Source organism: Symsagittifera roscoffensis, chromosome 5 (genome assembly GCF_963678635.1).
Source record: "Symsagittifera roscoffensis chromosome 5, txSymRosc1.1, whole genome shotgun sequence".
NCBI classification, from domain to species: Eukaryota; Metazoa; Xenacoelomorpha; order Acoela; family Convolutidae; genus Symsagittifera; species Symsagittifera roscoffensis.
Window position 1 is genome coordinate 18,401,866 of NC_087066.1, and position 70,027 is coordinate 18,471,892.

General features: G+C 37.2%; 6 protein-coding genes and 1 non-coding gene across 8 annotated transcripts in view; all 7 read left to right on the plus strand.

Moving 5' to 3' along the window:
• Positions 1-450, plus strand: part of LOC134846631 (G-protein coupled receptor-associated protein LMBRD2B-like) — a 9,574-nt gene extending 9,124 nt beyond the window's left edge. Inside the window, exon 6 of the mRNA XM_063864016.1 lies at positions 206-450. Within this exon, the coding sequence (XP_063720086.1) occupies positions 206-450 (245 nt within the window). The remainder of the gene's footprint in view (positions 1-205) is intronic.
• Positions 451-8,349: 7,899 nt separating this feature from the next.
• LOC134846854 (uncharacterized) lies at positions 8,350-12,888 on the plus strand. Its single transcript, XM_063864251.1, has 5 exons — positions 8,350-8,465; positions 8,911-9,004; positions 9,163-9,253; positions 9,331-10,253; positions 10,687-12,888. Exons 1-5 carry the CDS (start codon positions 8,445-8,447, stop codon positions 11,664-11,666), a joined length of 2,109 nt encoding a protein of 702 aa, XP_063720321.1. The 5' UTR covers positions 8,350-8,444; the 3' UTR covers positions 11,667-12,888.
• A 150-nt stretch (positions 12,889-13,038) lies between these two features.
• LOC134846632 (transcription initiation factor TFIID subunit 2-like) lies at positions 13,039-16,593 on the plus strand. The gene is made up of 3 exons (XM_063864019.1): positions 13,039-13,431; positions 15,259-15,984; positions 16,319-16,593. Exons 1-3 carry the CDS (start codon positions 13,113-13,115, stop codon positions 16,591-16,593), a joined length of 1,320 nt encoding a protein of 439 aa, XP_063720089.1. The 5' UTR covers positions 13,039-13,112.
• LOC134846633 (uncharacterized) lies at positions 16,471-38,220 on the plus strand. Its single transcript, XM_063864020.1, has 13 exons — positions 16,471-16,556; positions 16,816-17,019; positions 17,288-17,838; positions 17,998-18,500; positions 18,683-18,958; positions 19,995-20,135; positions 20,339-20,612; positions 20,705-21,074; positions 24,435-28,279; positions 28,376-28,552; positions 28,782-31,344; positions 31,734-32,025; positions 37,616-38,220. Exons 2-13 carry the CDS (start codon positions 16,927-16,929, stop codon positions 37,750-37,752), a joined length of 9,222 nt encoding a protein of 3,073 aa, XP_063720090.1. The 5' UTR covers positions 16,471-16,556; positions 16,816-16,926; the 3' UTR covers positions 37,753-38,220.
• Positions 21,262-24,298, plus strand: LOC134846859 (glutaredoxin-related protein 5, mitochondrial-like). The gene is made up of 2 exons (XM_063864256.1): positions 21,262-21,569; positions 24,056-24,298. Exons 1-2 carry the CDS (start codon positions 21,300-21,302, stop codon positions 24,236-24,238), a joined length of 453 nt encoding a protein of 150 aa, XP_063720326.1. The 5' UTR covers positions 21,262-21,299; the 3' UTR covers positions 24,239-24,298.
• Positions 38,221-41,657: 3,437 nt separating the features above from the next.
• LOC134846853 (phosphorylase b kinase regulatory subunit alpha, liver isoform-like) lies at positions 41,658-53,007 on the plus strand. 2 transcript variants are annotated; one of them, XM_063864249.1, is made up of 8 exons: positions 41,658-42,608; positions 43,087-43,173; positions 44,688-44,859; positions 48,118-50,313; positions 50,538-50,687; positions 51,047-51,091; positions 51,662-51,942; positions 52,467-53,007. In XM_063864249.1, exons 1-8 carry the CDS (start codon positions 42,373-42,375, stop codon positions 52,879-52,881), a joined length of 3,582 nt encoding a protein of 1,193 aa, XP_063720319.1. In that variant the 5' UTR covers positions 41,658-42,372; the 3' UTR covers positions 52,882-53,007. The 2 variants fall into 2 exon arrangements, with proteins under 2 accessions (XP_063720319.1, XP_063720320.1); XM_063864250.1 differs by lacking the exon at positions 51,047-51,091.
• Trnac-gca (transfer RNA cysteine (anticodon GCA)) lies at positions 52,339-52,410 on the plus strand. The gene has a single exon. It is a non-coding gene; the product is annotated as a tRNA-Cys (tRNA).
• Positions 53,008-70,027: the final 17,020 nt, after the last annotated feature.

The following is a 70,027-nucleotide window of genomic DNA, read 5'->3' on the forward strand; positions in this document are numbered from 1 at the left end:
CCTCTGTGTCTATTTTTATTTTCTCTCCAGACTCATTTTTTTGTCTCTTAGTTTTTAAGCTCCATTTTGCCTGTGTGCAGCTTTTCCTGTGTATATAATTTGTAGATGTATTTATACCACAAAAATTGCTTAAGTTTATCCTCCCAGTTTGCTGGTTTTCTTCAGACAGCTTTTAAAAGATAGTTTATATTGATTTTTATTCCAGCCAAATATTCTCGCAACGGACCATCCGGTGCTCCTTCATTCATTATGAGCAAAACTAATCAGAGCAATGGAAACTCGAACGGAACCGCTAACAAACTCGATTCGGCAAGTGACAACTCGGCTACAGATCTGCTAGACGACGACTATGTTGATTTTCAAGACCACAAGAACAGAGAAGAAGCAAATAATATAAAAAATTTTGGAGCTCGGAATACGGGACCAACCTCAATTTTTGACGACATATAAGTTTGTTTGGGAGTTGTATGATTTAAAAAAGCAATCAAATTTATAATTTCATTTAGTCGTTCAAGTAATTTAGTTACGTATGAGTTTAAGTTCAAGTTTGTTGGGATGTCTCATATCCTATCATTGTGCTGTATATTTTGGATAGTCAATGTTTTAATGTATTTAGAATTTTTTTCTGATGACCATGGCGTATTATTTAGTTAGTGGCATAAATCGTTGCAATTATCTTTTGTTTTGTATGATTCTCATCCAGCTTTCTGGCATGCATATTCATCGTGTTTAGTGTTATGCTTTTTTGGCGGTGTTATCTTTGAAACTGGTTGCGGACGCCTCAGTAAATCTAAAAATACACTAGAGCAGAAAATCGCCATTCTGTTTTCCTTGACTTGCATAAGACTCAAAAACTAAATACGGAATAGGTAGTTTTCACTTCAATCAAACCATCCGCATGGACTACAAATCTGTTTTTTTGATTCAACTAGAGTAATGAACGTAGTGAAGACTTATATAGGTCTTGTTGATTTTTTTTGTTTTTTTTTTTCAGGAAAAATTTTGATGCACTTAGGTATAATGCATTTTTTGAGTTCAATTGAAATTCATCTGCTGAAAGTGACGTGAATAGCACTCTCCAATTACAAACTTAGAAATGGCGCAAAAAAACGTGAAATATTTCTAGTTTCGAAAGTGGATTTTATTTTAATGATTTCCCAGCGGAATAAAAACTTTACCTATAGATCCAGTTTTCTCATGGATTCATGTTATCAAAAAAGCGCCAATCATAAATTGTTCTAGAATTTGAAGAGCTTAAAGGGCTTCTATTTTTTTCTTTCAATCTCGAAAGTTTTCAACTAGATTTTTTCAAGAAAGTCAGTTTGTTTTTTATGTTTACTTGCGTTCATTACTCTTTTTCAATCTTCGATTGGCTATGTTTTATGGTGCCGCTAATTTTTTATTGCCTACATTTTCTTCCGAGAAATCGGTGCATAAATCTTATCAGATACCCACGGGTAACATATTTTCTGTGCACGTCACGTATTGTCGCTCAAATTGATCTGGTTTATTTTGCATTCACTTTCCCCTGCCATCAGTTTTGTCACACAGACACAAGTCCGGTTTATGATATTGTTGACAAGTAGTCGTTAATACACTCATGTGTTCTTGTAATATACACAGTCCTAGTTTGCGATGACCTTTAATTGTGCTCTTCACCTCTTCTGATCTTGCGTCAAACTCACTTTGGGTTTTCAAAAGGCATATGTGCTGTATTCTGTGAGTGTGTAGTTTAAAAAGTATCAGATCATATAACAAACATTTCAAGATTCTTTTGAAAATTTTATTATAGTTGAATTCTTTCTTTTGTGATCGAAACAATAATGGAATATTAGCTCGCCAATAACTGTTAGAAATTAAATTTATATTTTCATTGTTTTTCGATAGTCTCACTGACTTAAGCGCGCTGTTTTTTTTTCTAGGGTTATCATTGGCGCGTTTTATATGATAGTGAATTGTTGTTGAGCAGCCATTTAGTGATGTCTTTTAAAGGGCGGTGAAATCTTCTAACAAGTGAGCGGCTGCACAACTGTTGTTCTGACCCTCCGAGAGGGAAGGAACTATGGCGTAAGGTCCGTTCTTTATTTTTTTTCAGCCAAATATATCTTCCTCAAGGAAAGCTTGTAGGGGATCAAGTATTGTATCCGATTAAGGCACTATTGGTTGTTGGGATACTAAAAGAAAATTCAAATGTGTCTCAGGGTCGAGAAAAATTGAGCTCTTTTGTTTTCGTGTTTCATGACTTTTGTTTTCGTGACTAATTCTACTAGTTTTAAAGTCATTTTCACTGTGCTCACCGTTCTGCCTTGTTTTTTTTCCACCTATTTTGGTCACACCTGCTAGAAAAAGAACAGAAAAAGTAGACAACAACAATTAGAAACAGAATTAATTTTTTGGACGCTTTTAATTTTGTTTACACTTGCGCAAGTGTTTTAAAACCGGGCACCGGATTTTTTTCCCCAAAAATAACTTTGTTTCCGCTTCGCCTCTATGTTGATTTTTGTTCCGACTATTGAAAATGGGGAGGAACTTTGTACTAGGGTGTGTTTTAGTTTTTTGAGTTACCACAAAAAATCATCGGACTGGGCTGAGTGATATATAATATTTTTTGATGTATCAAAATTTTTTCCACAGTTTCGAGAAAAACCAGTTTGAAATTTTTGGCCTGAATTCGAGTTGATAAGGTGACCGTGTAGCATATTTAAGCCGTGAAAACTAATTTTGCTTAAGTAAATGTAGTGTTTGGAGTTTTTTAGCGCAGGGAATCAAAAACAAGTTTCAAAATAATTCTGAAAAAAAATGAAAGTTTTTGAAGTTTTTTCAAATTTAAATTTTTTTTTCTTTTTTTTCTGGTCAATTTTCTTCAAAAACTGTTTGTCACTTGACCTATTTTACTATGACTCTGAAATATGCCTAAGTTCTATTTTTTCTTTCAGATCTTTGTATTGTTAAGATTCAGAGTTAGAGCAAGTAGGACTAGGGGATAGAGGTTTGAGAGTTATCTGAGGTTTCAACTGAGGAGAGAGAAGAGATACTGATTGTTGAAGAATGAATTGAGATTGTGTTTATAAAATGACACGACAAACTGAGCATCAAATAGTACCAGTTAATTAATTACCAGTTAATTAATTAGTTTATCAAATACCAGCAGACCAGTTGACCTTGTCTGAGTGCATTGAGTTTTATACCAGTTGACCTTTAATTAGGTTTCTATTGCTCAAGTCTGACCTTGAGTTTGGTCTGGTATTTCACTAGTCTGGCATTGAGCTCGTCTGTCCTCAACACCCCCACTCAGGCTGAATTGGCTTTGTCCAATGTCAGGCTGCAACCCATCAGCGTTCGACGATGTTGATCCACCTTTGCCTTGCTCAGGGATTTCGTCAACAAGTCAGCCTCCATGTTTTCGGTTGGACAGTACTCGAGCGCAAATGTTCCATCCTCGACCCGCTCTCGGACAAAGTGATACTTGACATCAATGTGCTTTGTACGCTTCTGCATTACGGGATTTTTTGCACATCTTGATGCAGCTCTGGTTGTCCTCGTTGATCACAGTTGGACCATCACACGTCATATCCATCTCATTGAGTAGGGATCGTAAGTAGAGGCCTTCCTGAACAGCCGCTGCCATTGCTTGATACTCAGCTTCGCTGGTAGATATTGCTGCAGTAGGTTGCTTCTTGGTACTCCAGCTGATTGCTGCTCCTGACCGCTGCACATGAAAACTGTAGCCTGTTGTTGACCTTCTGTCATCAACGTCACCAGCCCAGTCAGCATCTGCTGAACCATAAAGGTTGAACCCATCAGGATCTTTGATGTAGCACAGCTCCAGATCTTTGGTTCCTTTCAGGTATCGCAGTACTCTCTTAGCAGCCACCCAGTGTGTTCTCCCAGGATTCTCCAGAAACCGTGAAAGTTGAGTCACAGTAGCTAGGATGTCTGGCCTCGTTTGCTTGGCTATGTACAATAACGAGCCCACTATGCCTCTGTAGTCCTCACGCTGCATTGCCACTGCTTCTTCTGAGCCCGCTCCAGGGCAGTCCTTCTTCGTCAACTGAGTGCTGATATCAGCTGGTGTCCCTACTGGTTTGCAGTCAGCCAACCCAAAGCGCTCCAAGCAGTCTTCAATGTAGCGAGACTGATTCACAGTGACAGAACCAGGTGCCCGTTTGACCTGCATTTTCAAAAACCAGGCTAATGGACCGCGATCATCCATCTTGAATCGGTCAGTGAATCGGTCCCTCACCCTGTCAACTTCTGCTTGCAGTTTGCAGCCAATGATGATATCATCCACCCATACTAGAACATAGATCATAGCATCATCCATTCCCCTCATCGTGAACAAACAGAAGTCATTGGTGCTTCGAGTGAAACCAGTCTCCAGAAGAAACGTGCTCAGCGTCTGGTACCAGTCCCTTCCTGCCTGCTTCAGCCCATAGATACTGCGTTGTAGCAAACACACTTGGTTGTCCCCGCTGCTGAACCCCTCGGGCTGTTCCATATACACAGTTTCTGTTAACGGCGAGTTGAGGAAGGCTGACTTCACGTCCATCTGATGAAGTACAAGATCATCTTGCGCTCCCAAAGCCAGTAGTATTCTCTTTGTTTCTGGTTTACAGGTTGGCGCAAAGGTCTCATTGAAGTCCAGTCCTTCCACTTGCATAAAACCCTTCACCACGTATCTGGCTTTAAACCGCTCCACTTGTCCCATTGCATCTCTCTTCACAGCAAGCACCCAGCGTCCAGGAATGACCTTGCGAGAATTTGGTCTATCAACAAGTGTCCAGGTGCCCATTGCCTTCAGTGACTGCACCTCCAAAGCCATAGCTGCTAGCCACTGCTCCCTTTCTGGTCCAGATACTGCTTCCAAGTAGCTTCTTGGCTCTTGTGCTATCACTGAAGCATGAGTGTAAGCCAGTCCGTATCGGATGGGAGGGTTCCGCGTTCTAGTTGACCGCTGCTCTGGAATCTCTGTTGGCCTCTGCTCTGGAGGCTCTGTGGAAGGTGGTTCCAATTCTTCAGTCTCGACTGGGTCATCTTCCGTAACCCCCACTGAAGCTGCTGCTCCACTATCATTCGCTTTATTGGTAGACTCAGTGATGGCCTTCGTGCTAGTTTCCTCTACATCAATGCATCCCTCGATTGATAGACCCAGTGTTTGTGACTGCTCACTGTCTACCAGAAAGTCGTCTGGAATGATGTCTTCATTGAACGTCACGCTTCTTGCTCGTACCACTCGCTTTGTCTCCAGGTCCATCAGCAAGTAGGCTTTGCTCTCCTCGTCATAACCAATGAACTTGCTCTTCTTGCCTTTCGGATCCAGTTTCCGCCGGTTTCCTCTGTCCAGGTAGTACGCCAGGCATCCGAACACTCGCAGGTAGTTGACTTTCGATGGCTTCCCATAATGCATCTCCATTGATGAAATGCGATGCTCATTGCTGGATGTAGGACACAAGTTGCGAACCCTGACTGCCGTTGACATTGCTCGTACCCAGAACATCTTTGAGAGCTTTGCATCGGCCAGTAGACATCGAGTCATCTCAGTTATCACCCTGTTGTACCTCTCTGCCACGCCATTCTGTTGCGGAGTATTAGGTACTGTAAACTCCTGTTTCACCTGCATTTCTCTACAGAACATCCGAAAAGCATTCGACGAATACTCACCTCCGTTGTCAGTTCTCAAGCACTTCGGTGTTCCGTGCTCAGCTACAAAGTCTTTGAACTTCGAAAGAGTATCGCTCTTCTTAACCAGGTACTTGACCACTGCCAGACGGCTGAAGTCATCAATGAAGCTCACGGCATAGCGCGCTCCATGCATGCTCGCAACTTCAAATGGTCCCTGGATGTCGCTGAAGACCCGCTGCCCCACTGCAGTTGCCCTGTTCTCTGTCTTCTTTGGCATTGCTACTTCGTGCATCTTCGAAGCTGTGCACACTTCGCAGAACCCTAGCTCGCCGACATCAACAACTGATATTAGATCATGCTTGTTGAGATGCCCCAGCCTTCGGTGCCACAGCATTGCACTACTTGTCTCCATCTTCGCTTTCGTAGCTAGAGTCATCGCGTTCCTCTTGAACTTGCACTCCAGGAAGAAAAGCTTGCCGCGCTGCTTCACTGGTAGCCGTCGACCATCCGGTGCCACAAGATGAGAAGAGTCTGATGTAAAGCTGAAACTAGACCCTCTAGCTATTGCTGAGCTCACACTCATCAGATTCACGTTGTAGCTCGGCACAAACAGCACATTGTGGAAAGTGTAGCTCCTCGTCACATCTTGACAGTCTCGTATGTCCACTTCCACCGAGCCTATGCCCTCAATCTTTGATATTGTACCGTTCGGATTCTCAACTGTTGTCCCCTCATCCCATTTCTCAAAGCTTGAGAAGACAGCCTTGTCGCGCACTACATGATCGGTGCATCCCGTATCCACAATGAGATCATCTCCCTTCATTGAGGTTGTTGCACAACAACTGAAGAACCCTGTCTTTGCCTGCTTGCAGTCCCTTGCAAAGTGTCCTTGTTGTCCACACTTGAAGCACCCTTGCTTCCTTGAAGTTGGACCACTTGCTTCATTCGAGCCACTGCCTCGAGCACCAGATTGACCACTGTCACTTCTGGATCTGCAATCTCTTGCCAAATGACCCTTCTGACCGCACACAAAACAGCCACCACCCGACGCTCCTTTCTTCTTCCTCACAGCTTGCATAGCTATGTGTCCATTCCCAGTCTTCTCTCCACATCGAGCTCGTCTCGAGTCATCATAGTTCCTCAACCTCGTTCTCAGCTCTGTAAAAGTCTTGGCCGGCTGGAAGCTCTCCTGCACCACGAAATGCTCAAAGCTGTCAGGCAGTCCGTTGATCACGAGCGCATTGAAGAGTGTGTCCGTAATTGCTTCCCCAGCTTCACTCATCCGCGTCATCAGCTCTTGACTTCGAACGAAGTAGTCATCGAGATCCTCCTCTGATCCTAGGCGCAGCTTCGCAAGCTGGCCTACTAGACTGACCACTGTAGGCCTCTCCACACTGCAAAACTTCTCTTGCAGCAGTCTCCAGGCCTTCGTCCCATCGCCATAGCCATCCGCAGCCACGCAGTCGTTCTTGATGTACATCAGTGTGGTGTTGTTCAGGACCAGAGCTAGATGTGACCACACTGTGTTTCGGTTGTCTTTCCTCTGCTGGATCAGCACAGCTCGCTCCTGCATCTTGGTGTTGTACGCCGTCATCTGGTCAGCATTCGGATTCTCAGGTAGCGTAGGTTCAGCTTCTGGTAGATCGTCATTGCCCATCACAGTCCTGAACAGGCCTTTGGTATGCATCAGTGCCACAAACTTCGTCGACCAAGCTGGAAAATCTTCAGACTTTCCACTGAATCCAGCCAGTTTCAAGTCCATCTCTGCTTTGCTAAAGGCTAGATAAAAGCTAAAAAAAACTCTGACAGAAATCAAATAATTATTAAATCAAAAAGTTTAGAAATCTGGGCCCATAACCTGTTAAGATTCAGAGTTAGAGCAAGTAGGACTAGGGGATAGAGGTTTGAGAGTTATCTGAGGTTTCAACTGAGGAGAGAGAAGAGATACTGATTGTTGAAGAATGAATTGAGATTGTGTTTATAAAATGACACGACAAACTGAGCATCAAATAGTACCAGTTAATTAATTACCAGTTAATTAATTAGTTTATCAAATACCAGCAGACCAGTTGACCTTGTCTGAGTGCATTGAGTTTTATACCAGTTGACCTTTAATTAGGTTTCTATTGCTCAAGTCTGACCTTGAGTTTGGTCTGGTATTTCACTAGTCTGGCATTGAGCTCGTCTGTCCTCAACATGTATCACAACATGCTGAAAAAAACGACGCCAATTCGGAAAAACTTCTTTTAATCTTTTTAAGACTGGTCGGAACATTCTGCGCTACTTGCACAGTAACCGGCTATTCTTGTTTTCTTTTCAGTTTGGTCGGAATTATCTGTGCTACTTGCAACCGACTATCCTTGTATAATTTGGCTGGCATATTTAAGGCTTGCAGCTAGTGATTTGCATCCAATGTACGGGAGGTTCCAATTCTGTTTTTGATTTCTTTTTGAGATAAATTCAATTCAATTTAGTAAAAAGAAAGGTCAAGTAAACTCTTTTGAAATGTTTTTCAGAACGCCATACCGGGCAAAGGCTCAAATTGATTCTTTAGATTTTTTCTATCTTGAAATAAACTGTGCTGCATTTCTCAATTGTTGGCCGAGTCTGTTGGATTTAATTTTAGCCCTGCTTTCTTCGTCTGTAGTCGAGGCAACGCTTTTGTGTGATCTGCTGAGCAAATTGAATATGAATTCGGTGTACGTGATGAAATTTCATTTCAGAGTAGGTTTGTGGATGTTAGACGCTCAGGGGATCCCACTTTGTTTAGCCATGTATTGGTTTTGATGCTCTCAAGATACGACAGAAGAGAAGAAGATTAAATGGAGCCTACAAACGCTGAAGTAAGTTCGAATAATCAAGAACGAATTTATTACAGACGAGCTAACGTAGAGTTAGAAAAAAAATTCGGCCTACTTTGTTGTCAACGCAAAAATTGAAGCGCATGTTTAGCTACCTGACGTCCAAGAAAAAAGTATACGTGAAATTAGTTGAAAGACGCCATGGCTAAGCGGTTACAGCAAGTGATTCTTGATCTGAAGTTCCTAGTCTGAGCCCCGTCTCGGTCTCAGAGGTTATTATTAAGTGTCAATGAACCAAGTGGTCTGAGATAATTATGCTCTAAATTGGTAAAGTATTTAGAAGTCTATGTAAATGATTCGTTGACTTTTTTGTTTGTGCTCGAAGAATTTACTTAAAAAATTATTTACGGATCTACTAATGTTCACGTGGGGCACAAACCAGTGAAACATTTTTGGCTTCCAGAGCAATAGGCCACTATATGTTTAGAACCTGACTACGACGAATCCAATGGAAACAGGCACCGAATCTGTTCATGCTCTTGGTGGAACATCTGAAGACAGATTGAATGAGGATCCTCATGGTGAGAGATTCGTTACAATTGCTTAAAATTTAAAAGCTACGTGTCTAAAGAGTAATTGCAGAATATGATTAGTTGCCATAATAATGTTTATATTTATAAATAGACAACTCTATAGCTCTATTTAAGTCAATGGAAGCTAGCTTTGTTACCCTTTTCAGAATTGAGTCTTCCTGAAGAGGAATCGACAAATCAAATTCACAATTTTACAGATGGCAATGAGATCTCAATGCCTGGGACCACAGAAACAAGGTGATTTCTCGGTTTATTATAGTTTTTTTTTGGTTTATTTGAGTCGAACAAATATTTTAATCTTGAGTTTGTTGCAGCTCAACAATAAACCAAATAGCCATGCACGCAGCGCCTGATGTAAGCACAATGTCTTTGGATCTGCAATCCTCTATATCTGGCACAGTTATCCAAGACCAGAGTCAGAAACCGAATACAACATCCGGTTGTTGGTCATCCAATGACGGCCTCCTTGCCTCGACCGAAGCCTGTAATGGTGAATCCGAGTCTGCTGATAACCACACTGTCGATGATTCGAGATCATTTGAAACGGATGGTGCCGATGATCCGACAAGTGGTTTGACAGTCGGTGTGGGAGAAAACAGTCAGTCCTCCTATTTTCCGCCTTTTGTATACGCTTCTTCGGATCTTCCGCCTACTCCGAATTCTCAGTTAGAAGGATATTCGACGCTTGATTTCAACCTCCAAACAGCACCATATCTATCCCCGCAACATGCAGCTGCGGCAGTCGAGTACCCCGCCTTTTTCTCGCCCGTATCCCCCGATTACCCACCATGGGCAACGCACCCCTCGGGTCAGTTTGACCTTGGAGCATCCCTGGGTTCACCTGCAGATACAGCAAACAACCTGAAGTTTTTGGAACAGGACATGGCGAATTTAGCCCTAATAAGTGCCATGACTGGTGTTCATCCTCTGGACTTCGCAAACTATCAGGCCCAACTTGGGGCAGCCGCAAATCCACATTTGTTCTCCCCCAATCTGAACAATTATGGGGTTCAGCACGGTTCGGTTTCTCATGCAGGTAAGAACTACCACAACCAGAAGTCAAGGCATAGGTCAGCAGGGGGCAACTCAATGCAGCCGCATGTGTCAACTGGAGCCTTGGCTAACAATTTGACCTCTGTTTCGAATGCAGTGGGCGCAACTGGGGGCATGTCGCATTACCAGCAGAGCCATAATCCCTATTATCACAGACAACCACAGCACCAGATGTTAGATATAGGTGAGGCTATACCGGGGAAGTTGCGAGGAAATGCAGTAGTTAAAGCAGCCTTGTGGAAACTTCGGATATCACTAATAGTTAATCGACTTGCAATTTTTCCTGAACGGCCACATTAGCTTCATTGTCCTTAAAAATCAGAATATAGAGAAATTTGGAGAGATGGTTGTGTAGTTGCATCTAAGAAGGTGGTGTGTTTGCTAAATCAAATAGTTAAATTCTCTTAGTATTTGGACCGCTAGTTTGGCGTTAGAACACTCAATTAGAGTGATGCATACAGTGAATTAAGGCCGCGAAATCAATTACACAGATTACTTTTTTAAAGTAAAAATGTGGAAAACTTCAAATGCCTGATCTGGTCAGAAACTTTCCGGAAAATGATTCTGGATTATGGGTCACCATTATATTGTAGATTTGAAATGATTGTGTATTTTAGGCACCTGGCAGTATGGAGATGAGATAAACGCGAGCAATAAGACGTTAACGCGGTCAGGAAAGATAGTTCCCACTCCCAGTGAGAAGGAAAACGAAGTGTTGCACAAACTGCGGCAACAGAACGACTACAACCCAACCGAGTTCGATTGCAACCCTAAAGAGGCGAAGTTCTTTGTTATTAAAAGCTACAGTGAAGACGATATCCACAGATCTATTAAGTACAACATATGGTGCTCAACCGACCGTGGAAATCGTAAGTTAAATGAAGCGTACAATCGCATACAAGGAAAGGGACCTTTGTACTTGATGTATAGTGTAAACGGTTCTGGACACTTTTGCGGAGTCGCTGAGATGAAATCTTATGTCGACTTAGACGCACATCAAAAAGTCTGGTCCCAAAGTAAATGGAAAGGATCCTTCGACGTCAAATGGATCTTCGTCAAAGACGTTCCTAACTCCAGCTTGAGGCACATCAGATTAGAAAATAACGAGAACAAACCGGTTACTAACTCTCGCGATACTCAAGAAATCCCGTTTGAAAAGGGTAAACTCATTCTGAAGACTTTCCACAAATACGAACACGCAACCAGTCTCTTTGACGACTTCTCACACTACGAAAGTCGAGAAAAGGAGGCCGAATCACAGAACCATTTCCCTGAACCCTCTGGACATGGGAGGAACTATCACCACTCTGGATCCTCTATGTCTGGGAATCGTCAGTTCCCGTCGGCAACGATGGGTGCTCATGGAGGCAGAGGTGCTAGAGGGGGAATGACGTACGGTACTGGCGATGGTACAAGGAATGGTGTTATGGGGTCGACAGGGTTTAATATGGGATATGTGGCGAACTCTTCAGCAAATGGAAATAATGAAGTTTCCCAAACTGACTCTTCCACAATAGCCCCAGCTAATGAGCAGGGACACCTTAGTTTGCACTTAAACTACAGCAGCCACAATGGAGTGGACGGTGAAAATAACTGATTTAAGTGTTCATCTATGGAAGATGCTTTAAACGTAATTTGGTATTCACAGTTTTATCTGAACTGCATTCAAAAGTTGAAAGCCTTTTTCCGCTTCAGTGTAAAAAAAAAACAAATATCTGAAGTTTTTAAAACGAAATCCGTTTCGTCTGACAATATCTAGTGTATAATTGAGTCGAATAGAGGAATGTGCGAGCAGAAAATTTTGTCATCAAAAGCTGCTTCAACGATTGAAAAATATGAGCTACGTCTATTCATGTTACGTTTGTTAACTTCCCTTCTCTAAGTTAGAGGAATTTTGTAATTCATACATATAACGAATATCCACCTGTTGGGCTAACTAACGTCTGTTTGAACTAACTGTGCTTATAATAGATACACTAAAAGCGTTTATTTTCTCAATATTTTTTCACAGAACTCGATTTTTCTGTGAGATCAAGCTCTATTTTTACATGCTTAGTTCAACTTTTTGTTCATCTCAGTGCTATCGGTATCACTCAGAGTGATGAAAAATATGAATATTGAGTCATTCCAGCAGATTGATTTGTTGTCGAATACTGTCGTCATAGTCAAGGCACTAGTGAGTCTTGGACATTTTCGGAATCGTTGCGTGAAACAATTAAAATATCTAGAGCCGAATTTGTTAATATGCTTAAAATCTGTACCAAAACACCATATTTGCTGCCTATCTTTTCGTTTCGTTGGTGCAAATAAATTAGTTTGGCCTTTAATAAAGGAAAAACTACTGCTGTATGTGCAAAACTATAAAGTCTATGGTAATATTGTAAATGATGTTTCGTTTTGATCAGCAAAAAGGGTCACTTAGAGAATTGTTATAATCGAAGTTTGACCCCTGAATTCAAAACAAGTGAGGGTTCCCACCAATTCTGGAGTATTAACTGTTTGACTTGCTTTCAACCAACCACCATCTTATATCGGAGCTTTTATTGTGATACTGTATGACCTAATCATCTGAAAAATGGAAGGCGCTCATCCTTTGTTCGTTTGTTGTTAATAATCTTACTCTTCGTTTATATCAACATTTATTTTCATATGTTAAACCGCTAGATACGTTTACATCGTTTATAGAACAATTACTGCTTTTGGTTTCTCAAATTATTTTTCAAAATTACTACGAAACAAACACTGCTATGATGATATTGGTTATTATTAATTATTAATTGATTAATTCTCAGACAAGAATGAATTCTTGTTAACCTCGAGTTTTTGATTTTTGAAACAGTTGAGCTACCATAGTCACAATGAACCTAATCTTGTTAAGATACCAAAGCTCACGAACTGCTTGCGAAAATACGAACTGAAGTTAGAAATAAATTTTGAGCTGGATTTTTGGATGGTGTATATTTTAGAGGTGACATGACAAGTAGTTTTGGCTAAATGTCATCTTCATTGTTAAATAGTTGAACATCTTCTGAACATCTTCACAATGTCTTTTGAAATTAACGAGCCACCCTTTCGCCTTGTCCACCAAACTCTTTGCATCCGGGAGGTCAATTTCGAAAAGCACTCACTCTTCGGTTTTGTAGACATTAATTTAAAAGCGACCAGATTCCCACTGGAGAAAGTGACCTTGAACTGCAGGCACTCCAGATTATACAGAGTTTGTCTCAATGGTTCCAGACAGGTGTCGTTTGACTACAGGGATCCGACTCTTCTGGTATGTCCTGATGATATCAAACAGAGGAACTTGGACTACTTCTGTGGAGCATACATGCAAGCCATTGAAGCTACCAATTTTGACATCGGTTGGTTTATCCTTCTTTAAATTTAATTTGATTTTACATTGCAAGTATTTTCGACCCCAGTTAGAAAAGATGGAAGTTTCAATATTTCATCATTATGCTGAAGGAAATGAAATAAAAAGCTGCAAAAAACTAAGACAGAGCCGTCATGGTTTCACTTTTTATTTCAAATGGGGTAGTAATTCAGTTTTTCAAATATATATCTATATTTATATAAAAATATAAATAAAAATATAAAGTTTTATCTGGTAAGCTTTCCAAGTGGTTCTTTTTCAAAGCTGGATTTTTTAATTTTTTGTTTCAAACAGTTTTTTACTATAATTGAAAGTTGCTCTGTAGTTTGTAAATTTACCAACTCTGATTTTTAATAACTTTTACACTTGCGATCAACTTAGTGTATTATTACGAACCTTCTTTTTCTTCCAACTAACTCGCAAATAAAATGATTCAATAAAAGTGTTAACTTATTTGGAAATTGTCACTGATTGGTGGTTAATAACCTTCCGTGGCTGAGTGGTTAGTGCGTGAGACTTTTAAATTCAAGGGCGCAGGTTCGAATTTTTGTTATTGCCATTTAGAGGGATGCGTGTTTTGTCGTGTTCTCGCAACTGTTTGCGAAGCGAAGCTTCGCCTGTGTAAAAATTTGATTTTTTTCCGGTTAAACGGGTTCGGTTTATGTTATATCGGCTTTGTCAACTGAGTTGCGCAGTTTGAACGGTGAAGTATGTTTTTTTTGTTTCACAGAGATAAAAAAATTTTGTTTCACAGGTCTTAAAAATTATACTTCAAAAATTTTTTCTTGAATGTGTGTGTCTAGTTTCGATTTTGGTTCAACGAGCGTCAACCCAATTTTTTCGCCCTAGTTGCCGTTCGTTCATTGTGTTTCAGTGCTTGTTAATGCTGTTTATGAACATCGTTTGAGACAAGGATATGACTTTCTTCTTTTTCTTTTCAATATCTTGTAATTACACTAGCGGTCAGCTTAGTGTTTTATTACGAACATTCTTTTTCTCTACCCTTTCGCAAATAAAAGTGTTCATTAAAAGTGTTCACTTATTTGGAAAAATTCACTAGCATTGGTGAATGCATAGCATATGTTCTCTGCTTTACTTGTGGCTAGTGTTTGGTGCGTATTAAGCGCCCGTAGCTTAGTATGTATTGCGTGAGAATCTTAATCTCTCGGTCGCAGGATCGCATCTCAGACGTTGTCGATTGTTTTTGCTAATTCGAGGCTTATTTCTAGTGTCTCTATTTGCGTTTTATAGAGATGCTTTTTGTCGTGTTCCTGCTATTGTTTGCCAAGCGAAGTTTAGCCTCTGTGTTCAATATTCTAATTGTATCGCTGGTCAATTTAAGTCGCTGAGTTTCAAGAGTGAATTGTTTATAATGATGTTGCCTAGTCAAGGAAGGTTGGGTAGGTTGTCGTTGTTGTTTTAAGCCCCGAGGAGGGATAGGTCAAAATAAAAAAAATTATAGCTAGAATATTTTATGTGTACAGTTTCGTTTTCGGCATAACAGGGGTTGACCCTAGTTTTTGCGTCTTAGTTGACGCTCGGCCATTGATTCGGTAAGGCTTTTAATGAACATCGTTCAAGAGAGGTATGATAGTTTTGTAGAAACATCTTTTCGGAATTTTTTCACGCTATTTTTTCAGCTTAATTTTGTTGAGGAAAAGACGTCCTTGTTTTTTTTGTCTTTTCGATATCTTGCGATGCATTGTTTTCATTGTATCGCAAGTGTTGCGATGCTCTGCATAGCCTCTCTGTCCACGTGGGTGATTGTTGGAAAAATTTGATTGAACCGATTGCAGACGAAAAGAGTTTGTTTTAGGGAATGGAGAGCTGAGCTTTACAGTACCGTACGATATGCGCGCTGAAGTCGAACGATCTGAAGAATTGGCAGTCAGAATTGAATTTTCATTAGAGTCGAAAAACGCAGGAGTTCACTTCGTCAATTCGCCTTCTTTAGTACCTAAGCAGACCAACAAACCCACTTGTGAAAACAAACAGCGAATTATAAGACATAAACATATGTTTACGTATTATTACGAAAACTGTAATAAGCTGTGGTTCCCACATGTTGACTCGCCTCTAATGCCTTGTACGTGGAGAGTCGAAGTCACGGTTCCAAATGACCTTTTAGCGATATGTTCTGGCGAACTTTTAGACGTCGTTGAATACGAATCGGGTAACCTTTTGACCTTCATTTATCATGTTGACATCCCAGTTTGTGCGAATAAAATCGGAATTGTAGTTGGAGATTTTGAAATGATGCCGGATCAGAAATCGTCGGAGATCACACATTTTTGTTCGCCAGGACTGAGCGCGGCGTTGACCAGCACAGTGGAAAATGTTGTTGATTGTATTGAGTTCCTAGAGCAACATCTAAGTTCGAGATTGCCTTTTCAGCAGTTTAAAACTGTTTTTGTCGAAGAAGCGTTTACGCAGTGTTTGCCGTTCGCAGGAATGTGTATTGGTAGCGTTGCGCTGTTGCACACGGAGAAGATAATAGACCAAGTACCGCATACTTTGAGGAAATTTACTACTCCTATCAGAAGTTTCGCACTGAAAAAATTGATTCTTTTTTTTTTTTTAAATTTTTTTTGTTCAATTCAGTGTCGTTTTTAATAAGTGGTGAGATTCGGGAATTATACGATAGCGTAGATATTAAGTAAGTGAGGCATGATTGACAACATGTGTAAATTTTGTTTCAACATTTTGCACAATATTTCTATTTAAAAAAAAAACTTTTTTGCCAAACAAGCGCTAAATAAAATATCCAAAATAAGTTTTCGTTAAATTGGTTTGATCAACTTTGTTTTATAACATGGATCTAGACCATCTTTGAATTGAAAAGTTAGAAGAACATTTGAAGATGTGATGACTTTAAGAGGACGAGTTGAATATAAATCGAGTAGTAAATTCCACCTCTCACATCTCTTCATCACCGCTTAGGCTTCTGGGGCATGCAATCGCCTCCCAGTTTTTCGGCTGCTTCATTGCATCGGCTAGCTGGAGTGACTCGTGGACTGTCTTCGGAATCAGCAAGTACATCGCTGCCCAGTTTGAGAAGGAGATATTCGGACTGAATGAGTATCTGTACTCTGTCAGGGAAACCATCAGAAAGGTGTTCGTTTCTATTAACTTTTCGGAAAACTCTACGTAAAACGTTACAAATGTTTTAAAACATTGAAAACCTTTAACTTTAATGCTCACAGGAAACGACTGTATTGCCTTTTGCGTAAATTATTGAGCAAAAAAAATCTTTTTTTTTTTAAATGATCTGGATTATCGTTATATCTTGTCTAGATATCTCCAAGGGTCATTTTCAACATTGATATGTGGTTAAGTGTAAGTTAAAATATTTTAATTCTTAGTCTATATATAGGTGTGTGAATATGAAGAAGCGAATGGAGAAATCATCTTGGACAACAGTTTGGCCCTGTCGAATGGTCATAAGAGTGACAACGTGAATGCGTGCAAATTGTATGCCAACCTTATGTCACCCAGCTACGTGGAGATGATGAAACTCAAAGCTTTTCTTGTGGTTAGACTGGTCGGAGAGAATATTGGACCTGAAATACTTACACAGGTAGAAATTCATCATACTTGTTTGCTTCTGGTAGGTGCTAAACGTCCTATTTTTTAGCTAATTAGCTAAGCTAGTTAAGAATTCAAAATTTGCCTGCAAAAAGTGAAAATGGAATCAATAGCTAGTAATAAAGCATAGATACTATGGTTCCAATGAGGGTTTTCTATAAAAATTGTTATATTTTGTAGTTTGATTGCTCTCATTGCCTCAAGTTGTTCAAATGTTTTCGACCATAACTGCAAATCTTTTCTGAATCATTACATTTCAGGTAATCAACAAGATGATATCTCTTGCTATAAATGTCTCCAAACAGGCATGTACTTCCTGGAGCAGCATGCAAATATCGACAAACTCTCTTCTTAACAGCGTCAGTTCCCTCTGCGGAAAAGACTTGAACGAACTCATGAACATGTGGGTCTTCAAAGGAGGCCATCCGCAGTTTACTGTTTCTTTTGATTTCAACCGGAAGCGAAATTGCGTGGAACTGGTTATGAAACAACACGATGTAACCCTGGCTAAGAAAGGTCTAACTCGCTACGTGGGTCCAGTTACAGTTTCAATTCAGGAGCTAGATGGACCTTTTACACACTCTCTAGTTTGCGAAGATCTGGTGTCCAAGCATGACATATCGTGTCATTCGAAGAACAGGAGGATCAAGAAACGCAAGATACCGATGGCGTATGGCGAAGAGATTGATATCGACTTCAAGAATTTAGATCAGGACATGCCAGTCTTGTGGCTGAGGTTCGATCCCCAGATGGAGCTGATTTGTCATGTGAAAATGAATATGCCTGATGTTCTGTGGCAGCTGATGCTTAGGTGAGATCTTAAATTTTTTCTTGAAATGTTTTATTGGAATATAATATATATCTTTTGAATTCAAATTGCCTTTTCCAATGCTTCTTCCATGTTCCAATTGATTTGTTTTTTTTTGAAGTTTTAAGTATTTTTTTCTGAAAAAATTGTTGATACTTCTAGGTACGAAAGAGTTGCTTTAGCGCAATTTGATGCAGTCGAAAACTTGAAGAAATTCGAGAGCCCAGAAAGTCGACAAGCTCTCGTTTTCACAATCGAACAAGTCAACTTTTTCTACCGAGTTCGAATAGCTGCATTCGAGTCCCTAGTTTTCATGGCAACTAAATGTGCGGCAACATGGCAAGCTACTCAAATGTTAATTGATATTGGGCGTAGTATGTTTTCATCGGGCGCGTGCAATGACATAGTGCAAAGCAATGATTTCACGAACTTGGAAGAATACTTCATGCAAAAAGAGTTTATAAAATCTCTTGGCAATTACAGAAACGTGCAGAAATTCTGCCCCGATGAAATTGTTTCATTTATCTTGAGCTGGCTTAAGTTCAATGATAATAGAAGAAACGCATACTCGGATGCAATGTACAAGGCTAATTTGATTGATGCACTCTCCGAGACAATTTCGCCCAGCACGACCATTGTAACTTCGCCCGATATGCTAACACCAGGTGCGTTTTGCGTAGATTTGAATTTATGGTTTTCATTGAGACTTCGTCAAAGATATCAAGTCCCGGCAAATAAAAGTTGCACTTTTTTGTCGATTTTCTGATTTTCAAGAGTTTAAGGCGATTGTTTTTGACTTTCATGGCTTCAAGCTTTTTTTGTTAAGGATGATGCTAATTTGTTACAGAAATGAAGCTGATCGTGGAAGAACTAGTCCGGTATCTCAACATAGACAAACTGGTCCCCTCCTACAAACTATCGGTGACAGTCAGTTGTTTGAAAGCAATGAGGAATCTACAGAGGAACGGACACATTCCAAATGACCCCACCCTGTTCAAGAGCTACTGCAGTGAACACCAGTTTGTAGATGTGAGACTGGCGGCGATTGAATCGCTGATTGATTTCACGAGGGACGATGCCAACAGCTATATTCTGTCGTTCTTGTTGGATATCATTGAAAATGGTACGCAATCTTCTACCTTGAGTCTGTCGATTGAAATGAAAAGAGCTGTAATTTTAAGATATATTAGATTGACTGACTATGTTATGATGAAGGGTTCATCTTTCGACAGTCTAATAGCGATTACAACATTCAACTGTAGAAGTTCTTGCTTCTATGCTTGATTATATTCTGTTTCGATGATACATAACAGTTTCGGTGGCAGATTCAGGTTAAATAGCTGGATCGCTCTTTGTTATAACTTTGGAACAGTTATTGATTTTCCGGGTTGATTTTTATCCATGAAATAAGCAAGGGTATTACAATCGGGTACTAGACTTTTTTCCCGTAAACAACCTTGTCCACAAAATCTTCACTTCTTATAGAGGATCTTCACTTCTACAGGATCTTTCAAATTTAAATAAAGCTAATATCACTTAAGTAGAAATTAGTTCAAGCCGGTTTCCTTTCTAATTATCTTTGCTATAATTTTTAAAATTAATATTTTCTAATTGCTATAAGTTCTAAAATGTCCTATATTTTTTTGGGCTCGTGGTTTTCGTCCTAGTTTCTTTCGGCTCATTTTCCGTTTTTTAACGCTTTTTTTTCTATCTGATAGGTTTTTAGTGGTTTAATTTTTAAAGCATGGCTTCTGTTCCAATGTAAACCGTTTTTACTATAACTGAGTTTCACAAATTTACCCCATGTCTGATTTTTTTTTTTTCATTTTTTTTACTTATTCAAACAGTTTCAGTTTATGTTATATCGACTTTGTCAATTTATTTTGCGTTATTTCGAGGTTTGGTTTTCCGCTCAACAGGTCTCGACCCAAAGTTTCTCGTCTTCGTTGCCACTCGGTAATTTCTTTCTAGTTTTTAGGGGCTGTTAATGAACTTCAACCGATACAAAATTTTTCAAATAATTTTTTTCAACTTCAGAACTTCTTTTGACTTGTCTTTTTTTCATTCACTGTTTTGTACCGCAATGTGTGATTTGCATCGCAAGTCTATGTTTAAATTACCCTTCACCTTTTCTAATATTGATGATTTTTTTGCCTCAGATCGGGATGTGTATGTGCGACACTGTACTCTGCAGATGTTGTGTGCCAGTCCACCCTTCAACCGAGCGGATGCCAACCCACTTAACACGGAAAGCACCGTAGACAGATTGTGGACCCTTGTCAATAAAATCGCAGTAGGAGGTGTGTCTTTTCTTATTTTACCAGCGTTAATGACAGTATTTGATGTGATTTTGAATAAATTTGCTGAGTAAAACAAAAATTGCACAATACATCTCGATTTTTGAAAGAAACGCAATTAATGGTAGTCGAAATATAATTATAAGGGTAGCTGTTTTATTGCTGAAATTGCGTCGAACTCAATCGTAATTTTTTTCCTACTCTAGACTCGAGATTGAGATGCAGTGCAATAGAATTCTACCATGCTCTTTACGGCAGAGGGAGACCGTACTGTCTGCCCAAGCCACAGCTAGGTGTGGTTGTAAATCTACGCGAGAAGAGAGCTGATGTCACAAGAGGAGAAATGCCACAGTTGACAGGTATGGATCAACATGACCATGACATGGACCAGTCTATGGATACTTCGATCGAGTCGCTGAATGTAACTGTAACAAGCAGTGAGCAATCTCAAACGACACACGGACACAGAGGTGATTCTAGGTTAGTGATGGTGTTTTCATATACTTTTCGTATGTTGCGTAACAGAAACAGAACCATTAAAAATCTAATTTGAATACTTATTTATTCGATAGGAATGTTTCGCTCAATCCATCTGCTTCTTTCAATCCTTTTCCAACCGAAGAGGAAGATGAGTCAGACCTAAGAATACAAACCCTAGACGTACATGCTTCAGGCAGAGCAGACTTAGATGAAGACAGTCAGTTCTTCGCCACTAATCCAAACATCGAAAATGTCACTGACGAGGAGTTTCTTTCCAACCGAGAGCCAATGTACCTCCCACCTTTCTCCGCTTCCTCGAGTAGCTCGACAAAAGGAGGCAAAAAGAGGAATAAAAAGGAAAAAGAGAAGAAACGCGGTCGCAAGAAAAAAGACGCGGACAGTGTTGCTAGTGATAGAAAAAGTGCAAATTTTAGACTTTCGCCACCCAGTAGTGACGATTCTGATTGATTTTATAATCTTCAAACTCAATAGAAACTTTGTTCTTATGTTGAAATTTGCGTTATGAAATATATTTAATAAATTAGTTTCAGGTCTGATCGAAGAAGAAAAAATAATTGTTTCAACTAGGATCTTGATATTTATAACTTTGAGTTTGCTTGTTTGTAAATCTTTATTTTGTTGCAGATTTGAATGTGTGATTCTTGGCATTGAGAAAACAAAATAATTATGTCTGTATTACGTAATCTGACTCGTAATTACACAATTGCCTCAACTTTTCTCATCCCTCTAAGAGCATGCTCAACATCAGCGCTCTCCAGCGAACTACGACAGAGGTTGTCTGATATGGTTGCAGCGAAAGATATAGTAATTTTCATGAAAGGAGTGCCTACGGCGCCTCAGTGTGGTTTCAGTAATGCTGTCGTACAGATTTTAAAGATGCACGGAGTTGAGGATTACAATGCGCATAATGTTCTGGAAGAAAATGAAATCAGAGAAGTACGTTTGAAACGATTTTGTTATAGTCCCGACCACTGTAAGTGTGGAGGACTGTCTTCGGTGCTTCAGTTTTTTGTACTTTTTTTCTTTGTTTTACACTCTAAATCACGATACACTCTAAATCACGATTGTGAGTTGTCATTCGAACGGCATCAGGAAATTTCAAGAAGCTTCGATTTTTGGTCTAATTTTCTATGGGCAAATAAAGCGAGGGAGCAGGCTAAAAATAGGAGGATAAGCTTTTGTTTGAGCCGTGAAAATTTACCACAGGAAAATTACCCTTCGAAATTTTTAGCGCTTTGCTTGAAATAAATAGTTTGAGAAAAGAATTTAGTTTTTTTTGTGTTGATTTTTTGGTGTTGATTTTTTGTTTTGCTATCAATTTTTGGGCAAAAACTGCGTCGAATATACCGAATTTACTGTGAAAATCGAATATGTCTTAAGTTCTAGGTTTTCTTTCAGATCTTCTCTCCACTACGGACAAACGAGAAAACTATATGGAAAAATAGACACAGTTTTTTTGTTTCCGTTTTTTTAAGAGTAATATAGGTCTTGCTGATTTTTGTTGTCTTAAATCAAGAAATTTGTTAACGCTCAATTTTGAATTTTCGGGGTTTGACTTGTGATTTCATTTTAATTTCAGTGCATTTCTATTGTTAAATGGAAGGTAAACTCCCCTATCGAACAAAAAACGAGTAAAGGCCACAAAAAACGTGATTGACTTCAAATTTCCAAAATGGAATTTAATTTTATGATTTCCCAGTGGAATAAAAGTTTTACCTATTGATCCAGTTTTCTCAAATTGGGTTAGTTTCAACAGAAAATTGTCTATCATAAATTGTTCTGCAATTTATGCTAATTCAAAGAGCTTTAAGGCCATCTAATTTTTAATTCGAAATACAAAATTGAAGATTTTTGAGAGAAAAAAAAACAAGTCGGTTTTTTTTTCAGTTTCCTTGCGTTCATTACTATTTTTCAACTGTCAGTTGGCTATGTTTATGATTGTGCAACTGACTATCCTTGCTACATCAGCATTTGGTTTTTACTAGAGTTTCAAATCTGTAGAATAAAACATTGTTTCTATGTGATGTCAGATGTTTTTGTTTGAGTTGCTCAAAGCCTCTTCAAATCAGCAGCTCATGTTTTTTTTTCAGTGAAGGTGGTTTTTGTTAGTTTTTTCTTCTGTTGATTCAATCGTTACAGCAGCTTTTTTTGGTGTTCAAAACATTATTTTAACTGAAACGATAATGTAAATTGTAAAGTTTGCTGTAGCTATGTTTTTATCAGCTACTTAAAAAAGTTTATAGTTATGTTTTTTAATTTTTTTCTGGCTGAATAATCAATTATCATTGTTTCGCAGTTATTTATTTTGTTCAATACTTGGTTTTTTTAGTTTATTTGTGGGGAGCGGCGGTGAAGTGGCTACGCCTCCTCCTGCAATTTAGCTCAATCGAAAGGTCGGATGTTCGAGGCCCACAATGATCCGTGCTTGTTGCTTGAGGGTGAGGCAACTTTATCCAGCCTAGAAAAGAAAAGAAAAAAATTTCAAGTAGGTCTTAGCAGGCGCACAACAGCGGTTTGCCGTGATGAGTTGTACAGCTCGTCTGTTGGTCCTTTTCTCCGTGGATAAATGGTCTTTAAAATGGAGGGCAAATTTTACTATCTTTTAACACAATTTACGATAGCTTGAAAATTTTGGCTCGCTCTTTAATTGTATTTCATTTTTTAGCGTATTTGGTTTTTAATTTTGGTGACCAAAAGTAGATTGTTTTAGATTCTCAGTGGAAATAAAAACGGAATTCTCTAGTTTTCCCGAGCTATTTTGATTTAAAACGTGTCAACCGAAAAGATTTTAGTAATTCAAAGATTCTGCAGATTTCCTTAACGTTTTTTAATCTGTCTATGTTTCTTTGCTGAATTTTCGACGATTTTTTTTCCTTAAGCTTGTAGGGACCTATTAGCCTCTTTTTGCATTCTCCTCGAATTTTTCTGCGATCGAGTGTGGCTGTCGTTCAAAGCGCCTAGTTTCATATCAGAAACAAGGATAGCCGGTTGCTGTGAAAATAGCACTATGTTTTGACAATCTTTATCGTTGCAAAAAAATCAACTCCTAAAAAAATCTAATTTCTTTTGAGTGGATGTGAGTGGAAAATAAGGGCGTCGTTAAAAGGAAATAGTTTCATAAGGATTCTGACGACGAGTTTTTTTTCGACTTTGATACAAATTTTGGTATCCGAATCCTATTTTTTGTATTATTATCCCAATCACCACCAATAGGGCTCCAGTATTATTATATTAAACTTGGTTTCATATTAGCTTTGTTTGAGTTTGTCAAAGTCAGCCGGAAAAATTACCCTTCGCCATATTTCCTTCCCACTTCGTTCAGCTGCTAGAGGCTTTTCTTTTCAATTCTTTCTGTTCCTGAACAGCCCTCTGCTATGCCTCTTTTATCAGACATTTCAATGATTGACAATAATTGATTTCAGGGCGTGAAATCTTTTTCAAACTGGCCAACCATCCCACAAGTCTACTTTAAAGGAGAGTTTATTGGAGGATGTGACGTTCTTCTTCAGATGCATCAATCGGGCGATATTGTGGAGGAACTTCAAAAACTGGGCATCAAATCTAAACTTTTAACGCAAGCAGAAAATGAAGCGAAGAAAGACTGAATAACTAAAAGCATCCACCCTTTCCTTGCCTATAAACTGAATGTAAAATATTTTTTATTGGACTTTTTATGAACAGTGGAAACCTACTACAATAATTATGAACCTTGAATTTTCAGTCCTAAGGTCATTTTTTCTTCAGATGTCTATGTTCGCATCATTTGTCTGGGCCTGAGGTTATATAGACCACAGTGGATGAAATGTGACCTTGTATTACAGAGCCATTAAAATTTCCAAATTGTTGGTGCTATCTTGGTACCTAAAACCGCCACTCGGGATCATTAAAATGGATTGGTTGGATGTATGTTTCTTATGCCTTTTGGGTTTTCTCCTGCTGTGGTTCTTCGAGAAACTCTGCGTGTGGGGAACTTATTTTGTCTCTAGAGGAAAAATTACAATTGATAAAATCAATTTGAGAGGAGTTCATAATGTTCAAATTACACTCAAATCGTTACACCTTGTTGCCAATCATATCACGATAAGTTACAGAAAGCGTACGTTTATCTTCATTATCGATGGTTTAAACATCACTTATCATCCGTTAATAGCTGCCACCTCTGTAAAGAAATTGAAAGCAGGGTCCAAAAACCCACAAGAATTGCGCAATGTTTATTTACCTTCAGCTTTGTATTATATTTTCAAATTCATTCAGTTCGAAATTACTAATATTAAAATATCACATATTGCTCGCTCAATTACTGTTAATCTGCAACATGTCATTTTGAGAGAAGAGAAAAATGAAAGTCCCCCCAACAATTGGTTTAAAATTGTGTTCACAATTCGATCGATTAGAATCTCGAAAATCGTGGCTGCATGTTCGGATCCTACAAACGTTTTCACGTGTTTCGAATTGTCCCTTTTGTCAATTTTTGACAAGGAGTGCTTCTCATTTTCCACGAAATATAAATTATCTTCAATGAATTTTGATATCAAGGAGCCTTTAATTAGTCTAAATAGTATCTTAAATGTCAAAAGCGAAGCTTCATTGTATAACTCCAATGGCTTGAAGCCCAAATTTAAACTCTCACCAGAATTGTTAATCGCATTTTTTCATCATAACTTTATCAGACAATTGTGTAAGACGTCAAAACTGCCCCCTGTTGTTACCTTTAACATTCATTGCTTCAAATTGGAAGATATTTTCCCAGATATTGAAAGTTCTCTCTGTACGTTCTCGTACATGCAAGCAACGGTTACTATTATTGACAAGCAAACTATCCACTGCAACTGTGTAATTCCACAGTTTGAGTGCCATTTTGTGGAGAAAAGCGTGAGCACGTTGCTAATTCAGAGTTTCAATTTGATCTTAGACTTGAAACCGCGTTCAGTGTCGGCACGACTTGGTTTCGCGGAATTAGACTCGCAACTCCATATACACCCGGACGAAGATTCGATTCCACTTATAGACTTAATCCCGGTTTCTCTCGAGTGTTCGCACTCAATGGAAGTTTCAGCTGAAATTTCTATTTCAGAAAAGAGTTATACCTTGTTAGATCCTTGTAATAAATATTCGAAGCAAGAGTTCCAGAATCTGGACTTAGATACGAAATTAAGTTTTGAAGGGTTCATAAGTGACTTCAATGTTACTACTTACGGTTCGTCGGAGAGTTCGCCCCATTTTTGCCTTAAAGAGTTTCGATTTTTACTCAATGGGGGTGGTTTTCATTTCACTTACTGTTTGTACATCGATGTGATCAAAATATGCAGTGCTCCGTTTGTCATCGACGCTTTCGTTCAAAGTGTGAAACGACTCATCCCTCGGAAGAGATCGGCCTCCAATGTGAGTTTGATGCGAAATGGATCTTTTAAAGGCGCTGGAGATGAAGAACAAACAAAGGCTGAATCCGAAAAATCTGACTCTCACAGAAAGCTGAAATTCGATAATGAAATAACGTCGATTAATGTAATGAAGTGTATGTTTTTGTCTGACCCAGATCCTGGGATTAGGAAAGTTCATAAGGTATCTTTAACAATTACAGAAATTTCTAGAGGTTTCGTGGACTTCGCTGAGTTTAAATTTGCAAATCTTTGCTTGTCCGTTCATCATGACGATCGTGTTGTGAATTTGGCGAATGTGTATCATTTTTCGCTAAAGGAAATTGCATGTCCATGGAAATCAATCGATGTGAAGCTGCGAAATTTTAATTCAGAATGGGAACCGAGCTCTCATATGACAGTATACACCATGGTCAAATGTTACGCATCCCTGAAAAACTCTTTGAAAAGATCGCCCAGTAAAGTATACAAAAACAAACAAAAGCAAGAAACTGGATCACGTGAACAACTTGTAGCGTGGAAAGTTGACTCCAAAATGAGAAAATTGCCACTGATTTCGGTGACATGTAAGACGTTTGGAATACACGCGAAGACTTTGGATCCAAGTGAAGAACAAATAGTCGGAGAGTCTTTTTCGAATACTTTTGAGCTGACGGCGCTGCAATTTTCAGTCTCACCCTCATCTTTGTGTATAAAATGTTCATCGTTTAACGTTTTTTGCGATACAAATAAGATCCGAAATTTGAAATCAAAGTCGAATTTGCTGAACACAATGGATCCGAAAACTCATGTCGATAAAGTGCAAACGTCTCAGGTAGATCCGATTTTCACGTTTTCCGAGTTCTTTCTCCAGTATTCTACAATTTCGTCCGCTTCTACCGTTGATAGAGAAAAATTTAGTCTGTCAACTAAAAACCATGTCATTACCCTAGACGTTGACGAATGCCAAATAAAGTTTCCGAGTGGATATGTTTTTCATAAAAACTTCTCGCAGCTAACATTGGCTCGAAAATGGTTGAAAGCATTACATTATCCGTCATCAAGCAGTAACCCGACTTCTAGCAATGAGTCACCGGTAAACGGTCCAGTCAACTCGGAGTCCAACCCTCCTATTAAAGGTAAATCAAAGTTCGTGTGGCCAGACTTCAATTTTACCTTGAAGTCGTTCAAGATGTCAATCGATGATAGTGTATTCGAGAAACGCCTCAGTGAAAATTACAGGTTGCTTCTTGATGAACAAATCGAACAAATGGATCGAATGTCATATTTCGAAAAGCGTTGGCAAGAGGCTTGTCTAAGTAACCCCCCGGAGTTATGCACAGATGAGGTGTATGAAATGAAAAAGCAACAGTTGCTTGAAATGAACAGCAAGTGTTACATCGATAGATGGAAAAGTTCACGTGATTATTTCAAAGGAGATCAAAACTTGGTTTGTATGACCATGAAAAACTGGCAGATACTATGCTTCGCCGACGAAGAAATGACAGGGCGTGATAACATTATACGACACATGAACGAGTTAGACGGAACGACGACAGTTCCTGAAAGCATCCAATTTAGTGCCCAAGCTTGTCGATTAGTTTCAGTCAGCTCAGATTTGTTTGAAATAAAAATCCGAGACTACCCAGATCCAATGTATACAGTTGCAAATGGAAACATTTCGGGAAAATTTTTAGTAGCTATTCCGCGACCCGAAAATTCATTTTCTTTCACAGACTATTCCCTTGGTAATCAATTTGAAGCAGCTAGGTTGAAGAGAAATCCTGGAAGTCAGAAATGGTTTCATAACCTCACCATGACCTCTGATGCAGTGACCTTTAATTGGGGTCAAAATCGTGATCCGGGTTGGAATGAAGTTAGCCATGGAATGTCTTTGATCAACAAACCCTCCGCTGATCCGAGCCCATCATTGCCTTTTTGGGACAAAGCACGCCTTAAATGCCAAGGAAAATTCCATTGTTATTACAAGTCACTTGAAATTACGTGGCTGTGTACGTTAGACCCTTACAAACAGTCGGAGAAACTAAGACTCCTGTGGAACAACGTATGTTACGACTGGGTTCCGAATAATCAGATTTTATCAGGAGATCTGAAAGTGGTTATTCAAACGTGCAGCAAGGCGCCATTAACCTTTATACATGCACCTAGAACCAAGATGTCATGGAACTTTGTGTATCATTGTTTGGGGAACCCGTATGCCCATCATGCTGTTATGTTCAAGCCTCAAAATATTTACTTAGATGACTACGACACCTACTCAAGATTCAGGTAATGATGTTCATGGAACGCGGTGTTGTTGCCGAAACATTTTGGCAACCACAATTTGTGGGCTTGAAAATTAACTGTCTCGAAAATCTCGTTTAGATCACAGAGCTTTGATGTTACCTTCTCAATTTCAATTCGACCCTCTACTGGAGGTGAGCCAATGACTGCAGTGAATGATGAAGCGCTGTTGACGAGTGACTTGCCTTCAGGCACTGCCAAAATTGACATGTTCAGCTCAACTTTCAACTGGTGCCACCAATTTGGAAAGCTTTTGGGGTACGCAGTTTTGAAGTGTAGTAGTCCTGATGTATATCAAATATTGATCGCGCAATAATTTAAAATCACTTTTGTTGGACTGAGTTATTGCTAGAAGAAAATCATTGCTCCCTAGGCTGGCAGAAAGGCTTGGCAAGGTTTTTTCGGAAAGATATTGAATCGTTTTTTTAGTTCCCGTAAATGTTAGCCCTCGAATTGCTTTGGTTCCATGTAGTTCATTGTTTTCTAGGACGACTGGCCGTCCCATTAAAAGAGGAGCATACTACAAAAATGTCAGAACCAAAAAGAAAGCCTCTCTGATGCGACATTTCCGTAACCTAGTGACCAAGTTCGACACTCCTGCCATCACCTACAATTACAGGGTGAGCGAAAAGCGAAACAGAGGAGTGACGTGTTACTTCTCGAGTGATTCACGATTGAAAACAGAGCAAAGTTTGTATCTGGAACCTCACAATGACAGACTAATCAGACGACCGGCAACACGATGGGTCACGAGGTCGTTGATATTTGACCTCAACAATGTCTACATCTTCGTCATATCTGATAACTCAGAGACAGAAGATCAGTCATCATTGATGGATATTTATATCAGGGATAAACGTAACACTGAGCCGCCGCGTAAGCTCCATTTCATGTCAATTCAGAGCTTGTCGTACCAGAAAACGGAAATCACGCCGAATACAGTTCGCTCCAGTAATGACTCGGTTGCAGAAGAAATCGTGTACTTGACGCCCATGCATTCTTTGACAGCATCAGGCGTGCATGCTACTTGGAGCAGACGGAACCGGGCGATTATAATGCGACTTTACGACCAGTACTCTTTCAACAAAAGTTTGAGGCAGAATTTGTCATCAGATGCTTTGAAGCCAATTGTAGTTGTAAACACCGAAGACCCGAAATCCAAATGGGACAGGCGGAAGAGTGTATTGCAGCATCCGATTCACAAAATATCCTCAATAGGAACCAGTTCAGAAGAGCTTGATAATTCTGAAGCATCCATAACCGCATCGACGCCATGTAAACAGCAAAATCCGTTCGCAGATCCTTTGTACGAGATCCTCGTGAAAGATATTGACAGCAAACGGTTCTTCGGGTTTAATGAAGAGAAATATATACCCGAAGATGACGAGGATGACAAGATTTCACTGTCAGATGTCAATCAACATAGCTTAAAAGTAGCGATATCCGACATGCAATTGAAGCTTCTCGGTTTCGACACCCCAGGTCTGGTAATAGTGACAGCTTCCGACGCCCAAATTGACAGGTATCAGCACGAGTCCATTTGGTATGAAGACAAACTATACAGTAAGAACTCGCTGATTGTTTCTCTTAATGATATGCAGTATTTTTCCACATTGAGTTATAACGACTTAGTAGCTTGCGAAGAAAACGACGAAACGGTATCGTGGTTGCCTTTGACTGTTGTGAACATTGAGTCGCAGAATCTTTCGAAATCAATGGACGAACAGTCATTCCAAGAGGAAGTCTTGACAGAGGCAATAGGTGCTCTTGTGTCATCTTGTGGATCTTATCGGCTCCAGAGAATCATTAGCAGATGTTGCTGTAATGTCTCTTTAGTAACTGTTAACTCACTCTCAGAAAACGAAAATATGCCTATATACAATGTGCCTTCAAAACAACAAGTGTCCAAAAAAGCGCCAGTTTCGTTATTCAGACTTCATCATAATGATCTATGCATTAGCACTAACTCGTTTCAGTACAGCTTAGTGCTTGACATAGTGAATAACTTAATTTTATACCAAGAAAAATCGAAGAAGATTTCAATTGAAAATCTTAAAATTTTGAGACTTTCAATGCAAGTTAGAGAGTTCGCCGAATTGAAGCTGGCAATTATAAATATTCAGAAACATTTGAGAGAAGGGAATTTTGCTCTGAAAACATTGAAACGCGATAGAGCAGCGGTCGAAGGTAAATTGCAGTCACTTCAAAATTTAGTAGCTTCAAAGTTAGGTTCGGAAATCGACTCGGAAGGCTCACAAAGAATCGAAGAAGAAATTACTCATTGGAGAAAATACGCTTTCGCTCAAGAAGAATCAGTTGAATCTAAGAAAAAAGAATTAGAAGCTTCAGCTCAGAGATTACAGTTAGCGCTGACCTGTTACAAAGAATTGCAGCTTAAGAGTAAAATCCAACTACCATCAAATGATGAAAAACCAGCTGCTGCGAACAAAAAGGAAATCATATTCGCCAAAGCGAAGTGGAGCTTAACTGAAGTTGATGGTCAAATAGGTTTCGCCGATGTTTGCCTGACAAACTTCAAGTATACAAAAATTGCGAGCAGTGATGACAGCCTGGATCACCGTGTCGCTTTAGAAGATGTCGAAGTTAAAAATCTAATCAATAACGACCATTTTGTGGACATTTTACAAACTCATGAAAAGAATGCTAGAAATATGGCAAGTAGTAGTAGCGAATCTTCTATTCAAAACGAAGGTGATGAGCTGAGCCCGGACAATGACAGAGGGATGATTCTAGTTGTCCAGATGAGAGAAAAGCCAGCTGTCGGCGGAATCCAAATCCGCGAACTACTGGATATAAAAATTGCGACATTAAATATTCACTTGACAGAAGCGTTTTGGAAGACTATGAAGCAGTTTTTGTTCCCGGTGGAATCGAAGCGAAAACAGGAGGAGGAAGAATTGCATCAGATGAGGCTCTTGACGACTGCTTTGCCACACGACAAGGCAGGAAGCAAGTTGACCTTGCATAAGTCGGGAAGCAGTTCATACTCGTTGAGTTCGGCACTGGCTTCGAAGAACAAGAAAAAGAAGGTACAAAAACATTTGAAAATGAAATGGATATTGTTAAATATTTATTTGAACTTCTCTCAATAATCAAACCAAATGGATTCAATTTACGTCGATTGTTTCAGCAATATTTTTAGTGCTTGAAGTTTTCTGTAGTCTGCTGGCTAGAGTAGTTTTGACAAAATATGCCGAAATGGCTCTTTTTTAGTTCTTTTAATGAAAAAGGATAGTGACAAGAAAGTTTTCCCCTCTTATTTATTATACTGGCGCTAAATGAACTGTTAGCAAATATTGGGATCTGATCGACCAAAAATGAAATAAGTTTAAAAATTTAAGTTTCTGTGTGCTGTTTTATTTCGTTGCCATATTTGTAAAAAGTCTCAACTTGGAGCTCATTTGATACGTCTTTTTAGGTTAAAAAAGAAGCGAAAGACAGGGACTTTGAGAAGTTATACAGCAGTCACGCAGGCCATGAGTCAATAGATTTAGCTTTTGAAAGAGCGGCGAGGAATTGTTTGTTTGTGGTGATTCGCATCCGGGAGGTACCTATCTATGTGACTTACAGAGGCGACAAGAAAAAGAACATAGAAGACATTCACAACATGCACATCGTGTTGCCTCGAGTGGAGATACATAACATGACTATGACCTGGAGAGATCTGCTCAACCATGTGAGGCGTGAAGTGACGAAGACCATTGTAAAAGGTAAAGATAGTTTTTGTAACTTCGGACCGCCAGTCTGATTTGAACTCCTCGTACATGTTGGATTAATTTGTTTCAACTACCGTATAAGTTTGGGAAACAAAACTGTTCTTTCGAGAGCCAAAAATTGCCTGTGAAAAACCACAGCTAGCTTCTGTACTCCTTGCTTCTTCGAAAGTCAAAACAAAAAAAATAAATACTAGTTTTCTGCTTTACAGCTTTTGAATGATCCAATGACTAACATGATGGTTTATTAACAAAAACCATGAAAGAACAGATACTGAACATACATATTCTTGTAGTTATGAAACCTAAAAGCTCATAATCTACTATCTCTAACACGGGGTGTGTTAGAGATAGTAGATTATCAGCTTTTAGGTTTCATAACTACAAGAATATGTATGTTCAGTATCTGTTGTTTCATGGTTTTTGTTAATAAACCATCATGTTACAGTTATTGGATCATTCAAAAGCTGTCTAGCAGAAAACTAGTATTTATTTTTTTGTTTTGACTTTCGAAGAAGCAAGGAGTACAGAAGCTATCTGTGGTTTTTCACAGGCAATTTTCGGCTCTCGAAAGAACAGTTTTTAATGGTATTAGTGATACAACCCTGATAATATTGATACCATGGCTTTCAAATTAAAAAGACTAGAATTCAATTACGTTTTTCGCGACCTTTACACATTTGCTGATCGATAGTGGAGTCCTCACTATTTCATCGACTCTTAAAAAAAAGAGGAAAATTTCTGATCCACTGCAGTGAGCAGACAATTTTCAAAGAGCACCAAGTTTTCACATCAGTCATGATAAATGGGAGGACAAGAAAAAAAAACCTTTTCTTTAGAAAAATTGTGGGGTTTCAGTCAAGCAAACTCGTCACAAAAATTTTTGCGAAGACCATCGCAAAATTGCTGAAGCAAAATCCAAAAGAAGATTACAAATTGCGAGTTACTAAATTGCATTTATGAATGCACTTAGGAATATATGCACTTTCATCTGATGAAAGTGACGTAAATAGCACTCTCCAAATACGAACGTGGAACTGGAGCAAAAAAGCGCCAATCATAAAATCGATCTAGAAATTCAAAGAGCTTAAAGGGGATCTATTTTTTTCTTTGAAATTCGAAAGTTGAGATTTTTTCAACTAAGTCAGTAATTTTTTTTGTTAACTTGCATTCATTACTCTTTTACAATCTTTGATTGGCTATGTTTGTATTTGAAAAAAGTTGAAGTTCTGCATAAGAGGCTTTTCCCACATTTAAGAAGATAAACTTAATGGATTTTGAAAAAGTCAAATTTTTGATTTTTTTATAGTTTTTTTAATCTTCTTTTTTTTCGAAAACTACCTTGCCAAATCTGAGATAAAGAATTCAATTGAAAGGGCGCGTAATAGTTTTCTCCTTCAAATAAGCAGAGAATTAACTGGGGTAATGCGTAAAATCAGTTTTTTTAGGTATGAAAATTACGCATTTCCGTATCAGTACAATATATGATAAAAATATTAAAAGAGGTACATCCAGCTTTAGATGTACATCCAGTTTTTTTCCTTGAGTTTTGCAACTTTATTGGAGTCAGTAAGTATTAGTAAAATTACAAGCGGTCGTGGAGCAGATGTGAAAACGTGATGCTCCTTGTCTCGAATTTGACATTCAAAATTTTTTCTCAAGGTGTATTTTTAATCTTTTACTTTTCCTTTTTTCACTTTGTTTTGCCTGTTTAGAGCTCATTTTTGCATGTTCCTCACTTTTGTTTGCGAACGCAACTTCGTCTCTGTGTAAACAATAGTAAACAATAGTTTGATGACAAACATTACTAATCATCATCGCAATATGAATCATAGTAGTTAATAATCATAGTAATAAAAAAATCATAATAATATCAAGGATAGCTGTTTAACGAGTAGCACAGAACAAGTAGCACCATAGCCTTCAACAAAAAATAAAAAAAAGTTTTGTCAAATTAGGGTCTTTTTTCTGCGTGGTGTGGTAAAAGCATCGCAACGAAAAAAAATAGAACTTAGGCATGCTCGACAGTCATTGTAAAGTAGGTCATATGGAAAACAGTCTTTGTAGGAAATGGACAAGAAGAACGAAAACTAAATTGTAAAAAAAATTTAAAAACACTTTTTTTAAAATACTTTTAAGTTTTTGATTCCCAAATTTTCGCTAAAAACTTATAGCGCTAATTCCCAAAAGGGCGCTGATTCCCACAATAGCGCTAGTGTTACTTGAGTAAATCTAAAAGTTCACAGCTTAAATTAAGCATGAATAAACTATAGTTTAATCCTGCGCGCTCACCTTCTTAGCGCAAAATATTATTAAAATTTTCCAACCGGTTTTTCTCGGCACAGAGATAATTTCATTATGTCGTTCGAATCACGACTGAATATGCTTTCATGTGATATATCACTCAACCCATTCCGATGATTTTTTGTGGTATCTGCGTGGAAAACAAAAAAAATAAAATACCCGGATACATATTTTCTCCCATTTTTCAAATGGTCGGAACATTAAATACAACAATAATCATTGCGGTTGAGATCAGCACGTGGTATCAAACCGGAATATAGATTTTTTTTCCGGGTTAACAACTTGTTTAACAGGATCACTCGAATCACTTGTATCTTGGTTCATAATGAATTCAAACTTCTATGCGTTACCGGCCTACTGAGCCTGCAGGTAACAAATATGCCTGGGACGTCCAAGCTCCTGGTTTCGGATCTGACTTGAACCTGTTTTTCTTTCAAACGGGAAATTTGCTGCTTTTAATCAAATTGTCGGCGAATTTTTTGTCTATTTAGCTGTTGTCGGCTTAGTTGTTACATCTTGGAATCGTTTTTTGCGGGGCACATTTTTCTTTAATGTTGCTCGTGTTTGGTTTACTTGTACAATGTGTTTTTACTTACCTTGATTTCGTATTTCCTTTGTTTTTTCTCGGCCCGTATCATTTCGGCCTATTTTTTTATCGGTTTAATGACGTAATGATATGGTCGAGAAAACAAAATTGAAAAAGTCCTAAAGGCCATACCGCAAAAACCGAAAGGATTTGAGCAATAAAGTTTGGAGGCCAGATTAACCAGAAATGAATGGACCCCGAGCTAAAGGTAAACAATAATGAGCTTTCAGGTTTCATAACCACAAGAATATGTAAGCTCAGTTACCGTTTTTCACTATTTTTTAATTATAAGAAAATTATATTACAGTCATAAGTCTTTTAAAAGCTGTATGTAAAACATAAATTTCTGATTTTGTTTTATGTTCCGACCTTCGAAAAAATAAGGAATACTGAAGCTAGGTGTGGTTCCTCCAAGTTTCCCCATTGTTTGAATCTCGAAATAACGATTATATTGATACCTTGGCCTGAAAGTTAAAAAGATTTTTCGTTGCTATTGTTATGTCGTAATGTTTGGGGGCTAAAAATTTTTTACATTTAGCACTCATATGTCCCTTTTTTGTGAAAATAGGAATCCCGGTCATTGAAAGTTAGCCAGGTGCTTAATGAGACCTTTCAGCCTGAAACTTCCCAATCAAAAAGATAAAGAAAAGCAATGCAGAAATCAGTGGCCTTAAATCACTTTTGATTACACTAGACAGTGTAATTTTGGTGTGCAACTTTTGGTTGTATTGTTTCTGATATCTTCTTGTTAATCTCCCCAAAATTAGCTATAAATCTTGAAGTTTTCAACGAAAAAGCCCAAGGTTCTCTTTAGATAGTTACACCTTAACGCTATGACAGGCATTGTTGGAATCGAGATTCTTCGAAAAATTTGTTAAAAATGTACGAAGCCGAGCATCGTCTCGTTTCGCTATCAATTCAGCTGGTTTTTAATCGGGATTATTCAGATATAGTTTTGTAAAGAACTATTGAACTGTTGTAAAGAATTATTGATTTTTGGGGTTTTGGTTGCCGAATGTTTCTTTGTTTCACTTGCGAGAGCAAGCGTCTTATAATCGGGATCTAGACTTTTTCCCGTAAACAACATTCTTCTCTTATTTATTTACTTCCTTCTTCTTCAGGTTTTTTCTTTATTCAATTCTTTCATGTTCTGTCCCATTTCGATGTTCCTTCTCTAAGGTCTGGGGTCGAGTGTCTTTCACTATGTATGCGATTGATTTTTTTCGGTAAAACTTGACTTTTCGAACTTCCGTTTGTCTGCTGAAGTTTTGTCGGCGCTTTGCCACCTCACAGATTCTACTGTCCTGCAAGCAACTTTCATTGCAGTTGCAAGTACCAGCGTTGTTCCTTCTAGTTTCACTGGTGTCTGCTCAAAGGTCGTCGGCTATTTGCCCACATAAATGCTTTTTCTTGTGATATAGGCAACTTTCATGGTAGTTGCAAGTGTTAGTGTTGTTCATCGTAGTTTCATGTGGGACTTAAAACCCTAAAGAACTAATTATGAATCTTAATTTTTCGGCTAAACTTGTGCCTGCTCAAAGATTACCGGCTTTGTTTCCTCGCCGCGTGCTTTGTCCATTGCTAATTTATTATTAAAATATCTTATTGGAGTTTTTGTCAATATACACGAAAATATAAATTTTTGGTAGACCTAGTTTCTTCATCATGTTTGACTTGTTCCATTTTTTTCGACTCTTATGTTTGAAAAAAAATTTCAAAACGTTCCAGTCAATTTTTTTTTTCTTAAGCGTGTTTAGCACATTGCTCATTTTAATCAAGGTGGTTCAGAACAAAAAAAAGTTTTTTTTTCAGTTTTGTGATGAGAATTTTGGAAACCTCGAAGTTGCATTTTTAAAAGCAGTCAATATAGTAAGCATAAAAAGCGGTTGGCTGCCCCCATCCTTTTTGGGTCTTTTCGGTTATACTTACCCCCCCTCCCCCCCTTCCCCCACCCCCCCAAAAATTGAAGAAATTTGGCAATTCAAATTTCGAGTTGAAATTGAAAGCGCAAAAGCGAGTGAAACAAACAATTAAATACCACTCGAGTGCAATTAGCAGCTGCTCGATTAGGAAACAAAAGTATATGTCAAAAGCTGCTAATTGCAAGCGAGTGCTATTTAGTTTCACTCGCTTTCGCGGTTTCAATTTCAACTCGAAATTTGAATTGCCAAATTTATTCATTTAGGCGGATAGAACAGAAAATACCCTCCTTTTTTTTTATCGTTGCATTCAATTTTTTTTATTTAATACTTTTGACGTTAACAATCTGTTTAAAGCACCGTAGGTTCGACCTGTAATAGGTTCTTATTCTGACATGTAAAAAGCAAAATTTGAACATAAATCAAATTTGGTTCAAATTAATAGTTTGCTTGAAATTGTATTTATTTGACAGAGTATTGTTCTGGTGAGAGCATTTATTTTTCTCAGTTGCCACTTAGGCTTCCACAGAAAAGGGTCTCTGATCTATATAATCCGTTTTTGTTTTCTTGAATTTTGCCAAGCTTTTTTGCTCCTTGAATGGTTTTCTCAAAAATGTTTGCTTTGATGGTTGCGGCTGCTGCTTCGATCATTGTGTATACTTGTTTGTTTTTTATTTAGCGCTTTTAGGGTGCGAATGGAATGACGTGCAAATATAGTCTATTCTGATTGCTATTATTTAGCTTTATAATCAAAACGGATGTTGTTTTGCTGTTTCAGGTTGGATGCAAGAGAAGCTTCGCCTCGGTGCGTACAGAAATAGCAAGATGTTGACAGATGAAGATCAAGCGGCTCTAATGATAGACAAGGAGAAGCTGCGCAAGCTGAATGAACAGCATCTAAACAAGTCAAAATAATTGCCATAAAACCTCGGGGCTTGATAGTTCTGCTATCATTTTAGAATTAGAGAGGATAATATATTAGATGCGGATCACAAAATAAACCCTGAATAATTTTGTAATTAGTTTTTAAACCAATTCTGATCAATAATTTTGTTTCGGTATTTTATAGATAATTCGTTCAAAAGAAAATTATGTTTTGTTAGCTATTTAAGTTGATTTGTAGAGTAGAAATGATTTATAGACTTAATTTTTGAGCTTGTAAACTCGATTCATTTATGACACGCTGAACTGTTTTGCAATTGAATTTTAGAGTGTCAAAAACTCTAATTTAAATCTCTAATTTTAGTCCGACCACGTAGTGGGGAGGAATTTTGTATTCAGTTGTATTTTCTGCGCAGGTATATCAGGAAATTTTTCAAATATATGTTTTTGAAAAATTTCACAATTAGTTTCCAATATTTTAAGTTTAAATGAACGTTGTGGTTAAAGAAAAGGTTATAAAAGTTGTTCAATGTCAAATTTTTTTTGACGGCTTTGACTGTCTTTTCAATTTCAATTTAACTGGAAGCCAATTCCACTCTAGAATTAGTAAACAGCAAATTGGCGTTTAACAACGTGAATTACTCCTAGTTACCATTTGAATAAGCAAGGGTACCGCAACCAAGTGCTAATTTACAAAAGTGGACCATGAAGTCTTGCTCGTGCTTCAACTCGCTCACTAATAAGTTCAAATTCAATCAACTTTTCAGCGTAATTGGCGTAGAGGTAATACCCATGCTTGAAACGACAAAGCTCTGGATTTCGAGTCCGGTCGAAACCAGTTTTTTTTACTTGTATGCTTTTCTGGGGTATCGTCTGCGTTGACTTTTGTTAGTTTGTTACCGCTGCAGGAGTGTTTTTGAAGGTTCAGTTTTCTTCTTGCATTTGGAAAGCCATTTCTTAAGTCCCAGAGATCGTGGTAATTAAGTTGATTTTTTTTCGGAGTTTTGTATGCATTTCAAACTTTTTCGCACGAGCGTAGTGTGATAGTACGATGCATTTTTTCTAACCTAAGTCGGAAATAAAAGTGCTACTGCTGGTGGCAATTTTCAATCGAGTGGCTGTATTAGCAATATTTTGCCAAGTGCTTTGATTTTGATCGGTAATAGGCTAACACGGTTGATGATTTTTAATTCATCAAAAGAAAGGAAAAACTATTTGATTCATACAACAGTATAATAATTTAAATCCTTCTCAGAAAATTTCCAACTTGGTTTACTTCGCGACATTTTTGAAATGCATAATTTATTCGCAATTTGGTTTAATACATTCTAGTTCTAGTGGTGCCTTTCGCTTATTATATTGCAAAATATTACATGCAGATTTTTTTGTGTATGAATTTTGCCGCTTTCTCGCCGGTGTTTGCGAAGCTGAATCGTTGCCTCTGTGTTATTGCTTAGTTACACATGCGAGCTTGTGAATATTGTGTAATAATGCTCGTTTGACGGCATTTTTGCTATAATCATATTCTGCGGAAGCATTGGAATTTTTATAGCATCTGGTCCATTTCTGACTAGTGTTTCTCGCTAGCGAAGAGTTGGTGGCTGAAAGGGAAGGAAGTGAGATGCCAAAGCTCGACTTTGCAGGCTCAAATCCAACAGTAAGCAACAATTTTTATTGTTCGAGGCTTATTTCTACTTTTCTAAGAGCTGTTTTTTGTCGTTCTCTTCCTTGTGTTTGCGAAGCGCAGCTTTGCTTCTGTCGACAAAACTGCATTTTTGTAGTACTTTTCAGCGCATAGATGACATAGTTCGAGATCCTGGATCATGTTTAGAAATTTCCTGCTTGAAATTGTTTTTTGGCTCCAATATCATATGTTTGCTAGATGCGTTATTTCTTCATAAGCCGAATAATTTTTCAATCAATATTTCAGACAGTTGTAATTATAATAATTGAGTTGGAAATTGTTGAATCTTTTTTTTGGCTTAGAGATTTCTTTTGGAAAATATTGATATACTTGCGCTCAATTTTTTTCAACAATGGCCTAGTGTGCGTTGATTTTGGATGTCCTGTTCATTTTTTTCCAAAATCAGGTATAACAAATAATCATCGGAATGGGTCGAGTGATATATCATATTAAAGTGTCGAGAAAAACTGGCATAAAATTTTTGAGCTTCAGTCAAATTTTGAGCCAGTAAAGTGATTGAGTTAAGTTCGTTCTATAAGAAAATTAGTAATTTATGCTAAAAATCTTGGTATTACTTAAAGGAAAACAATCTTTTGAAGCTCAATCCTTGAAAAACATTCTTCTGGAAAATTTTTTATGCATATCTGGAAAGTAAAAACTTTCAAAAATACTTTAAAAAATCTTGTAGGGCAAAACATTGAAAATTGTTTTAAGATTTTTTTTCAACTGTTTTTTTAAATATTTTGTGAAGAGAATTGTAATCGTTTATGCCTAACTAACTAAATTTTTACGCGTTGGCGTAGTTCTGTCATCACACGACGCACATAGTTTGAAAAAATATGGGAATGTGGTCGGAACATTCTGTGCTACGTGCACAACAACCAGCTATCCTTGTTGTTAGGTTTTTCGTTTGCTTTTCAGAAACAATTAACTTTTTTCAGGCACTTTCTGGAAAAAACTGCAAGAGAATTTCTAGTTTTTGTATTTTCTGATTACGTTAAAAATTGTGTAGGTTTGAAGTTTTGAAGAAGATAGGCTTGTTAAAAAACCAAACTTAATTTTGTGACTGTATGTGTAGTAGCCGAGCGCTTTAAAAGCTACATTTGGTGTTAGCACGTTTTTCATTATAATTTCAGAATCTTTGTTTTGATGAAATGCAGAACGTGATAAGAGATGTCCGCCACAGACTATTTGTGGCCCGTTGCTATGTTGTAACTACTGTAGAAAATCATTCATCCTGGCTATTTCCTGTTTCAATTGTGGCTTTCGCAGGGTATACTGGATGGGCTTTTATTAAATCGAGACAAGTCAAGAAGAAAAATGAATCACTGCAGACTTATTCGAAATTAGACGTTAACCTTGGAGGGTTTAAAGAACAACCGAAAGTGAATAGTGCGGTCAAGTTCAACCCAATGTCAGAGGAAGACAGAGAAATAGCAATGGGAGGTGTGATCAAATCTAGACCAGTTGATCACGGAAGCAGTGAAACGAAAAATGGTCAGAAAAATAGCTCAATTGAAGACAGTTCTGATTCTGATTCTATTGTTGAGATAACGCGCAAAACAGAAAGACCACTCAAAGAATTTATTAAATTGATTAGCGAAAAATGATTTCCTTGATGTTTGACTCGTCCATTTGATTTCTCAAAAACTGATGAAACGTTGGCAAATATACAAAATAAAAACTTTGCAGGAGCAACTTTGATGCCATGATGCATATTTCAAAAATATGACATTGACCGATTAGATGATCCCCGTTAAGAAGTGTGCTTTATTTTCCATTCATCGTACTAAGAAGTTAGTTCTGAGATGATTTTTTTGCTTTTATGATTGTTAAATAATTTGAAACCCAAAGTTTGAGATCCTTTTAGATCGAAAAATGTTGAATTCACTCATACCAATGGGAAAATCCCGACGAATGATTCAAGTCTGGTCTAAAAGGGGACTAGTCTGGGGAGGTGTTGCATCTGTGGCCTTCGTCTGGATGTGCGACATCAAAATGATCCAAGAAAATATCCCTTTTTACGGTAGGAAATTCAGCGAAGATAATGGAACCTGGAAACAGTTTTAGACCAGACATGACCAGACGTCCAAATTGAGACTTAACCGAGGATTATTGAATTGAAAGGCGACCTTTTGAGGAGCCATGGACTAATCAGTTTAATGTGTGTGCAAGAATCTGTTTTGTATTATACTACTAAATAACTAGACTTGCTACCGTGTTTCCAAAACCACCGTGAAAATTTAAATTCCAAAACCACCGTGTTTTGAGCGTTTCTTGTGACGAAATGTAATATGAGATCACTTTCATACATATATAAAACTGATCTCATGTATGTAATTATATATACGTGACCGCTTGATTCCAAATCAATTTTATTGGTTCCAGAGTCGAATTTGTTTTTGTTGTAATTGTTTCTGAATAGTTTTAGACTGAAATCAAGCATTGAAAATTAAATCAAACCGGAGACCCTTCTGAGGAGTATTTCTATTAAATTATGATTGATTTTGTATCTTTTTTTTCCAGATTACTATGATGACCAGTTTTTTGGTCAAATTCAAGCTCTTAGCAGAAAAATTCCCGGTACATTGAAATAGGAAGCTTCCTATTCCAGCATTCATGAACTCATATATGATTTCTCCAACTGCTTCGTTATAGATCGGCAGTATATTACACGTGATTAGCAAAGCCAAATAACGACTTGGTTAAAATGGTCCACTTGACTAATATGCGAAAAATAGTCACTCAATGAGTCCTCGCGGCTATGTTAAACATGGTACCAAATTGATTGAGCCTAATCTATTCTGACTGTGTGTTAATCTTAACAATCTTACAACAATCTCCGCCATATAACCATCAAAAGAGTCCCAAATTACCCCACGCCACATCAAAACCGTATCTTACTTTCAAATAAGTAAATATTATTTCAACCAATAGAATTAGAGGAGCAATTTGAAAACCTTGCCAAGATGAGGAGCAGAAGTAATTCAGGAGCGATGCTAGACGTGTACTACCACCAGCTGACCATAATTCTGGACGAGTTGCAGCACCCTTTAACGGGACTGTTGTCGAATAGGGACCCGAAGGCACAGTATTATCACCATGCCTGGATGCGAGACAACGTCTACTGCTGTCTGTCCACTTGGGGACTGAGTTTGGCCTACAGGAAGTGTACGACAGATAGAGACAGCGAAGCCCGAGTCAAGTAAGTTAATGTTGTTTTTTCTTCTGAAAGCTCACATAGGCGGTAGGAACAGTGCGTCTGATTTGATACAAACAGCCTGGTCGTATTCTATTCTGTTTGGTGAATCATGTCTTTCTCTCTTTTCAATCATTTGGAATCGTGTGTTTTTATTAATTCATGAAAAAATAGTATAATTATACATCAAGTAATAATGTGTGTAGCTATCTTAGAGGTTGTCAAGAGCAAAGTTTGTCGAGATACATAATTTAGCTCGCGTCATTCAATACATCAACAATAAGTTTTTATTTAACAAAATTTTGTAGCCTTGGACCAAGACCCAAGACCCTTACGATGATGGCTCTAGTTAAACAGATAGAAACTATAGTTGTAATTAAAATTCAATGTGAGCTTGTTTTTTCATTAACGTGTTTTAGTGTAAACTCGCCGGGGTTTGGTCTGTGTTTGAAACGGCATAATGTCTATTTGTTTACTGTTGTAGCCAGTTAGAGAGGAGTGTGGTGAAACTGATGAGGGGACTCATGATGTGCATGATGATGCAGTCCGACAAAATAGAGACCTTCAAAAAGTAAGTAACACCATAACCAATTCGAGTAACCTTGTTAAGTTTTATTTAGTTTGCTGTCGATACAAGGTCTGGTTGAAATCACTGCCTTGCTTGTCAAATAATTTTATTAGGTGATGTTGAGTTGCTAATAATGAATAATTTTTGATGTTGAGTTGCTAACTATTATTTTCAAACTCGCTCCAAACTGCGAGTTTTGAACCAAACAGCATTTGGCCTAATGATCTTCGATTGCAATTATCAAATTTTGTAGTCCAATGCCAAAATAGAACAAGGATAGCCGGTTGCTGTGCAAGTAGCACAGAATATTCCGACCACTTTTTAAAAATAAACTACAAAATTTTTTTTTCTCTTCAAATTCGAGTCGTTTTTAGTCGTGGTGTTATTTGAGAACTTTACAAACGAGTAGAAAGTTAGTGAACCAGGCATAATTGACAGCCTTTGTCTTCAAAAAATAAATAAGAAAGCATAAAAAACAGTTGCATTTTTTTGCAGATAAATTTTTAAGAGAACCTTCGTTGGCAAGGAAGTTTTCCTAGCCCATTTAAAAAATTGAATTTTCATATAACGAACATTACTCGATCGCTTTACTCGCTCGAAATCGAACTAAATTTCAAAATTTGTACACCTGTCAATCTCAAAATTGGTCAACTTTTTGAAATTTATATATATTCTTTGAATCACGACGCCCGATGCAAACCGTTCCGATTTTGTATTGTGGCGTCTGATATTGGTTGGAAAAGAAAAGAAAAAATCTAAAGCACACCCGAGTACAAAATTCCTCCCCATTTTCAATGGTCAGAACAAAAGTTTAAATAATATTTTGAAAATTTTGCCATTTAAAGCATTAAGTATTGTTTTATGGAAAACAATTTTTGTGGACTTAAATTATTAAAAAGTCCAGATAGTTTTAAAAATTTTTCCATTTCTAGATAGATTTGATAGTTCAAATTCAAATTTGGAAAAACTTTTGGTAATCTAAAAAATCTTCTCCTTGCTTATCATGCGTTTGCTTCTTTTCGAATTCCATGTTTTACTTACAAACAATTTGTTTTTCAAATTCCTAAAGTCTAAAATTTCATTTTTTCATCTGTTTTTGTTCCAAAAATTGAAGATGGGTAGAAAAGTTGTCTTCGGATATTTTTCGTTTTATTTTTGTTTTCCAAGCAAAATCAGCTACCACAAATAATCATAGGGCGGTGGTGAAATTGATATGTCTCCGCCTCTCAATCGAAAGGTGTGATGTTCGAGGCGCACCTTGAAACGTGTGCGTGGCTCGAAGGTGAGGCAACATTACTCAGCCTAGAAAAATAGCCAAAATATAGAAAAATAGACTTCTGAGTCTCATCACACCACGAGCAAAATGACGCAATTTGGAAAAAGGAATTTGAATAAATGTAGTCGGAACTTCCTTTGCTACTTCACAGCAACCGGCTGTGTTTTTTTTTATCTACTTCCTCTGTTTATTTGTTCTGATATTTGCATCTGTGCTTCTTTGAGAATGTTTTGTGCTTCAGGAGCCAGCACAAGTACGACTGCATCCACGCGAAGTTCGATGCAGCCACTTTGGGTGCAGCGTGTGGGGACTACGAGTGGGGTCATCTGCAGATGGACGCAGTGGCCATTTATGTCCTTCTTTTGGCTCAGATGACAGTTTCCGGACTGGTGATAGTCCAGAACCATGATGAGGTAATTAGTAAAAGAACTACCCAGATCATTTTGTAATAAAGTTTTTGAATTGGTCGGAGAGTTTTTACGATTGTTGTTAGCAAGTATTATCAAATCGGAACAGATTTTTCAGATAAGGACCTTGTTTAAAAGACTCATTGAATACTTGCTTGTCTACAGGACATGCACTGTACATAAACGTTTTGATTTGCTCGAGTTCTGTAACCCAAACCAAAGTACTGGTTGGTATAATAGGTTCTCTTGATATTGCAGTCCTCGTACTTGTAGTTGATATTTTTTTTTTGAAAAACTTTTATAATTGTTCTTTTGTGCGTCTGCTAAATTTTTGATTGCATTTTTTCTTAAGCCTGCTCATTTTTTATTGAAGAAGTTATTGATAAAAGGAAAATCATTTGTTATTTGTTCCTGGAATTTGTATATTTACCAGCTAAAAGGTTTTTACGCTTGCAATAAGCAAGCATTCGAATATTACGCTTGCGATAATCAAGCGTTATCAAATTGGAGTTTAGGCTTTTTTCTTGTTACAACTAGTTTAACAGAATCACTTGAATCATTTGATAGCTTGCTTTATTAATGTAGGTAATTTTCATGAAAGTTTGGGCCCAGTAGTGTGGTGGTAAGGAGTGGGGCTATGTCGCGAAGGATCAAGCGTTCAAATCCGAGAACATGCTTCCAGTTTTTCTTATTTGATGAACGCAGTTCAGATTCTTATAAAAGTCGCGATGATTTCTTATTGTTTTTTTTTTCAGGAAAGTCTTAAAATTTGTTCAGGCTCAAATTTACTTTTTTGCGGTTTGACTTTTGATTTCTTTTGAAGTTCAGTACATTTCCTTTGTAAAAATCACCAAAAACGTGATTGACTTCTAATTTTGAACATGGAATTTAATTATCAGATTTTCCGGCGGAATAAAAAATTTACCCAATGATCTTCTATTCTCAAACTGGGTTAGCATTATCAAAAAAGTGCTAATCCTAAATTATTTTTGATTTTCAAAGAGTTTTAAGAAGAAAAACATTGCGTGAGTGCGAAGATTAGTCAATATAATGAAAACAACATGTCAGACTTTCAGTTTATTTTCCTGTTTTTTTTTTCTGAAAATCCACCAAAACTATCCTGAAGTGCAGTCGGAACTTTTGAGAGTCGATAAACTTAGATAAGATTCTTATATAGGTCTTGGTGAGTTTTTTAAGGAAAAAGTCTTAAAATTCTAATCAGTACAGATATGCATTTATACTTATTAACGCATTTATGAATGCCCTTATGTATATGTGCACTTTTTGAATTCAATGTAAATTCATCTGTTAAAAATGAGTAAATTTCACTCTGCTATTACGAAAGTGTAAAGGTCACGAAAAACGTGATCAACTTCTAGTTTCGGAAGGTGAATTTATATTTCAGGTTCTCCAGCGGAATATAATTTTAACTTATAAATCCAGTTTTTTCAAAGTGAGTTAAATTTATGAAAAAAGTGTTAATAATAATTCGTCTTGAAATTCAAAGTGTGTTGAGGCTATATATTTTCTACTTAGAAATTCGAAAGTTGAAATTTGTTCGAAAATATGTCCGTTTTTTTTGTTTACTTGTGTTTATACTCTTTTCCAATTGTCTGATAGCTATTGTCTTATAGCTCGTCACGAAAAACGTGATCGACTTCTGATTTCGAAAATGGAAATTAAATACCATGTTCCAAGGGAAATAAAAATTATACGTATTGATCCAGTTTCCCCAAATTGGTTTAATTTTAGTAAAAAGTGTCCATCATAAATTGATCTACAATTTTAGAGAGCTTTAAGGCCATCTAGTTTTTTCTTCGAAATTCAAAAGTTGAAGGCTTTTGAAAAAAACAAGTCATTTTTTTTTTCAGTTTCCTTGCGTTCATTACTCTTTTCCAACTGTTAGTTGCTATCTTTACTTCGCCAGACCTTCTACGAAAGCTTCAGTGGGAGATTTTCAACCCATTTCTTTGGATTATATTCGTTTTCTCGAAAACCACTACGACAAATCTGAGAGCAAGAGTTCAATTTAAAAAGCGTGTTCTGGAATCTCTCCGGCATAAGTTGAAACACCCCAATTTTGGTAGAAAACAGCTTCTGATGTTTTGGATGTAAAAAGTTATAGCCTTATAAATATGCCTTTCTGGAAATTTTGCTCTTTTTGAACTTCTCTCTAAAGCTATCCTGCCAAATCTGAGATAAAAGGTTTAGTCGGAAAACAGGGAGTGGTTACGGAATATTTGTGCTCGGGGTGTTTTTTTTTCTTCAGACAACAAATTTCGATGTTTTAAGTAGCCATTTTTGACGGGATTTTTTTTTGTATCAAAAAGTATAATTGTCCTGAGCTTAAATTTGGGAAGGTGTTTTACCTGTGATCATTTTCCGTAAAGTTATGAGAGTTTACAAATTGAAATTTTGGCCAATTTGGGACAAGTAACGATATATTTCGCGCTATTAACGCGTAAGCGGAGATTTAATCCGTCATAGAAATCGTACCCAATTGGTTGAAGGAAGCTTATTTGCCATAATTGGTTTGTTAACAGGAGCGAAATTTATCACTTTGTACTTAATATGGCGTGTGGGAGGATGATTTTTGCAAAAAAATTCAAATTAAAAAAAAACTTCAATCTTTTTGTTACATGTAATTTTTTCATGTTATTACTGCTCCATAGCCTGCTATATAAATTGAGGCATGTTAGTTGGTAAATTTTTTTTTTTTCAAATTGTCTGGTCCTGCCAATGCGTCATAATTGGCGTGCGTCACTCAAGAAATTTTGTAGACTCAAAGTTTTACTCATTGTTATCCCAGCAGCTTTATCGGTCATATTTTTGCTTGTGTATGCGAAGTGCAACTTTGCGTCTGTGTAAAAATATACTATCTAGCAGGTACCTCCAGCTTTATTTGGGCTCCTAGTATTTAACTATTGTTGAGAGCCTCTGGCGCAGATGCTTAGACGTTTGACTTTAATCTCCAGATCTTGGTTTCGATTCTGGTTCATTGCAGTGTTTTTATTGGTTTTATCTTTTTATTCCTTTTTGTCATTTTTTGACCCTTTTAGAGCTACTATTTGCCCTTTTGTCGCTTGTTTCTGGGAAGTGCAGCCTCGCTTCTGTGTTAAAAAAGCAACCTCGTTTGGAAAAGATCAACATTTCTAAGCTTCAAATGTTCTAACACAACCTTAAAAGTCAAGTTATCGATCTTTCAAGGTTTTTACAAAATAGAAGTTGATTGTACGAGTATGCAAATTGATTCTTTTAAAATAGGTAGCCTTCATACAGAACTTGGTGTTCTACCTCGAGAATGCATACAAAACACCCGATTTTGGTATCTGGGAGCGAGGAGACAAAACAAATAGAGGTCAAGTGGAATTGAATGCTAGCTCAGTCGGAATGGCAAAAGCCGCACTGGAAGCAATCCACGATGTGGATCTGTTTGGAGCCAGAGGATCGTCCCAGTCTACGATAACTTGCATGCCGGATGAAATCACCCAATGTAACATCACCCTTACTTCACTTTTACCCAGAGAATCAAATTCTAAAGAGTGCGATTTGGCGCTTCTGCCTCTCATTACCTATCCTGCGTTTGCTGTTGACGATGTAAAAGTGAGAGGCCAGGTGCGAAGTTTGATTGTCGAGAAGTTGGAAGGAAATTATGGATGTAAAAGGTTCCTTAGAGACGGTTTCAAAGCGGCTACTGAGGATCCGAACCGACTGTATTACGAAAGCTACGAGCTGATTACTTTCGAAAACGTGGAGTGCGAATGGCCACTGGGTTTATGCTTCCTTCTTCTGGATGCATTGTACAGAGAAGATAAAGATCTTGTCGACAAGTATCGAAAGAAATTAGACACTCTTATGGTGCCATGTCCGGAACTTGGTTTTCACGTTTTACCTGAGCTCTATTATGTACCATTTAACAACATCGAAGAGGAAAGAAAACAGCCACGGACGCAAGAACGACTTCCAGCCGGGAAGATTCCCCATTTTTGGGGTCACAGTATTTGGATTTTGACATCGTTGATTTGCGACGGGTTGTTGTCGCCAGGAGAATTAGACCCTCTAAATAGACGTCTGTCAAACCAGGAGCGTCTAGATGTGATTGTTCAGATTGCCCCAGTTGCTGAAAATTTTGACGTAAAATTAGCTCTTGAAGAAGAAAATATCGCAGTGGAAACTGCAGAAGAGTTAGCTGAGTCCGATATGAAACTTCGTCTGTTTCACGCGCACGTGTTCGGTAGTCTATTGACCAGACTGGGCGAAAGTCCAAAAATGGGCTTAACTGGACGGTTCGCCCACGATATTATAGGACCCGAGGCTACCAGTAGATTTTACGTCGTAAAAGACACCTTGCTTGCATTTGTACCTTATTTCCTCAATAAGCAAAAGTTTTACTTGGCCTTGGATCATCAGCTAATTTTGAAACAGTTGGGATTGATGGTCCAGTATTTCAAACTCAATTGGCGGGGACTCGGTAGGCCAATTGTAGTTTTGCTTATCACCAAAGAGTTCTTAGACCCACTGACTGGAAAGTTATCTCAACTCTACCTAGAAACCCTGCTGAAGTTACGAACTGGACTTCTTGACGGTCTTCGAGTCAATTTCGGAAGCGTCACAGAGTTCTATGCCACGTCGAGTATCCGGCGGTTAGGCTTCTTGGAACGAATCATTGACGAGGAGCGGAAAAATCCTCTTGATAGTCAACCTATGGTAACTCATGACATGATGGACGTTCCCTTATTGCTTAAAACGGGATCCTGGGGAGAAATGCCGCGAATGGCAAAGAGAATGTCTGTGTTCAGAACGATTATGACATCGAAAGACATATTACTGAGTCCGCCGATTGATATTGCCGAAGAGTCCAATCGTGTACCTAAAGTGTCGACTCAGACTTCGTTTTTGACTGTCAGCTCGAATGAGTCTCTACTAAGTGAAGAAGCGAGTAGTCTAAAACTGTCTGATATCGACTCGGCTAGTGATTCAGATCTGATCAAATTGCTCCACTCTTCAAACTCGCTCAATACTCAACTAGACGTGCTTGTATTCATGCACAACAAGTTTGGACTGGATTATGAAATCAGAGTTGGAGAGTCATGCCCTTCGGTAAAAAATCTCCTGAAGGAGTTGTATCGTAGAAGCTCGGAAGTTTCGGCATGGAGTATTCTTCGATATAGTGCAAGTATGCTGCAGAGAAACATGGATAATGTTACTTCTTCTATATGCCAGATTTTGATCCGAAGAAAGGCACTGAGCGTCGGAATGCCACCGGAACCCAGGGAGCACACTATCTTTAGTCCAGTGACTCTGGATACATTTAATGATATTTTGGAGCAATCCTGTGGCTACAGCACTCCCATGGCAGCTTTGACCCAGGAAATAATTAAGTTCACTGCTCTGATTATGGCAACTCAAGTGGAATTGTTCACTGGAATGATGCGAATTAGAATCGGATTAATCATTCAGGTAGAAACTGCTTCATTTTCCGGTTAAGTTAAAATAGTCTTTGCTCCATATTTGTTTTCTGTAATAACGCTCAGCAAAAAAAAAGAAAAAGAAAAAACGGTTTTCTTTTTATGTGTTGTGGTTGGAACATTCTGTGCTGCAATGCAATCGGCTATCCTTCTTAAATATGTGGCCGCTTCTGAATTGACTGGTTTCGATGATTTTCATCGTGTTTAATTTATCAGGTGTTGGCGATGGAGATTGCGAGGTCGTTGAATATCAGTGTGGACAATGGCATGGAGTACCTTCTCAAACTGGAGCCCTACTGTGTGTACGAACTTGTCTGTCAGCTGTTCGCAGGACGCGAGATCATTCTCTCTTTCACTAGTCGAAAGGTAAAAAAAAACAGCAGTAATTTAAGATCATTGTTGTAGTGAATGGACAGCTATTCCAGTCGATTAGCTCGCTCTTATCAAATAAACGATGTCTTCAAAAATACGAAAACTTGTTTCAGATTTCATATATTTTTGAAATCTTTGTGATACCTGATCAAGCAAAAAAACACTCGGAACAGCTCGTTTATTTCTTAAATATTACAGTTATTTTGATTTGTCGCTTGATTTGTAATTCTTCATTGAAAAATATTAGCGTGAGTTATTTTTTTTCCATATTGACTGAACACGGTTTGTCGTTTGTGGTGTCAAAGTTGTAATCGTTCTTTTTTCCTCTTTTTTGAAATAAGTTTTGTTCATAGAAAAGCAGCAGCTCATCTTATGACGGAGTAGAGTTCACACACTTGGTGAGATTTGCATGTAATGGGTTTGCATGAGTGATATTATGAGGTTCATATGGCATTTTCCTTGGATATTGATATAGCTGATCATCTTATAAATGTTATGCCGTTCGAGTGTTGATTGTTCATCCTAAGACTATATATTTCTTTCATTTTAATCGTTTCCACTTCGAATCATTCATTTATCAATAGATGTGCTCTAATTTTGCGGCCTCATCCTTGCAAAAGAACGATTTCATATAGCGTTTTATATACGCATATGTTATGGTTGTCGATTAGCTGGTAAGCTCCTTACCCGAATGAGTCCAAGGATTTTGACGATGGTGTGCAATTTTGGAGCTGTATGTCGCTTTGCTTGTTTGCGGTTTAAATACCCCTTGCCACAACGACCCCCTGGTCTCCCCAGCCCAACAATGCAGTGACGCTTTTGCTCAAAATAGGCCAGCTTGAGCTTATCTTGTAACGGATCTTGTTTTATAACTTAAGATTCTGTCCTCGAGCTTATTAATCTGACAGCAGAATTTTCCCTGAAAGTTGGATTTACAAACACTTCAAAAAAGGTTGTTAAATTTCTAGGTCGGCGAGGGTCAGTCAGACTTATCGCTTGTCAAGTACAGCAAGAAAGACATCAGTCAATTGAAGACCTCAATGCATGACATAGAAGAAGACGAGGACTTCTTCGAGGACTGGAGGTACGATGATGTGCCCAGTTACTCCAGGGGAACCTGGCTCCGCAGACGAAGGATAGATGGATCCCTCACCAGGACTCCCCCAGGGTTCTACCAGGGAGTGTGGAAGCTCCTAGCCAAGTGTCACGATGGAATTTGCGTTGAAGACAGAATGCTCTACTCTATTTGGTTAGTTTCTTGCTCGATGTAAGTTTAGCTGACAAGAATTGACAAAAATTTCAAATTTCTCTAGTGAAGATGATCATCATCACCATCATTATGTTTTCTTCATTTAGACACCTCTTCTTGTTAATGATGAAAATGTTAAAATTGATCTAAGATGAATGGATAGATTTCAGCAATTTTTTAGTGAATGCATCCTAGTATCGTTGCAGCATTTTTTTGAGTCATTTTAGTTGTGAAATGCTTTTGTGAAATGGCTGTTGGTTCACAAAATAGGGAAAAAGGAAGTGACTTGTAAGATATTGGAAATGGTAAAACTGAAGTTTGCATCTGATGTTAGATAGTCCAAATCATTCGTCCAGTTTTTTTTGCACTTAGATTTGTTGAGCAAGGCAAAGCTATGGGGATATAGCTCAGTGGTAGAGCATTCGACTGCAGATCGAGAGGTCCTCGGTTCGAACCCGGGTGTCCCCTTAATTTTAATTAAGCTTTGATGTATTTGACTAATTAAGCTTTGATGTATTCTCTAGGACAAAAGAAATGACCCAGGACGAAATGAAGTTCGACTTGAAGATCGAGGAAATCTTCAGTCGGATATCGGAGCCAGAGTACAGACAGATTCTGATCGAGTCAATGATGGTTTTGGCAAAGTTGGTGGAGAAGCACTACAAAGACAGAGTGTACCCTGTTATTAAATTGGAGAACCTCTGCAAACATGCAAATCATCTTTTCATTGCCGAAATGGGCGAAAGGTACCCTAATATGTCACGCGAGACGTTATTAAAGGGTACAAGAGATATTTCTAACTTCTTCTATGATTCCGCTCCCAGCGGACGATATGGAACATTGACTTACCTGATCAGATCAACAGTCATGTTCTTAGAAGCAACAAATTCTGCCAAAAAGGGGCAAGATTCCCCTCCAATGGATTGTAAAATCAGTTAGATGCTATTTTTTGCATTAAATTGATTGGCTCTTTTCCACTTGCAGCTCCCATACTGGTATTTTGATTTAAAATAATAATTTTCACAAATATAAAAAAAACATTCAAATTGAAGTTTTATGTTTCAACACGGCAAAACATTATATCACGCATTACGCCGAAAAATCCCCGAAATACTCAGAAGTATAGATCGTTAACAGCTAAAATTTTCCAAGTACAGAAATTTGTGTAAAAGGGACCTAAAATTAATTTTATTTTTGGAGAAAGCTGTATATGAGCTACGCCCTCTTCCGCAAAACTGTTTTCACATGGACCAGGACTCATTAGTTGTTCCATCCCAACTATCAGTCATGTTTTTAGTTTTTCAATCAGATTGTAAACTAACAGCCGGTCAAAGCTAATCATTCGCCCGCAGTTATTGTTCTAAGACCACAGAAAGTTATTCTATCTTATGAAACCTCTGAAATCTTATGAAGTTATGAAACCTCCGAATTCGCAACTTTTTGTAAATAAATTAGGAGAAAATTAATTTTAACGATCACTATTGATCACCAAAGCTAGCTAAGAATGGATAGAAAGGCGAAATTGTAGAATTAGTTGATTTCCCTACTTGGCGACGTATCTCAACTCGCTCTAGTTCGCCACCGATCGATACTATCTTTTTGGTACCGTGTAATAACTGCGGAAATTTCAAGAATTTAGACCGAAGAATTTGAGTTGAATCATAACGATATAAAAAAGAATCTCCAGCTCATCTCTGAGGTAATGTACAGGGGCGGATCTAGGATGTTCTCGAGGGGGGGGGGGGGGGGGGGGGTTTGCGGATTTTCAAAAAAATGTCGAACATTTTGTCGACCTTTTTTTTAGGTCGACCGAATTGATTTTTCGAGCTCTCTCTAAGCACGGTTTAGTCCCTATTATGGCAAAATTTTCTACGCCGCAGGCAAATTTTTGAAAAAAAATCCAAAAAAGGCGTTTTTAGGCACTTTTTGGAAAATTTTGTCGCGTTTTTTTTTCGGCGCGCGCTCCCCCCTCTAAATTAGTATATAGAAAAAATTTAGGGTCGGTCGGCCAAAAATGGATTTCTTAAAAAGTATCAAAGGGGGATCCTTTGGGTCCCCTAAATCCGCCCCTGGTAATATATATTAATCAAGCTAAGCGAGCTGCGATTTGTGACCCTAATTTTTTTCTTGAGTACAATCTCTAGTCGTGCTCTCTAACAAGCCGAACATCACTAACTAATTTCTATCGAAAATTAACTACTCTCTACCAATTCTGGAATCCTAGTTCTCCCGGAGAACCACCTCTTCTGTCACAACGGTTTTTCTGTTTTCTGGTCACTAAGTTTTGCCTATTCTGGACGAAACGATTTCAAACTAAGCGTTTCATTTAGATTTTAGTGTTACATGATTTGAACCGAGAGATTTGATCTAAGCCAAGATAATAACTTCATGTGCTGCTTCTTTTGCAAATTTTCAGAACATTTCTTTTCCTAAATCTGACCCGGGTTCAGTAGCCGCATTTTTAACATACTCAAAATTAGGTGATTATAGATCGTTAATGCTGGTATGCATTATTTTTGCATTAAAATTTTTGTCTGTTCTAGCGATAGTTCATCGCTAACTTAAGGCTAAATTAATCGACGTCAGAACCAAAAACTCGCGTTTGATGAATCCAGTTTTGAAAGAAATATTGTTTGCAAAAAAAAGCACTCAGGTTTGAAGATTTTACCGCGCTGCTAGTTTTTAAAACACCGTTAAGCTAGGTTAATTCTGATGTCCTTGTTTGACTAAGTTTAATGTTTTCTGTTTTGCGATCATTTTTATCCAGAATAAGTAAAAGATACGAGGATGTACTTGCAAAGTTAAATTCCAAAAGATAGCAAGGCGGAAGATTGGTTTCATATATTTTGTAGATTACACTGGTGGGAGGAGGTGGGAATGATTGAGATTAACTAACTTCATTTAAAAAAATGAAAGAGTTCTTGGAAAAGAGAGGGCGATAGGCTTGATTAATTTAGAACATTGATAGAACATCGAAGCTTGATGTTTTGATAGAACATCGAAGCTTGATTTATTTTCTTTGGTTATGCTTATGTGGATTTAAAGTTTTGTTTCTTTCGATGGAATTTTATTCAGATGCTGTTTTTATCTCTTTTCACTTTGTACTTTTTTAAATTACTATTTTGACCATTTGAATGAATGACGAACTTATTAACCTTAGTAAAAAAAAGTATCTGAATGACAGGTTTTTTCAAGTTAACCTCAGTAGAAAGGAACCACAGTAGCATTGTCAATGATTAACAAAGTAGAACATTTCTCTCACATGTTTCGTGCCAAATATTTGAAATATTAACTCACGTAATGAGTGAGGTCTAAATGTGCCACAACAATATAGATCATCACAAACAAAAACAGGCAGAAATATCTGTACTTACGTGAAAAAATTACGATAACGAGGCGATTTAAAAGTATTTGCAGTCACACCTTATAACTCGGTACAGTAGCGGATTTAGAGAAGTACAACACCCCTTTCAGGGATTCCGACCCCTGACCACCCAAAGAGTCCGCCTTCTGGTGCTTTTTACGCAATCCTTTTTTGATCAACAAACGCTAGGTTTTTTGAAAGGTGCCAGTATACACTAAATTTGAGGGGGAGCGCACGCCTTAGATACGCAAGGATCTTTATACTGTTTTTGACTGGATACAGAAGCTGGTTAATCCAATAAGGTCGAATAGTGGCTGATAAGGTTTTCAATGGCTGACAGGAAAGTTCTGAAATAAGTTCCACTAAATTTTTTTACCTTGATAGTTTTCGGCTGTTTAATTTCTGTTTATTACCATTCCTTTGTTAAAATGAAGGCAACGTCCACTATCGAGCAGCGAAAGTGTATAGATCACGAAAAACGTGGTCGACTTCTTAATTCGAATCTGGAATTTATTTTTCAGATTTTCCAGCGAAAATTAACTATTGATGCAGGTTTCTCAAATTTATAAAAAAGGGTCGATAATAAATTGTTCTAGAAAGTCAAGGGGGGCTTAAGATAATCTACGGTTTTCTTCGAAAGTTGAAGTTTAGTGAAAAAACAAGTCGGTATATATTTTTCTGTTTACTTGCTCTCATTGACTTTTTTCCAACTGTCTTTTGGGTATGTGTTTGAATTTTAAGTTGTATTTTGGGACGTTTTTCTCATGGAAAATTGTGGGTACTAAGATATTAAACCATTTATCCAGAGCGATATGTTTCAATGGTACGTAATGGTTCAAGTTTCATGCAATTTAATTTGCTATCACGCAATTTGCTACAGTGTAAAGGTGTTTTGCAATATTTATTCATATTTACTTCTAGTTAATTAATAGATGTTCAAATCGATTAACGTTTAGGACCAGCAAGTGCTAGTGGTAAACTGAACTAGTTTTGAGATACGAAGGGAAACTGACTCAAATTTATTCAAATTGAGCATCAAATATCATCTAAGCCATAATTTTTGTGTCAATTAATTGCAAAGTTTTGACAATAATCCGCAATTAAAGCTATTGAAACAGAACAAAACACTCATATTTTTATTTTGCGTCATTGCTTAAATCGTTTCTGTGCAAACATACAGCTTAGCTGTTATGAGTCAAATTGCGTGGGAAATATCTCAAAAAATTAAACGGCAACAAAATTGGCAATCTTTTGATATGATTAACTCGACATGAAAATTGCGTTGAAGTTTTGCGGCTTTCAGTTCGATCATGCATGCTTTGAACTCATTTTGATTCCGCACATGTTTTAATGAATCCGAATTTTGTTTCAAGATAAATTGTTCTGCGAAAATATCTTCCATGTTAATGCCAACATTATGTTGTACGAGGATTTCAAAGAATCTGGGGCCAGTTTTAATTATTCATTATCTGGGCCAAGATGACAAAGTACAAGTTGTCTTTTGGGGCAAGTTGGTGTAGGACAAGATGGACTGGGACAAGTTGACTTGTGGCAAAATGACATGTAACCGTTTTTCAGAAAATTGTTAAATTTCATCACGCTCATGTTTGGTTTTTGGAGGTTTGAATTTTGATTTATTCTTAAGATCAATTAAAATTCGTTTGCTAAAATGAGAATCATTCACGCCCTCCAAATACGATAGTCGAAATGGTGTGAAAAAACGCGAGTGACATTAAGTTCGAAAGTAGATATTTATTTTGAGATTTCCTAGCGGAAATTGAAAAAATAATTACCTTTCAGTTTTCTTACGATCAAGCTTCCTTCAATGGGCTAATTTTATGAAAAAATGTGTTGATAAAAAGTTTTTTTTAATTTGAGACAGATTCAACATGATGTAATCAGTCATTCTTTTTCAGTTGCCTGGAATTCATTGACACTCTTCCAACTTAATGTTGGCTAATTTTGAACAGCACATATTGACTGTTGTCTTCTTCAGCTGAATAAGTTTGTGCAGATTTCATACTCTTTTTTGGAAAAACGATTTTTAATGAGCAATTGGCATAAAAATTGAGCGCCATGAAAGGCCAAATGACCGTAATTGTGTATCAAGATCAAATTCAGGAGTGACAATGCAGGGTCTGGGAAAAAAAGGCGAATCTCAATTTTGAAAGAAAAGCGATGTTAAGTGTAAAAGAACGAAGCGGGTCTTGATGATTTTTCGGAAAAAGTTTCATTTTAAAAAAATCATGTTGTTCACGTTTATTATTCAAACTTGTTCACGCTTTTTTGTGATTTTTAACGGTTGAAGTTAAATTTTTTTGTTCCTAAGACTTTTCCAGCTATCTGTTGGTTATGTTATAAATTGTCAAGTGCAAAGTTTTGAAGGCGGTTTCCAGTAGCTGGGACCTGAAGTTCTGGAAAAAGGGTTAGCTAAAGTTATTGACATAGATGGCTTTCCATTCTGTGTTATTTTGCCTCAGAAAAATTACTGCGGGTCGTAGGTTTTATTACATACGGGGATCAAGTCCATAAAGTGTTTATCACGAACCGTTTTTTTAGGTTTTAGTACAAAAAGGTTTCAGCTTCAAACTATTTTCTTCCTTGTCAAGGTTTTATTTTTTTTAGGGAAATTGTTTTTGGCTAAAACTGATGTGGAAATCATGGTAACAGCAGATCACGCTCATATTTGACTTGGCGGCCTAACGTATGACTTCTTTTCAATTCTATTTGATTTGCGAAAAAGTAAGATATCCGATTTTATTTGAGCGATAAAGTTCCGAAAATTAAATGTCCATCTTCGCCCATGACATTCGAATTTAAAAGCAAAGTTTTGCAGCGTGAGTTTTTTTTTAATAAATGTGGTCGGAACATTCTGTGCCACTCGCACAGCATCCATCGGAATATCTTGTTTATCTTTTGTTCATCTCTACATCTTTTTGAGAAATTGCCACTGACTTATTTTCCTCTTTTTGAAGTTTCATTGAACTCAGTGACTGTATTGTATCTATGAGGGATAAAACTTTCAGTATTCAAGACCGCAGGGCATTTGTGAGGTATAAAACTATTAGCTTTGTTTATCGAAATCACATTTTGCTGTTTGTTATTTTTGAAATTTAAATCAACTGGTTATATTTCTTACCCTTGATAATTGATTTAGTCAGAGGATTTTTGCTAGCCAGGTTTGATCTTATTGAAGTGAGGAAATCCTTGAATGCGTTGCTTTTTGCGGACGGCTCATTTAAACTTAATCTACCTACACGTAAGAATGTTACACATATTTCATTTGTAGTTTAACCAGTTTTTTTTTTTCATTTAACAACTTGAAAATTTGCCAGAGTCTCTGATACAGCTATTAATTTTTTATTAAGTAGATTTATCTTCGCTAGTGTAATAGCCTTATTATTTTTTCGCTGTTCCTTGAACTTTACTTTGTTGACGTACCGAGTCAGTTTTCCAAACTTGTTTCTTTTGCAAATAGATTTTCCAACTTCAAGTTTAAACCAGTTAGCATTTGCCTGACGAAAACTTTTTTATATGGTGAAAAGGGGCAAGTGCGTCCAAAGATGGGCTTAAGCAATTTTGAAGTTTCACGTATGCACAATCAATTCCATCCAAACTAGTTTAATTGGAGCTTTCCAGCTTGTTCAAAATCGGATGAAAGTAGGCAGTTTTGATTTTGTTATCCATGAATGTTAGGTTTCCGAGAATTTGTACTCTTTTCTCTATAGTTGTGTTCAATTTAGTTTGAATAGAACGAGGCAGTTAACTGAGAAGCTTTCGTCTAAAACGAATAGATCAGCTTCAGGTAAACCTCGGATTACAATATGATCCAGGCAGGATTCTTGAGTATCGGGAACCATAGTCGCTGCTCGGCATCGGAGCCATTTGCATAGTAAGATCGTTTTCCTTACTTTAAATCAATTGTGAAATTTCCCGCCGCTATAATAAAGGGGAGTTTCTGAAACGAAAGATTATCTAGCTGGCAAGCAGTTTCTTCAACAAATTGCATTAGATCGATTCTGGGTGGTAAATACATGGTAACTTATATGAGACGAGTACCCTAAACCTCTACTAGGAGCGCCACAGACTTTCTGTTGCTTTCGTTGCTAGGCGCTCAATGAAATTTACTTTTAACCAAGACTCAGTTATACATAGAACTTAAGGCGGAGATTCGAGACAGCTTATTGAAGCTTCCAGATATTCGTGATTTTTTTGAAAAGCAACGTTTGTTAACATTAACTTAATATTTGATATATGAACTACACTTGCTGGCTTATGATCCAACTGCACCACTGGTTTGAAGGAAAACACTTTCGTATTGGAATGAGGCGAGTTGATTTTCCCTAATTAATTTTCTATTTAATAAATTTATTACAACAATTAGGCGATTAGGGTTGTATGGTGCTCTTCTCAAGTCTTTTACTCTCCAACAATTTTAATGATTAGTGAAGTGCGCGCAAGAATAAAACAGAAACAAGCAAATTTTGAGAAAGAAGTAACGAAAATAATAAAAAAAAAACGATTTTCAAAGACGATGCTCTAAAAACTGATACGATTTTACGGGTTACGTATTACAACTTACTGAAGATACGCACTTGACGTAATGGGACAAAAAGAATTGAAAACTCTGCATTTTTTTTAAAGTCCTCAAAAACTTGCTAGTCGTAGCCAACCTTTTTGGGTGTAAATGCGAAACTTGAACTTGTTTAATAACGTGGTCTAGCTGAATAAGTATAATCACGTGCTCTGGATAATTGTGAATGTGGAGAATTGAATGTACCTCGTCGCAATGTGGCTTTTTTGGCTCAGTTTTTTTAAAATCATTTGCAAGTGAATATTTACTTTTTTAAGGTTTTTCAGTGTTGGTTGGTTTCAATCGGCTATGGAGCAGGTGAACTATATAAATTTCGATCTACATATCTGTTATCTGCCATCAAATATAGTTCAGCTGATATGTCAGTTCCTGGTTGATTCAGAGATACCCGCTAAATATTTGGGACGCGGCATAGTGTCTGTGTTGAGTTTACGTACAACATGTTCTCATTTCAATGATTTGATCAAAAATTTGCCTCTTAAAATCAGTCTTATGTTACCTTCAAACTATGAATTTAGTTCTGAAAGAGATCGAACAATTTTGAAGTTTATGAATGAAGTTAGCCACCATTTCAATTGGAGAATCAAGCATTTTCAAATCGAGTACAGTAAAAATGATTCGCGAAGTAATGGAGTTGATCTAGTGACCCCCTTCACGAACAGTTGCAGCAATTTGTTTTCGGGTGTACAACGAATTAGTTTGGTTAATATCAGTTTTTCTGTTGCTGATTCTATCTTGAAGCACCTCCAAGAAATAGCTTTGAACGCTAGCACCGTTGTTTACCTCCTATTTTTTTTCACCATTTGGCCTAAACAGTACGAATTGACTGAACCTTATCTTGACCACATTCAGTCCGTGACAATCAGGCGACTATTAAAAACTGGCTCAAAACTAGGTACATATGTTCAAAGTTTTGTTAACTTGACTCATTTGAGACTTCTCTGCAGAATGAGATTGTCATTGCTAGATTTAGTGCCGTTGAAGTTTCTGGAATACTTGGTGATAAGATGCGACGCGAGAACTGACGAAGTCGCATCATTAGGTGCAGTTTTACATAGTGCCAAATATCTCGAAATGGATTTGACAGAGTTTAGGCGAGAACAAGATTCGATCAAAGATATGAAGTTTATTGATAACCATTTTCCAAATTTATCAAAAATTAGAATGTGGAACTCTCTTTCTGTAACAGATCTCGGTATTCAAAACGTGCAACGAAATGATGTGATGATTTCTCTTCCAAATTCCTGCAAATCGCTGTGCCTACACAGCTCAAGTTTGCTCTCAAAATTCGAAAAGATCTCAATTGAAAATTTATGCTTGGTTGATGGTGATTTGATGGAAAACTTTCAAAAATCTAAATTTTCTCATCTAGATTTGAAATTACTTCTAATGGGCAAAAACTACTGCGAAAACTTTCACCAATTCCTCGACATTTTATTGCAACTTTTGAACGTCCAACCAAACTTACAATATTTCAAATTAGACGTCTCAGAGTATGCTTTCGATCAAAAATTTAAAGTTGAAGGGGATGTAGAATGTATTCTAGACTGGTTCACTGACAATTTTGTGTTCCTTCAACAACATGAAAACTTAAAAGCGATTATAGTTGGAAATTTAGTTTTGAGCTTCACGCATCCCAGTATGTGGCAGAAAGAGTGGATTTTCATGTCAAGTTTTGACGATCAACATGCTAGTTACCCTGTTCAGATAAAACCCTTAAATCCAGTGTTCATCGATATTGCTTCAAAAAAAACATTAAATAAGGGGCCTTTTCTTCAATTTGTAATTAATGTGAATATTGTGAATAGCTCAAAATCTATTATATATTTTAATGCGGGCTTGTCGTCATCTTCAAGCTTTTCAACGTGTTATTTTTGCAATTTTAACGAAAGAATCAGCAAAATAAGCAGCCCTATAATGGCATGCTGTCAGGACTCCCACATGGTTGGCGAATTTGTTCTCGAATCATAAATGCTCAAATCTTTTCAGGCTACGAGATACGGCGTTTTTTGTGATTTTTTCACAAATTTTGAGAAAACTCTTATTAAAAAGTAATTCACAAAACTTGAAATTCCCAACCCTGTAGTTGGGTAGTGTCAGTAATCTCAAGGATTGCGAATCTTGCCTCCAAATATGACTGCTCAAATTTTTGTAGTTTTCGAGATATGACGTATTTCATGATTTTAAAATTTTTTTTGAAAACTTAGATTATAAAAAATTCAAAAAGATTTGAAATTCCCAACCTTGTTGCTGGGTACTGTGAGGGTAATCTCATACTACCCAACATCGTGCGTCCAAATGCGACTGCTCAAATTGCTGGAGTTTCAAGTTGCAAAACTTGCGTCCAAATGCGACTGTTTAAATGCTCTTAGTTTCGGAGATGAACATTTAAAAAAAAAGACAACAAACGTCACAAGGAACTTAGATATAAAAAAGTTCACAAAATTTGAAGTACCCATCTCTATGGCGAGGCTCTCTAGTGGCACTCTCTGGGGTTACGAATTTTTTCTCTAAAGGTGATTGCTCAAATCCTTGTAGTTATTGAGATGGGACGTTTTTTTGTGATTTTTTTTAAAAAACACTTCTCAGAAAACGTAAATTTAATTTTTTTCTTTTAAATTTGAAAATCCCAACCCCGTCGTTTTGGGGCTCTTAGAGTACTCCCAAGGGTTGCAAATCTTTCCTCCAAACATGGTTGCTCAAATTTTTCTAGTATTTCAGATATGACTTTTTGTGATTTTTTCAAAAAGTTTTCAACTTAATTTTTTTTTCAAAATTTGAAGTTCCTAACGCTGCAGTTAGGTGCTATAATGTTTGTGTGGCCTGAAAATTGATTGGTTGTATTCGAGCAATTTCATCAGTTTATGCAACATTTTTTAAATGGGAGTATTTGAGTTGGACAGGCAAAATCATCTCAGACATAATAAGTTCAAGAAAGTAAGCCCCTTTCTTGCGTTTCGAGTTTCATTTTATGACTTTCGAGCGTTTTTTTGACAGACGAGCTTCTTAAAGTAAATTTAAAAATGAAGCTTCGTTTAAGATAGCTATATGCTTAAAGCTTATGAAGCTGCGAGTTGACTAGGACTCTGAGTGCGTCAAGTAATCCGAATTATATAAGATTTTTTTTACAATGCGTGAAAGAGATTTTGGTCAATGTCTTGGTGAATCATTTGTTCCTTCCATGGTGAAGGTCTGTTAAGATAAGGCTGTTTAGAATTATGAGTTAACAGAAACTAGCGACTCAATGCAAAACTTTGCGTTCCAGTTGATTATCGCCAGCCATGAAAATATTAGCTAGAAAAAAATAAATGTCAAGTACTGATGGCAGTCGGTACAACAGTCAAATGAATTTTGAAAAATGCTCAATGAAATACTAAAGCTAAAGTACTCTTAAAACAAAACCTTAACCAAAATCCTTTCCAAATCCAATTTCGAAATGCAAAGAACTTAACAAATTTTTTGGAAATTTTCACGAAGGCTCCAAAATTAAAAAGGTAATAATTTCAAGAAAGATCGACAATATTACCAAAAATTGGCCAATCAACAGCCAAAGTAAATTTCCCGTCTCAATTTTGGAAATCAAAAAACGTAATTAAATTCATTATTCAAAAATTTCAAAGGTTCAAATACATGTATTAAAAATTTTATCTGTTCAAGATTGGGATCTGCAGTGATGATACGAGAAACTGAACTCGTGTTGTTATGACGCTCTTTCAACACTTAAAAGTGGATATACGGGTTATTGCTTAGTGGTGGCTTGTGTGCTGCTGTACTATATTAGATTTTATCAAATTGAGTTAAATTACCTTTCAGTTTCGTCAAATTGAGGTAAATTCTTCAAGAACTGGGTTTTCGAAAATTAAAAGCATTTTGGTCCAGCAGATTAAATCTGTAAACTTAAATTGTTTTAGATAATATTATTTAAGAAAAACAAATTGATTTTTTTTTGGTAACTCAAAATGCTTTTTTGGAAATTCAAATTTTTGTTTTTAGCATTTCTTGAATTCATTATTTTGATGCTTAAAAGAACAAAGCGATTTTCAAATTTATAGATTTTGATGATTTTGTAGGAAAAGTCTGACAAGGCTTATACAATAAGAGAAGTGTAATTATACATACTAATGCATTTAGGAATGATATTAGGTATTGAGGCACTTCTTGAGGTCAATTCACATATTCATCTGCTAAAAGTTAGTTAAATTTCGCGGAAAGCGGAAAGGCTCGAAAAACCGTAAGTGACTTCTAGTTTCGAAATTGGGTTTTGATTTTTTAGATTTCCCAGCCGAACAAAATGTTTACCCGTTGGTCCATTTGTCTTAATTTGGGGTAATTTTGTCAAACATTGTCACTCCTAAATTGTTTCTAAAATTCAAACAGATTCAATCGTATTTTTTTCTTCGAAATTCGTAATTTGAAAAGAGTTTTGTCAATTTTTTGGTTTCTTTGTTCTTTATTTATCCAACCTTCTGTTGACTATATTTTTGTCTGACTGCTGAAAGTTGGGAAGAGTTTTATCTTCGTGATAGTTTTAATAATTTTTTTTTAATTTTCCCACAGAAATTCAGGTATCGCAAATAATCATCGCAAGTGGAACGAGTGATATATATTTTAATCATCTTAATTGATTGCTTTTTAAAAAGTTTTTTGGGCCCATAAAAATTTTTAGTTTTTTGAGTAACTTTAATTTTATTATTCTATGCTACTTACACAGCTATCGGCTAATCTTGTCCGGGTTCGTTTTTATTTCAAAAGTCTGTTATATAATTTTTTCAATCTGATTTGGTGGCACTTTTGCTATAATCACGATCCGTAGCATTGGAAATTTCGTAACATCTAGTCTCTGCTTTTTTTTGTGGCCAGTGTTCGAGAATAGTTAAGCCTCTGTGGCTGATTGGCTGTTAGTGCATTAGACTCATAATCTCTAGGTCGCAGGAACGAGCTAGAAATAATTCCAGGCTTTGTTTACTATTTATCCGCTTTACAGAGCTGCTTTTTCGCTTATGTTCTCGCTTATGTTTGCGAAGTACAGCTTCCCTCTGTGTATAAGTCTGGTTTGGCAGTTTTTTTATTATCGATTTTGGGGTCATTGCAGGTTTTTCAAGAAGTTTGTTGGCTAGGTTTGCCCTTGCGACAAGCAAGGTTAATGCAGCCGAGTAATACACTTTTTCCTCCGCATAGAAGTTTGTTTACATAATGATACATTTCGAGGCAAGTTCAAAATTTTCAATTTTTTTATGCTTCTTATGTGGTTTGCCTATATAGGGCGAGAACTTGCTTTGTTGATGGTAGATGCCTGATTTTTATGTATGATTGTTTTTTTTTAACTTAAAATGTTTCTGCTGTTTTTCTGATTATTTTTTGTGGGCTTTAATTCTGTCGGCTTATTTACCTAAATTGTTATTTTTATTTCCTTTCATTTTTTGGTACTGATTCAAGTTTGACAGCATGTTTGAAAATTTACAATCACTGCATCGACCTTCTTTGAAAAAGTTAAGAAATTTTCGAAATTTTTTTGAGTTTTTGGTTATGAAATTTGCTTGGTTATTTTCCTCGTTACTTCTTGTCCGGCCGGCTCTTCTAATTTGGGAAAACTAATTGTTGTTATGAGTTTATTCGCTATTTTCTTGGTATAATTTCAATCAACTTTTGTCAAATTATTTTTATTTTGCTGTAAGTGCTTTCTAGCCTATGTTTTTTTATAGAAGATAATTTCTCAAAGCAAGAGACTCGATTTTAGTAAGCCTTGAGTGCTATCAGGCATCTAAATACATCAAAAAAAAAATATTTTTATTTGTTATTTTCCGAATTGATTTTTTTTCAAACTAAATTCAGTTTTTTTTCGCTATTTGTTTATAGTTGTTTATTTTTTTTCTCTCGTTCTGTATAGTGTATTCTATTTGGATTTGAAGTGTAAACAGGTGAACGTACGTGAGATGTTTTTTATTAATGCCTCTCAAAATTTTGTATTTGCGAAAAAAACAATAGACGACATTTTTTTTGGTCAGAATTTTTATTTAGGATAATTTTTTGTCTTGGTTTGTTTGGACTTAGTTCAGAGCAACCTTTTGTTACATTTCCTCCTGGTATCTGAGTATTTTTGTTGCTAATTGGTTTGAGTTAATGGCACATCGCTTTTTTGACAAATTCAAAAGATTCTCTACTTTGTCTGCTTTACATTCTCTACATTTCACAAAAAAAGCCATGTTAGGATTTTTATGCCCATTTTTCCCGGTTTTGTCGGCAAAGTTACCGCTCGGTAGTTTTTCATGCTAGTTTAATGCTTAATGTTGTGTTTCGACACAAGTTTTCATCAAAATTAATTTAGTATTGAGAGAAATATACGAAAGTTTATGAGGTAGTTGTCTTTTTTGTTCGTTTTTTCTATTTTTTTTACGTTTCGGTGGCTTTTTGTATCGCAAGTAGCGCGAAGCTCAGTTTCGCATCTATGTTCAAATTTGATGTTTTAATAAAAATTCTGTAGCTTTTATGAGAACGGATACGATAGGCAAAAGTGTTCTAGAATTTTTCCAGATATACTTTGTTTTCATCTGAAAGTCGTGAAGTTCTTATTATTGGTGATTTTTCCTAACTGAACTGGAATTGATTTTTCTTATTCGGTTCAAACTGAAAGATTTTTTGTTAAAATTAGCTGGTGAAACATGACCTTTACTCATTGGTTCGAGCAACTTAGTGCGGGTGATTTATCATATATATTTGATCTGAATTGCTACTGGAACTATCACTCAAATCTCATTATTTCACTCCTTATTAATCAACCGTTTGTCACTGCAATAACCTTGATAGGTTATGGGCACAGATGCCCACTCACGAGTGAGAAGTCAAGATTGACTGTTGTTCAAACGAATAAGAAAAAAACAGATTTGCAGTGGAGTTGTGACAGTGAAAAAATACAACTTGAAATTACAACTGATCAATTAGAGAACTGCGAGAATAGAAGCACGCCAAAACTACTTGGAGATAGACGATTGATCAGACAGAGAAGTGCAAAGATAGAGGCAGGGCAGCACAACTAGTAGAGACAGGCAACTTTGACGACAGAAGCAGGGCAACACAACTTCTAGCGATAGACAATTCTGACGATAGAAGCAGAGAAACAACAAAGAAGACGGTCAAAAGCTACACCAAGAGGCATTGAGTGAGCATAGCAGTGGAAGAAGCTTTACACGAAGATTGATAGTGAAAAAACTGAAACAAACTGATAAATTTTATGTTTTATTTTAAAAAGTTGCTGATTTATACTCAGTTTTTGCGGAGGGATAATTTCATTCGTACGCGGTTGCTCGAATCTGACACAAAATCAATCCAAAGAAAACATGGCCATAAAAAGAAGAAAAAACTTATACCCCAGAATAAAAAGACGAACTTCTTATTACTTAGTATGAAATCTGAGGAATTTGCTGATGTGTTATTCGCTACTCAGACCGTTAGGTTCCGAATCAGATTTAGGTAATTGAATATACTTGCATAGTTATATAAGCGGGTGATATTGATGTTTATGGTATATGATTTTGATATAAGAGAAAACGGGGTCATTGAACTTTACCTAGGGCAATACTTAGCTTTTTGAATTTTGGATTAAGATTTAATTGTGTACGAAGATAGTCGGAAATAAGAACTTGGATTAGGAAAGAAATGTCGAAAACTGATAGGATAGTTTTTTTCTGAAAAAGAAGAATATTTTTCCTACTTTGAAGATTAATTCGAGGCACGATTTTTTCACTTGAAATTGAACAAGACTTTAGTTGAGACAGTTGATTATAGAAATTTTATGCCAAGTTTGTTAAACGGAATGCAAGCAGTGATCAAAAACAAGCTGCGATAGATGAAGGAAAAGAGATTTTTGAAATAAAAAACAGTTGCATATCTGGTACGAACTTGTGCAGGCTCTAGATAAGAAATCAGTTTTGTTTTGAAGACCTTACAAAGGCAATGGTAGCAAAGCTTGTGATGTTTTACGGAAAAGTTTTAGGCGTTTTGAAAGACTCAGGCTGCAAAAACTAATCTCAGAACTTCCAACTTTGAAAAAGAATAGCAATGAAACAGTGATAGATAATTTGACTAGAGCAGAGGAGATTCAGTATAACTTAGAACAAGTGAAGGAAAGAGTGAGTGCAAAAATGTTAATTTCAAATATTTTGAAAGGGCTTCCTAAACAATTTGAAACTTTTTACTATAGCTAAGTTTAGCAGAGATGAGAAAAGTTTAGATGAGTTGAAAAGAGTTTTAGTGAATTTTGATGGTGAGAGACAAGTCGTTGAAAAAGAGCATGCTTTTAATAGCGAGAATACAGTTTGTTTCAAATGTCATAAAAGAGAACATTTGTCGAAACAATGCAGAGAAAACTTAGGGAGCAGACTAGATAGTGAAGGCAAAGCTCAAAAAATTCAGTGCTATGAGTGCAAGGAGTTTGGACATTGCAAAATTTTGCCAAGCAACGAAAAAGTTCATTAGTAAGACTAAACGAAAACAGCTGAACCTAGCAGGTGAAACGGCTTTTAATAGTTTTCTGAGTGGAGTGTCACCGGGCGACGACTTAGTTGTAGACTCTGGAGCTACCAGTAATATCATTAAGGATCGAGACATGTTTGTTAGCTCAGATGAGAACTTCAAAAAATCGGTTAGCAATGCAAAGTCAAAATTTTAGGGAAAGGTGAAGTTAGATTCAGAGTGAAAGATGAGAAAGGCGAGTTTAAGATGATTGAACTGAAGGATACTTAGCACATTTCTGAAAACTCAAGAAATTTGCTGAGTGTATCAAAAATGAAGAAAGCTGGAGCAGAAGTTGTTTTTGGTGCGAGCTCGTTTGTTCTTCTGGGAAATGGTTCAGTTTACCCATTAAGAAAGGAAAGTGGTCTCTTTTTATAGGACACTTTTGTAGGAAAAGACGAGTGTTATGTAGTTAGCACATTGGAACAGTGGCATTGCAGGATGGGTCACAATAACTAAAAACATTTAAGTCATTTGGAGCAACATGTTGAAGGCATGAAGATAAGAGATTTTAAAATTGAGAATTGTGAAACTTGTGAGCTGAATAAAGAAAAAAAGAAGACAGTCCCCAAAGATTCTTACGCCAGGGCAACCAGGACGCTAGATTTTGTTCACAGATATTTTAGGTCCTATCAAATTATTTCATGAAGACGAGAGATGAGGCAACAGAAAAGTTGGAAAGGTTCATAGCAGACATAGGAGTCCCTCAGACTTAAGTTTCAGATGGCACAGGAGAGTATATTGGTCAGGATTTTAAGCGAATTTGTAGGAAACAAAAATAAGAATGGAAACATCGGCTCCTTATACCACTCAAGAGAACGGAAAGATAGAAAGGGTGTGGGGAACAATTACTCCAATGGCTCGCTGCATGATTTTTGATGCCAATTTATCGAAAACTTAATTGCCTTATGCTCTTAATATGGCAACTAATCTCAAAAATCTGTGCTTTGATTCCGCTATAAGCAAAACACCCTACGAGTATATGTATGGAGAAAAAACCAACCTGAATTTTGTGAAAACTTTTGCGTGTGTAGCGTATAGTTTTGTGGAAAAACAGTTTCGCAAAAAATTGGACAAAAACTCTAAAAGGGGAATTTTCCTGGGGACATCGGAAAATAGTAAAGTTTATCTGATAGGAATTGAGAGTGAAGGAAAACTCAAAGCGGAAAAGTCTAGAAACGTTAGTTGTGACGAACCTTATTTCTACTTTGAGAAAAAGATAGAAAGTGACGAAGAAGAAAGAGTAGGTGATATAGTATTTTTGGAGAAGTTCTCGAAAATATACTAAAAAGCACTAAGGAAGCTTAAGCAGACCCTGACTGACAAGAAGCAATGAAAAAAGAGTTTGATTCATTAGAGAAAAACAAAGTTCGGGAACTAGTTAGAAATAGAGGAGAGAAGCTTATAAGCAGCAGATGGCATTTTGCTTTGAAGTAAGGACCTAATGGTGAAATTTCCAGATTAAAGGTTAGGTTTGTTGCTTAAGTTTTTAGCCAAGTTGAGGGAAGGGATTTTCACGAGACGTATTCGCGTACAACCAAGATGTCGACTATAAGAATAGTGCTGAGCTTAGTAGTTCAAAATAGATATGAGTTGAGACAGTTAGACATTAAAGCTGC

What these genes read in the sequence shown, in the direction of transcription:
- LOC134846633 (XM_063864020.1), top strand. Translation starts at nt 16,927, where the DNA reads ATGTCACCCAGCTACGTGGAGATGATGAAACTCAAAGCTTTTCTTGTG. An exon ending in GACCTGAAATACTTACACAG is followed by an intron (nt 17,020 to 17,287) that starts GTAGAAATTCAT and finishes ATTACATTTCAG; the next exon opens with GTAATCAACAAGATGATATC. An exon ending in GGACACAGAGGTGATTCTAG is followed by an intron (nt 20,613 to 20,704) that starts GTTAGTGATGGT and finishes TTTATTCGATAG; the next exon opens with GAATGTTTCGCTCAATCCAT.
- LOC134846632 (XM_063864019.1), top strand. Translation starts at nt 13,113, where the DNA reads ATGTCTTTTGAAATTAACGAGCCACCCTTTCGCCTTGTCCACCAAACT. An exon ending in AGCTACCAATTTTGACATCG is followed by an intron (nt 13,432 to 15,258) that starts GTTGGTTTATCC and finishes AGTTTGTTTTAG; the next exon opens with GGAATGGAGAGCTGAGCTTT. An exon ending in ATTTACTACTCCTATCAGAA is followed by an intron (nt 15,985 to 16,318) that starts GTTTCGCACTGA and finishes GATGACTTTAAG; the next exon opens with AGGACGAGTTGAATATAAAT.
- LOC134846859 (XM_063864256.1), top strand. Translation starts at nt 21,300, where the DNA reads ATGTCTGTATTACGTAATCTGACTCGTAATTACACAATTGCCTCAACT. An exon ending in AAGAAAATGAAATCAGAGAA is followed by an intron (nt 21,570 to 24,055) that starts GTACGTTTGAAA and finishes AATTGATTTCAG; the next exon opens with GGCGTGAAATCTTTTTCAAA.
- LOC134846854 (XM_063864251.1), top strand. Translation starts at nt 8,445, where the DNA reads ATGGAGCCTACAAACGCTGAA. An exon ending in ATTGAATGAGGATCCTCATG is followed by an intron (nt 9,005 to 9,162) that starts GTGAGAGATTCG and finishes TACCCTTTTCAG; the next exon opens with AATTGAGTCTTCCTGAAGAG. An exon ending in GCACCAGATGTTAGATATAG is followed by an intron (nt 10,254 to 10,686) that starts GTGAGGCTATAC and finishes TGTGTATTTTAG; the next exon opens with GCACCTGGCAGTATGGAGAT.
- LOC134846853 (XM_063864249.1), top strand. Translation starts at nt 42,373, where the DNA reads ATGAGGAGCAGAAGTAATTCAGGAGCGATGCTAGACGTGTACTACCAC. An exon ending in GACAGCGAAGCCCGAGTCAA is followed by an intron (nt 42,609 to 43,086) that starts GTAAGTTAATGT and finishes TTACTGTTGTAG; the next exon opens with CCAGTTAGAGAGGAGTGTGG. An exon ending in TAGTCCAGAACCATGATGAG is followed by an intron (nt 44,860 to 48,117) that starts GTAATTAGTAAA and finishes CTTTTAAAATAG; the next exon opens with GTAGCCTTCATACAGAACTT.